Consider the following 71,828-nt stretch of genomic DNA (forward strand, 5'->3'; position numbering starts at 1 on the left):
ATAGCTACATAGTAAGACCCTGTCTAGAAGTAAAATAAATAAATAACTATGTTCAAATGTTATTTAAAAGGAGAGATACTTTTTAGGTAAGATGACTTAAGTATCAAATTGCATAGAAACAAGTGCATCTGCAGAATTCTAAGGGGCTAAATGAACAAAAACTCCAAGCCTTATCTCCAAAGCGTATGCCAGTTGTGAGAGCTATGCAGAACCCAGGAAGGGTTCACACTCCAAAGCTTTCCTTAATCCAACAATTAATTAGCAAAGCCAAGGCCAACAAAGAACTGAGCAAGGCAAGTGGGATGGCCATGGAATATCCTTCCTTGTGAAACAAAGAATCTCATTCATGATGCACTTGGTGGGACAGGGTGGGAGGGGGTAGGAGGGGGGAAGCGGACAGATGGACACTTGACCATATAAGGTCATCTCACTTGGGGAAGGAGAGACAGTTGTTCATAGAGAGCAGCATGGTATCTCTCTCTTGACTATACACGAGAAAGACATGCACCTCTGTCCATCCAAAGACAGATCCCATAACACAAAAAGCCACAGTGTCAGAAGAAATCTTAATTCCCAACTTTCTCTTTGCCTCAATAACTGATTTTACAGGCCAGAGGACTGGGTCATCTTAAGCTCCCTGAACATCCCCATCCCTGTTCTAAATGATTTCCTTGCCTACCTACTCTCTTAGATCCTAAGCTGAAATCAAGACACAACCGGATTTTAACATCCTGCCTTGTTAGAAGGTGAAAAACAGCCCAGCAGGAGCCTTTCAGCCTCACACTGATAAATTTCTTAACTGCAAACAAGGCTAAAATAAGCGTTTCCTCTGTGGGAGGGAATGTTTAGAGAGATCACTTAAGTCCAATGTTGTTGGGTGTTTTTTTGTTTTTTTTTTTTTTCATGAATGAAAAAAATAAATAAATAAGTTTTGCCACCAACATCCTCCAAAATCGGAAATCCCAGTTAGTTCAGCTCCCAGCTCTACTTCCTGCTGCAGAAGGAAGATGGGTTCCCATCCAGATATTCTGGGCCCAGCCTTGGCTGGCTTCCCTGGATGGTGTGTCTGGCCACCGCCACAATCCTTCTCCACTCCATGTCCCATGGCAAGCCTTCCTCCTCCCCATCTGCAGACTGAGGGGTGGAAAATGGTAAGCCCTTTCCACAGGGTTTCCCTTCTTCTGGCTTCCTCTCTCCCTGCTGCTTGCAGAGCAAAGGCTGGTGCTCATTCTCCTGTCCTGGGCTCTTCTCATCTCCCAAGCCCTCAGAATCCTTCTTATGCTCTTACCACTCACTAAAACTGTTCTTTCGGTTTTGTTTCTAATTTTGGGACAGGGTCTTGGGACAAAGCCCAGGCTGGGCTCCTACTGCCACTTCCTGGGATTATAGGTGTATACCAGGACACCTGGCTATTTATTTATCTATGGTGCAGCTAAGGAGAGAACCCAGGGCCCTGTGCATTCTAGGCAAGTTCTCCACCCCTGAGCTTAGGCCCAGCCACAACACTTCTTTTTTCTCCTTTTATTGAAAATGGAGTTTTCTCATACAGTATATTCTGATTATTGTTTCCCTCCCCTAACTGTTCTGACATCCTACCCACCTTCTCTCCCATCTGAATTCACAGCTTTTCTGTCTCTCCTTAGAAAAGAGACATCTGAAGAATAAAAGAAGGAGAAGGAGGAGAAGAAGGAAGAGAAGAAGAAAAGATAAAAAGAACAAAAATACCACCACCACCACCACAACAACAACAACAAACAAACAAATCAGAGTATGACAAAAGCAAACAGAAGAAAGAGCCAAAGAAAAGGCTCGAGATAATATAGTGAGAGTAATATAAACCCCATTTGTCACCATGTTGAAGACCAGGCCTGATTTCAAAAAACTCTGGAAGGCACCAGCTTCAGGAATAGGCCATAAGTCTCAGAAACCAGATCATAGGACACCAGCTGTAGGAACCGACCATAAAACCCAGAACAAGATCATAAAACTCCTTCCCAAAGAAGACCTAGGGATAACCACAAAAAATGGGGAAATATCTTATCTCAGAATGGGCCATCTTTGCTGGACAGCATTATTTCATCACATGATTAAATGCTCATGACATAAGAATGCAGACCACTGATCACCTGTGACCCCCTAGCACCCACCAATGAAATTTTAGATTACTCAATCCTTCTAGAGAGTTCCCCTAGTTCCCTATAAGAAGGCCTGCATGCCTTTGTCTGAGGTTGCCATTTAAAGAATGGTTGACCCTGCATGCTTATTGTTTCAGCAGGATAAACACCCTGTTTTTGCATACTATCTGAGTCTGGGGTCTCCAGCAATTTTTAGACTTTTACAATAGATGCAGAGACTCATACACAGAAATCCCATAAAAACACAAAACTGGAAGCCATATATGCAAAGGACCTGTGGGTAAAAATTGTAAATGAAAATAAGTAAAAAAAAAAAAAAATGTCCTAACTAAACATTATGAGACCAAGAACTTCCAAAGAGTCCATTGACTTTGTTTCTGTTGGCCGTCTATTGCTGGGTGTGGAGCCTGTTCTTCTGTGTGGTTGAATACCCAATGAAACTGCATTGGAGGGAACTAAATTTTCCTTTGAAAGTGGTTATTAATTTGAGAGAGCTTTGTAAGGGTTCATGATTTGCTGAAGAATATTACCCTGGACTCAAATAGTATGTAAAACACAAAGAGTGTTTTATCCTGCACAAGTCCAGCATGTTGGGGGCTTCCATTACCAAGATAGAGAGACAACCAAGGGAGCTCACAGGCCTGATTTAAAGCACATTAGGGAAAATCCAGGATAGGTGGGCTTTGTCTTACTCTAATCTCCAGACTTTCCGGAACCATTACAGGATATGGTGGCTGGAGACTGTTGCTGAGGAATCCTGGGGGGGGGGGGGGGTGGTGGTGGTGGTGGTGGTGGCGGTTCTTCTTCTTCTTCTTCTTCTTCTTCTTCTTCTTCTTCTTCTTCTTCTTCTTCTTCTTCTTCTTCTTCTTCTCCTCCTCCTCCTCCTCCTCCTCCTCCTCCTCCTTCTCCTCCTCCTCCTCCTCCTCCTCCTCCTCCTCCTCCTTCTTCTTCTTCTTCTTCTTCTTCTTCTTCTTCTTCTTCTTCTTCTTGTAACTGACTTGCCCAGTTCTTAGGCCTAGTCTCCTAAACTGCCAATTTGCAGCCTGTCATGGAGTCAGCCTAGCCTTTGCAGTTTCTTGGTTAAGAATGGGGGCTTTTGTCTACCTCCCCTCTCAACACTGGGACCCCATCTGCCTTGGACCTGTGCAGGCCTTGCTCCTGAAGCTACAATCTCTTGTGAGTCCTCATTTAGGCGAGCCTTGTGTCCTTGATCCTCCACCCCGTTGGCTCTTACAATCTTCCTGCCTCTTCTGTAAGGTTCCCTGAACCCTGAGGGCAGGGATGTTGTAACCAAGGGCTTTTCCATCAGAGTCCAAGTTCCTGAAATAATGACTCTGAGACTGAATTATTTATGAATAAATGCTTAGGCCAAAAGCCTTGGCTCATTCCCAGTAGCTCGTAACTCAGTTATCCCATTTATTCTACTCTAAATCTTGCCACATGGCTGGTTTTACCTCTCCTCAGGTTCATATGACCATCTCTGTCAATGTTCAGGCAAGTCTGCCACACCCAACTCTATGCCAGAAACCTCTCCCTGCCAGAACGCCCACCTCCTATTTACTGCATAAGCTAATAGGCCAACAGCTTTTCTTTCCTTTTCTTTTCTTTTCTTTTCTTTTTTTTTTCTTTTTCTCAACAGTACACAGAGATCCTCTGTACAGGACTGGATGAAGACATCTGATTTAGGACTGAGGATTCTAATGTCTCTCACTCTCCACACTGCTCAGTTGTGAGTCTCTGTGTTCGTTTGCACCCTATGAAGGAAGAAGCCTCTCCATGATGGCTGAGGAAGGGAGGGACTGGTCTATGAGTATAGCTGAGTGCCATTAGTTAGTCATTTGATTGCTACGTCCCTTTAGGAGAGCAAAAGTATTTGGCTTTCCACTAGGTCCATGGCCTGTCTAGTCTCAGATTCTTGGTCACCCAAGAGTGCCAACATTGGGTCCCATCTCATGGTGTGGGCCTTCAATCCAATAAGACAGTGGTTGGCTACTTTCATAACATTTGTACCACTATTGCACCGACCAGTATATATCTTGCAGATAGGTCACCACTGTAAATCAAAGGTTTTTTTTTTAAGATTGTGTGATGTTAACCTTTCTTCTCTAGTAGTGTGCAGAATATCTTCCTAAACCATAAACATTACTAGTTTTTATTGATAAAGACTCTAGGGAGGCACCAGCTTGACTTCCCCGTGTTCGGTGAATTGTGTAGACGTTGTCTTCAGTGTTGGACCTTTGCTGTCAGTTTTTTGGAGAACAGCCAGTGGACTTGGCAATAGCCTGTGTTGTTTGAGGTTTCCATGGAAGCTTTTTATCAAAAAACTCAATAGATGTAAACTATTCCTGGAACAGGAAGCTTTGTTTAGTTACAGATGTGCAGTTGGGGCTTACTCTCCCCCATTGTTTGATTATTTCATTTAGACTACCCTCATATATGTCTATATTTGAGGGAACGTCACTGTATTGGGTTTCCAGATGAGCCTTCAATGGTCCTTCATATTAGCTGGCCCTCCCTGTATTCCTTCCCTCTTTGCCTTCTTCCCTCCTCCTTTCCATTCAGTCCTCCTGTTCCCATCCTACCTTGTCTGACCTTAACTATCAATTCTATTTACCTTTCCTGGAAAGATCCATCCCCCCTCTTCTCTGATCTCTTATTCTGTACATAAACTCTGCAGTTATGTGGGTTGAAGTTTGCCTTTTGAAGGCTTAACAGCTAGCTTCCACATATACGCAAGTGCATGCTATATTTGTCTTTCTGGGTCTGGATTGCCTCACTAGGGATGATTTTTATAGCTCCATCCATTTACTTATGTATTTTATGATTTCATTTTTAATTAGATGAGTATTCTTCCATATGTGATATATCATGTTTTCTTTATCCATTCATCCATTGATGGCATCTGTGCTATTTCTAATTCCTGGCCATTATGAATAGAGAAACAGTGAACATGGTTAAGCAAGCATCCCTGGAATAGGATAAAGCATCCTTTGGGTATATGCCCAAGATATAGCTGGGTATAGCTGTATCTTGAAGTAGATCTACTCCCAGATTCCTGAGGAACTTCCACAGTGATTTCCACAGTGGCTGTGTAAGTCTGCACCCCTCCAGCAGTAGATGAGCAGTCCCCTTATTCTGCATCCTCATCAGTATAAGCCATCATTTGTTTTATCAACCTAGCCAGTCTGATGGGTGTAAGATGAAATCTCGAGGTAGTTTGGGTTTATAGCTCTTTGATGACTAAGGATGTTGACTCCGTCATTTTATATTTCCTCTTTTGAGAATTCTGTTTAGAACTGCAGCCCTTTTTAAATGAGTGGTTTTCTTGGTGTTCAGGTTTTTGAGTTCTTTATATATTTTAGATATTAGCCCCCTATCAGATATATAGTTGATAAGAATATTTTCTCAGCCGGGCGTGGTGGCGCACGCCTTTAATCCCAGCACTCGGGAGGCAGAGGCAGGCGGATTTCTGAGTTTGAGGCCAGCCTGGTCTACAAAGTGAGTGCCAGGACAGCCAGGACTACACAGAGAAACCCTGTCTCGAAAAACCAAAAAAAAAAAAAAAAAAAAAGAATATTTTCTCATTCTCTAGACTGCCACTTTGTCTGATTAATAGTGTCCTTTGCCATATAGAAGCTTTTCAGTTTAACGTGGTCCTGTTTATTAATGCCCGTGCTATTTATTTATTAGTGTTCAGAGAGTCTTTCCTGTGCTGCTGAGTTCAAGGATATTCTCCGCTTTCTCTCCTATCAGATCCGGCGTGTCTGACTTTATGTTGAGGTGCTTGGTCCGTTTAGAGTTGAGGCGGTGAGCATGGTTTGCTTTTGTTCTTCCACATGCAGCCATCCAGTTTGACTAGCAATGTTTGTTTAAGATGCTGTCTTTTTCCAGTGTGTACTTTTAGCTTCTTTATTTAAAAAGCAGGTATCCATAGGTACATAGACTCTATCTGGGTCTTCAGTTCAATTCCATTTATCAGTGTATCTGTTTTTGTGTCAGTACCATGTTGTTTTTATTTCCGTAGCTCTGTAGTACAAATTGAGAGCAGACATGGTGTTCCCTCCAGCAGTTCTTTTGTTATTCAGGATTGTTTTAGATATCTCAGAGGTTTAGAGAGAGAGAGAGAGAGAGAGAGAGAGAGAGAGAGAGAGAGAGAACTTTAATGGGTATTGAGCTGAATCTGTAGATTGGTTTTGGTAGGATGGCCATTTTTTTTTTTTTTAAAGATTTATTTTATTTATTATATGTAAGTACACTGTAGCTGTCTTCAGACACTCCAGAAGAGGGCGCCAGATCTCGTTGCGGATGGTTGTGAGCCACCATGTGGTTGCTGGGATTTGAACTCTGGACCTTCGGAAGAGCAGTCGGGTGCTCTTACCCACTGAGCCATCTCACCAGCCCCGGCCATTTTTTTACTATATTAATCCTACTGGTCCATGAGCATGAGAGATCTTTCCAACTTCTGATAGCCTCTTCAATTTCCTCTTTCTCAGAGATTTGATATTAACATTAGCATACAAGTCTTTCACTTGCTTGGTTAAAGTTATCTCAAGGTTTTTTGATCGTTTGCTCAAAGCTATTGTGAAAACTATTGTTTCCCCAGTTTTCTTTCTCAGTTTGTCATTTTTATGTAGGAAGGCTACTGAGCATATGTAAGACCTCAAAGCCTGCCTCCACACTTCCTCCAACAAGGCCATACCTCCTAATAGTGACACTGACTATAGGCCAAGCATTCAAATACATGAGTCTATATGTGTCATATCGACTCAAACCACTACAATCTCGTCCTACCCTATCTCTTCCAATTAGTTTTAGTTGAAGTCTTTTTTTTATCCAGATATTAAAATGGCTACCCCAGCTCGATTTTGGGTCCATTTGTTTGGAATATCTTTTTGCATCCTTTTACTCTGAGATGATGTCTATCCTTTGATGTTAAAGTGTGTTTCTTGGATGCAGCAGAAAGATGGATCCTATTTTCTAATCTAATCTCTTAGCCTGTATCTTTTTATTGAGAAATTGGAGCCATTAATGTTGAGAGGTATTAATGAGACATATTTATTGATTTCTGTTATTTTGTTATTATGGTGTATCTCTTTACCTTTGATTTGCTGGTCTGGTATTATTATTCCTTGTGTTTTCTTGGGTTTGGATAACCTTTTAGGTTAACCAAAGGTAACCTCTGTATCTTTAACATGGAATATTTTTCTCTTTGTGTGTTCTGTTGTCTTAATTAGGGTTACTATTGCTGTAATGAAACACCATGACCAAAAATAACTTGGGAAGGAAAGGATTTGTCTTACTCGTCCACGTTATAGTGCATCATTGAGGAAGTCAGAAACTCCAACAGGGCAGGAACCTGCAGGCAGGAGCTGTTGCAGAGGCCACAAGGGGATGCTGCTTGGTGACTTACTCCTCCTAGCTCTCTCAGCCTGCTTTCTTCTAGAACCCAAGACCACCTGCCCAAGGATGGCATCACCCACAACAGGCTGGGCCTTCCCCCATCAATCACAAATTAAGAAAATGCCATACAGCTGGATTTTATGAGGGCATTTTCTCAGTTGAAGTTCCCTCCTTTCAGATAACTCTATCTTGTGTCAGGTTGATATAAAACTATAAAAATAGAGGAAGGAGGCTGAGAGAGTCCCCAGGAGACAGGAAAATTGAGTGTGCCACCAGAATCTGAGTTGAAGCCTGGGAATGGGGACAGAGGAAGGAGAGGCCACAGCGTGTAGTCTGCTGCAGGGTGGTGGGGGTGGGTAAGACTAGGGGGTGGAATTGGATGAGAGGAGGGTGAGTGAAGATTGCCTACTTGATTCCAGGGCCAGCGTGGCCCTGCAGGTTTCCCGGGAGTGTCTCCTGGAGTTAACAGCTGAGACAAAGGGAGAGGGGGGGTAGAAGTCTGTAGGGGATTTAGTGAATCATTGGAATGGGTGACAGAGAGAAAGGGGAGATGACCTTAGGTAGTCTGCTGCAGAAGTAGGAATGAGACTGGGTGATTGGAATTAGAGGACAGAGAGGAAGAGAGGAATATTGCCCACCTGATTCCCTGGCTAGCATGTGGGAGTTGGTGGCTGAGAAAAAAAAAAAAAAGGATGGGGTGGGGGAGGAAGGTCGTAGGAGATCTGCACAGTCCCCTGGTATGAGGCAGAGCGTCCTGAAACTGCTCTTAGTGATCCTGCCCTCAGTGGACCTTTGTATATCCGCTCTGTATTTCGCCCCTGGGAATGACTTGACTTACGTGCCATTTCCTCCTTTCTTAGAAGCGTACCTGTTTTCTTTGGCTGGAGTCCCTGGCTTTCCTCTCACTGTTCCAGAGTCATCTGGGTTCTGTCTTCCAGCTCATCCACGCAGTGGTTCCTCCAGGTTTGGGGATTAGTGCTTCTCTCTGGCCACACATGTTCTCTTACCTGTGGCTTAATTTGTCATCCATATGCTAATCACCCAGGGACCTACAGTCTAAATAAGGCACCCAGCTTTTCACACATACTCTGACTAGATGCTGGGTGGACTTGGAATTCAAACAAAACATGAGGAAAAGAAACTCATTTCTCCATCCATTTGTAAAATACGGTCTGAGTTTTTCTTTTCTATTTTTAAAAAAGTTCCTGACACAATGAAGGCATTAATATTGATCATATTGTTTAAGTCATGTCTGTTCAGTGACCAAACCCTGCCAGTTGTACCTCCCTGATAGCCCTCCTGTCCACCTACAAGGTTCAATAGGTTCAGGCTGCAAAAATATCCTGAACCTATTGACCTTGTAGGTAATAATATCCTGGGTGGCTCTGATACTCCTACACAACCCCATGTCTCTACTTGGGTCCTTCTGCAACCCATTTTTCATCCAGTACTTCATTTCAACAATACCCTTGAGCATGTGGAAAGAGTGGTTTTCATAATATAAAAATAAACTCCTGGCTGGGAGATGCTCAGTGTGTAGAGCACTCGCCATGTAAGTACAACCCTGGGATTTGGATCCTCAGCACCCATGTGAAAGACACATAGGCCTGGGGGCCTCCGGAGTGCAGGCAGAGGATTCCCCCTTAGCTGAGTTCACAAACTCTGCATTCAACTGCAAAGCCCTAACTCAGATGAAAGAGATCAAGAAAGAAACCAACATCAAGCTCAGGCCTTCACTCCACCACGGACTCTAACCTTCCAGAAATATAAGCCCAGTTATGCTTTCTTTTATAAGTCATCTTGGTCACGGTGTTTCACCTTTTCCTTTCCTTTCTTTTCTTTTCTTTTCTTTTCTTTTCTTTTCTTTTCTTTTCTTTTCTTTTCTTTTCTTGGCAGTTTCTCTGTGTAGCCCTGGCTGTCCTAGAACTCATTCTTTACACCAGACTGGCCTCAAACTCACAGAGATTTGCCTGCCCCAGCCTCCCAAGTGCTGGGATTAAAGGCACGTGCCACCATGCCTAGCTTTTTAATAATTTTTTGGATGGTGTTTTATCATAGCAATAAAGGAGTAACTAATACAGAAATTAGGTACGAGGCAGCCGTGTGCTGCCGTGACACAGCTAGCCATGTGGGCTTTTGTTTGTTTGTTTTCCTCTTGTTTACTTTTAATAAATATAGACTACTTTGGGACTGAGGGCTAGAAGAGCAGCTGAAGACTGTAAGAAGAGCTTAATGAGTCATAGTAGCAGGAGCTGGGGAGACAGCAGTGCTGAGAGCCACACGGACGGTGGAGGCCCTGCTCAAGAGGCTTCAGACGAGAATGTTAGCAACTGAGCTCTGCTCTTGCCTTAAGAAATTTCCTGAGGATTAACTAAAAGTAATAAACGTGTGTGTGTGTGTGTGTGTGTGTGTGTGTGTGTGTGTGAAAGAGGTATCAAGACCCCTCATATTGACTTTGTCATGTGTTATTAGTAATCAGTCTAACACAGGTCTACAATGTAAAAAGCAAGTGGATCAAAAAGAAACAAAATGAGCCAGGTGGTAATCGGGGTAACCTTTACTCCCAGCACTCCAGAGACAGAGGCAGGTGGATCTCTGAGTTCAAAGCCAGCCTGGTCTACAGCATAAGTTCCAGGACAGCCAGGACTATGCAGAGAAACCCTGTCTTTAAAAAAAAAAAAAGTGAATCAAACAAACAAAAACAAAACAAAAAGAAAGAAGAAAGAAAGATAAAATGTACAATTTGGAGAAAAGGACACTGGTGTAATAAAGCCAAGCTTTGTGCAGGAAGAGAGACTACAGGTAATACCCTTACAGCTGTGTTATCATGGAGGGTCCAAGTCTGTCCTGTCATTCAGGGAGGGGTATTCCTAGGACAAGCCCCACCCTGCTAAGCTTCCAACCTGTGAATAGAAAAGGACTTTTCTGCTCCTAGACATGAACAAGAAACAAAAGCTGCTGCAAATGTGGTCCAAGGGGGTTGGGGACCAATCTAAGCTGAGAGCTGAATTTAGCAAGGTCATCCACATGGTGCTACTGTAGAGTCACAGAGGATCAAAGAGTAAAGAGGTTATGAATCTTCGTCTGTGGTTAAGGAGAGTCACTGAGGCATTGGGGACCCCAAGATGTTGGGAGATGTCAGAACTGGGAAACATCTGCCAACAAGAGCTACAGACAGGGTGTGGAACAAGTGAAGAGAGACATAGAGAGAGAGAGAGAGAGAGAGAGAGAGAGAGAGAGAGAGAGAGAGAGAGAGATGGGAGGCATGATGCAGGCAGCCAAGCTGGAGGGGCAGAGCCATCTAAACCCTTTGACATCAGACCTGAAGCTGCAGGACTTAGAGTTTGCCCTGCTGCCTGGTGTCTGTCTTATTTCATTCCAATAATTTCTCCCTGAGTTCTATACTTCCCTTTTGGAATGGTAACATATATCCTGTGCCATTGTGAGTTGGAAGTGTGTAAGACACTTTTTTATCTTACAAGAGGCTATAGTTAAGAGATTGTCTGGAGTCCCAGAATATACTTTGACCTTTTAAACAGTGTCGAGACTGTGAAAGATTGTGGGGACTTATGAGGTTGGACTAAATGCATTTTGCATTATGGATTAGAGGGGTCCCCATAGGTTCATAGGTCTGAATACTTGATCCCCAGTTTGTTTGTGATGGATTGGGAGGAGTAAGGGGCACACTGAGGTTTCAAAAGACTTCTGCTGTGACCATTTCATTCTCTACCTCTTGCTTATGTGAGCTCTTGGCTGTTCCTGCTGCCATGGTTTAGCTCCATCATTAGGAGGAACACTTTCTTTTATAAGTTATCACAGTAATAGAAAAGAAAACAACTAATGCAAATTACAAAAGGAGAATCAGGAAGACATCTCAGGATGTTTTAAATAAATTTATGAGTTTATATTGGACACATTCATAGCTGTTCCCCCTGCACATTTTGTTGGCATTTCGTCTAAGCTCTGCCTCCCTGTTACCTGGCAACAGCTAGGTGTTTCTGACCCGTCCTCACTCTCCTCTTCTCTTACTCTCTTCCCCTCTTCCCCTTCTGTCCCTTCTCCCTTCCTCCCCTTTCTCCACATGCTAATGGCTGGCCTCTTCTTCTTCTTCTTCTTCTTCTTCTTCTTCTTCTTCTTCTTCTTCTTCTTCTTCTTCTTCTTCTTCTTCTTCTTCTCTCTCTCTCTGCCTCTGCCTTTCTCTGTCTCTACTCCCTCAACTCCCCTCCCAATGCCCTAAATAAACTCTATTCTATACCATCATGTGGCTGGTCCCTCAGGGGGAAGGGATGCATCAACATAGACCCACAGAGGCATACACACACACGCACACACACACACACACACACACACACACACACACACCATACCATGCATCCACCAAACATATCCCTGGCTTCTTTTTCTTTTTTATAAAACACAACATGTGTGGCCTGCACAATCGCAGCTAGAAGCACACATCATACTATCTAGAGAGGGGAAGACCATCTGAAGGCAGGAGGCATCTAGTAAGCTATGGGAAGTTGTCATCCCAGGTTAGTCAGGGTGTGCTGTTTTGGAGGCACCCACATTTCACTGAGCAGACCTCACCCATATTCCTGTAAACGACTCCCTCCCTCTGCTCCTAAAGCACCTCACCCATGCTTCTGCAAGTGACCTCAGAGAACCCATGGTGTGACACTCATGGTGTGACACTGATGTGGTCTGAGGTCAGAAAAAAAAAAAAAAAAAAAAAAAAAGGAACACAGCCACTCCCTGTGAAGTGCATCCCTGTGGGCCAGATGCTGCGTCCTGATTTTTGAGGCCAAGAGGAAAGTGAGCCAGGTTCAGCTGTTGGCCACCGGGGCAGATGACACACCAACCTGGGTGACTGCAGGAACCTCTCCTGGCTGACTCTCCAGGCAGCCTGAGTGGGGTGTAATCAGCCTAGACAGCTGCCAGCCTGGCAGACAGTGCCTTGCAACCAGGGTTATTTTAGTTTTGCAAAGCTGAGCCAAGGGACTGTTTAACTTTTACAGCAGGGCATTGTGTGGTAATTCATACCTGTTGCTACCAACAGTGGCTCTAGGCATCTGAGAGCAGCAGAAAACCGGAGCCACTGAAGTCCTTCAGGTGCCTAACTCGTGGAAGGGCTCTACAGAGTAATTCACACCAGTGTCGCAGCGGGAGACCAGGAGACAAGCCCTGTGTATCCCTGTCTGTCAGTCATTAGTTGGGACCCAAAGAGCCAAGTGGGCATTTCTGGGCACGGGGAAGGCCGGAAGCAAAGCTGCCAGCGCTCACTCACTGCGGCTGGGGCAAGGCACCTGCTGCAGGGAACACAAGCTGGCACCAGATCATCCTCTTGGTGCTTTCTGCGTAGCATTAGGTTCAAGCCGTGGTTCTGCATCAGAATCCCTAAAGGACCAGAATCCCTAGAGGCGCCTTCCAACACGCCCACTCCTACAGCTGCAGGCAAGAATGTCTCTAGGCAGACGCTGGTACTGCTGGTCTGCAGCCACACAGGCAGCTGCTGGTGCTTGCAGGTTGAGTTTGGGGCATAGACAGGATTTTCTGACAAAATCAAGTGCTTAGCTCCTGCTGCATGCTCATTAGGACCAGGCATAGGGAGAAGGTTGGGAGAAAGAAGAAGGCAGGGCAGAGAGTTTGGGTGGTGTCCCAGGCCACAAGTTACCAAACGAAGAAAGGACATAGGTGAGCCTGCTCCACTTCTAGAGCAAGAATTACTTAGACACCCAGAGCCAGCTTGCAAGAAACTGTGTTTCTGCCCCACACCCCTCTAGAGCCTCCAGGGAACGGTGCAAACATTCAGCTCCATTTGTCAACAGAGTGGGGTGGAAAGGCTATCTTTGAGAGAGCCATAGCCCTAGCAGCCTAACGGATACATTTGTGGACCCAACTCATTTAAAATAAACTCTAGTTTAAGCCCAGCATCCCAAATGAACAGTTTTCCAAGAAGCCATCCCCAGGCTAGGAAAAGCCTCCACCTCTCAGAGGGAAGCAAAGTTTCCAGTCAGAGCACTCCCCATGAGGAGGAATAAACAGACAGTAAACTGGCTTCTGGAAAAAGAGAATTCCCTGGTTTCTGTAATTGAATGTGGTTATGGATTCAGGAATGGCTTGCTCAGGGATCAAGCAACGTTTCTTTGTTCCTTTCCTGCCTTCTTCTGGGTTGACTCCCATCCCCTGTGTGTTTAAAGTGCTGTGGCAACTTCAGACCTGACTTCCTCAGAGCGAGCCCTGCAGAGAGGCCCCCTCTTCATAGTTACTCAAGGCTCAGGAGCAGTTTTGCACAAGTCTGGTTGGCTGATTAGCTCAGGCCTAAAAACAGGGTGGATGGAGCCAGAAACTCTGAACCAGCAAACATCCCCTCAGACAGAGCTATGCCCCTGTCTGGCTGCCAAGCGGTTGGTGGCCTGCTGTCTGGCTTTTGAGCTGCCTAGCTATCTAATTATCTAGTTGTCTGTGTACCTAGAAACCTCATAAGAGACAACCCACCTCGGGGTGGGACTCCAATTCTGAGGAGCATTTTGCTTCTCTCAGTCCTTGAAGCTAAAGGAGGGAAAGATCTAAGTTCTCAGTCTATGATCCTCAATTAACTGATGTTAAGAGTCTGGTGGATACTGTTGAGGAAATAAGAGAAAGGTTCCTCTTTCTCCCTCCAGTGGGTGGTCTCTAAGGAACCAGGGAGTAGATCCTGGCATGAGTTTTGGCCTGGCTTAAATTTTTTTCAAAACCTATCTTATTTAGGGTTCTTAAACACTTCAACCCTTCTAATCCACTGACCAGAGGTAGGGGGAAAAGAATATCAATAGAAAGAGTATTGTGGACCTGTTTAGAAGTAGTTCCTTGAGGCTAGTCCACTCTTGGTCGTCAGGATACCAGCAGACCAGTTTAATAGCAAACACCAAACATGAATGAATCAGTAAAAGCGGCATGATCCAGTAGAAACATCACAGCTCTGCCAAATCAGCACGAGTCAGCCAAAGCTGGAATACCACAAGAAGATTTTTGGTGAGTTTCTTTCTACAAAGTGAAGACCAATGAAGACCAACAAAGAGTTACAAGGTGTATAAGTGCAAGAACACCCTCTCACTGTCTGTGGGACTCCATGTATATCCTTTCTTACATCACGCGCCCTCTCGAGTGTCTGCTTCAGCAAAACATCACATGCCCTCTCCCAAGACAGCGTCCAGAAGAACATCAGATGGCACAGCTGATTGTTAAAGAAACCAGAAAGTTCTACTTCAACTCCTGGCTACCCCTGGGGTTTGATGCCACAGCAGAAAACAAAGTGCCCGGTCTCAGTCACGGGCTGTCTGTCTCAGCCAGTGTTCTGTTACTGTGAAGAGACACAAAAGCCAAGGCAACTCTTGTAAAAGGAAATCGGGGCCTGCTTACAGTTTCAGGGGTTTAGTCCCTACCAACCTGGCAGGAAGCATGCTGACATGCAGACGGACACTGGGGCAGTAACTGAGAGCTACATCCTTATCCAAGGCAGAGAGTTCTACTTCAGCCCAAGACTTTCAGAAAAAGTTAGCAAAGAAAGTTATTGAGGCCCTGCTGTATGCCTGTAAAGTTCTGAGCAAAATGGCCATTTGAGCCAGGTAGGAAGATCCCTGCCTAGAGATGCTGAAGTGGAGGGAAGCAAGAAAGAGGCTAGACTAGACTATACGGCAAGACCCTGTGTGGAAAGGGGACCAGGTTTCTGCTCACAAACTAAGAATTTTTAGGATGAGGAGATAGCTATCATTGAAGCATTTACCACACAAGGTCTCTTGTGAATTTGGGTCTCTAGAGCCCTCCTAAAAATCCAGGGGCAGGGCTAGAAAGATGGCTCCGAGGTTAAGAGCAATTCTAGAAGACACGGTTCCCAGAACTCATATCCAGCAGCTCACAGCTGCCTGTGATTAAGCTCCAGGGGCGTCTGATGCTTTCAGTTCATCCCTTCAGGGCTCACAAGTGCACACACACACACACACAATTTAGAAATATATATATATATATATACATATATACATACATACATACATACATACATACATACATACATACATAGTTGTTTTAAAGCAAGAAGCAGCAGCATGCACCTATAATCCCATGGCTGTGTTGTTTATTACAGCAATAGCAAAATAGCACACCACCCATTTGCAATACTTTATTACAGTCACCCTAGTGAACTAATATGCCCTCATTTTACAGATAAGGAAACTGAGGCACAGAGACTGAATACTGTTCCTGCTTAGTACCCAAGTCCTCAAGCTCCACAGAATATTTTTGTTTGGGGGGCATCTGGTGTTTGTTTGTTTGTTTGTTTGTTTGTTTGAGATAAAGTTTAGAACTCACACTCTTTGGAGGTGAGGATTACAGGTTTGCCACCAGCACACTGGCACTACTTTGACCTTCGACCCAGCAGTCACGGTATCCCTAATAACAAGTGGCTCTTGCCCTCATCCATTTCTCACTCCTGTCTCTTCTCACACACCACAGACAGAGAACTTCTTAACACTCCTTGGCCTGTCTCTATGATTCACTAAAACTCTAGCTTCTCTTGTGCAGCCTTCCCGTTTCCATCCCCTGCTCCTCACCACAGTCACTAGGCAGGTTTTCTCAACCTTGTCTCTCTTCTGCCGAGAGCCTTCAGAATGGAGCTTTGGACAGCTTTGTCCCTCAGCACTTCAACATGATTTGTCACCCCAGCCAGTGGGGCAGCAGGCAGGGTGTCTTGATGCTGACCAACATGGATGGGGATCTCTTTCTGGCTGGCTGCTGCCCTCTGTGAGCATGAGCTCATTAGCCATGGTGCTACCTTCAGCTACACTTGCTCAGTCCTCCTGCATGTGACACGTTACTGACCCAAGATGACAGTTTCAGCAACTGCAACTTAGGAACAGATGACTAGAGCTGGAACCCCCCTTTCTGCTGGTCCTTACAGAAAGAAATTTGGGGTTTTGTACCTTGGCCTAGCCATGTCTATATATCTCCTTAAACCATGGGTCTTGGTCCAGCATAAACTGTGGCTGATCACAACGTGGGGGAATGACTCTTACTGTGTGTCTCAGCAAGGCCCAGGTCCCTTTAAAAAACGCTTCTGGGATTACCGCATCTGGTGCAGTAACAAAGCGGTCACTGTCATGGGTGTGGAGAAAGGAGTCACACTGTGGCCTGCTAAACTCAACCTTCCTAAACTCAGATGATTCTCAAAGCGCCACCTGCTGATGCTTCGGGCAAAGATCCCCAAACTCAGGGGTACAAAGAAAAACAGATGTCGAAACTCTGCCCATGGACTGACTTCTTTAGAAAGTGAAGGTTTGATTCTTCACTCTTGCCAAAAGGGGTCTGGACCACCACTCGATACACTAATGAGTACTTTTTACATGAATAACAATGACAGTATTGTTTAGCAGTTTCTTCTGAGGTTGAAACATCCCATCTTGCAGGGAAGCGCCTAAACACAGAAAGTAAACAACTCTAAATAGTTTTAGGAAGTCCCTGAAATTTACCACATTAGTAGGCTGCTCTGGTGGGGAAACCAACAAAGACTGCTGAGTCACTCTTGGCCAAGCCAGCTGCAAAGAAGAGTCTCAAATGAAACCATCTGCCTGGAAGAAGCAGAGAGAGACCGGCTAAGCAGCCCTACAGAAGTTCCGATCAACTGAGCCATTTGGAAAGTACACTCTTCAGCCTGTTGAACTGCCTGCAGACAGTACCGTGTGCTCCCCATGTTCAGCCTTTATGAGCCACCATTTGTGCGGTGGTGGGTTTGGGTGATACATCTGTCTTTGAGTCATTTCTGCTCCTCTGAGTAACCCCAATAAAACTCATTGGTTCACCCAGTTGAACTGTGGTGGCATCCATACTTTGATCTGCTTCCTGTCTGAAGTCAGGTGTGTGCTTCATCTCCCCAGGAAAAGTCTTAGGGGATTGAAAGACCAAGTTCTCCACAAAAGGAGATTTATTTGTCCCAGTGGGACAGAGAGCAGAGAATAAGAGACAAAGAGTGAAGATAGAGGATGAAGGAGAGGGGGAAGGGATATTTGTCCCAGAGGGACAAAGGACTGCCTGTGGCTAGAGAGGAGACAAAGAGGCCCATAGGCAAATGGCCAATTTTAAAGGTACAACACTTGTTAGGGTGAGGTGTTTAATTTTAATTGTACATGTTAATTAGGTGAGCCAAAGTGGGCTTATGGTCACTGGACTTCAACACTTTGATAGCTGGACCTCTGTGGTCAGCCTGAGGAGGAGGATGTGGTCAAATAAGGGAATGAATCTTGGGGGCTGGGTCTAGGAATATAGGCTAATGGTTTTTAGCCAGGCAAAGGAAATGGAGAAAAGAACAAAGTCTGCTGCAGCCATGTTAGCCACACCTCGGCTAGCGCCCCTTCAGGGATAACAGCACACATGCCGCCTTCCTTCGGGGCTCCTTGCTTAGTGGCTGTTACCTTCAGCCAAAACGGTGATGGTTGTCATGGAGAAGGTCCCCTACCCTATATATCCTTTCTGTAGGATGAGCAGAGGGACACCCCCAGAGTATATGAGTAACCGCAGGCTTCTAAGTCACAGGAAGAAAACAGAGCAAAGGCCTACTTGTGAGTCCCAAGTAAAAGTGCAAAACTTGATGAATAGCTTCAGGAACAATGGAAATTCAAGGGCATCAGTTGGCAGGTTTTTCCTCTATAGTAAAGAGTCTGAGTTAATTTTTAATGCCTGTGGAATGGAAATGTACCCATGCAAGCTTTTCTGATAAGGGTTAGGGCCAGCAAGATGGTCAGTGAGTAAAGCATTTGCCATGTAAGTTTGACAGCCTGAGTCCTATCCCCACACTGACTACACAAAATTGTCCTCTGACCTACACACACACCATGGCACATAAGTGCCTCCCCAAAATATCATACATACATTTTTAAGGCTGAGGTTCAAATTACAGTTATTATCAGTGACCCTACTAAATAAAACCAAGATACCTGTCCTAGTTAGGGCTTCTACTGCTATGATAAAACACCATGACCAAAAAAAAAACACCATGACCAAAGCAACTTGAGGAGGCAGGGGTTTTTGTTTGGCTTACACTCCCAAATCACTGTTCACCATTTAAGGAAGTCATAGGAAGAACTCAACTAGGGCAGGTCTAGGGGACATTGGCTTCCTTGGAGTTGGTACAGGACGTACCTGAACACCAAGTTCTCAGCACAAAAGAGATGTATTACCCTGGAGGAGGCAAGTGGGGGTGGAGGGTAGGCAGGAAGGCTGCAAAGGCAGCAGCAGCAGCAAGAACAGCAGTAAGCAAGAGAACAAATGAGTGGGTGCTTGTTGTTTGATTTGGCTTGGTTTAGCTTTTGGATTTTGGTTTTCCAAGACAGGGTATAGCCCTCTGTATAGCCCTGTCTGTCCTGTATTTCACTCTGTAGACTAGGCTGGCCTTGAACTCAGAGATACACCTTCCTCTGCCTCTCGAGTGTTGGGATTAAGGGTATGTACCACCTTGGCCCTTGCATATATGTGTGTGTGTGTGTGTGTGTATGTTTATATATATATATATATATATATATATATATATAAACATTCTGCCAATATATATATTGGCAGAAGTGGTTTTTAAGGGGTACTCTATGCTACAGTGATACAGTGAGTTGGTAAATCCTGATTGGACATATTAGCCAAATAATGAATTTTGATTGCCAGGTCTTAGTGTTTTGTATCAGATGAATGAGTCCATGCCTAAATAAGGGAATGGACTTTTGGGGCTAGCTTTAGGAATGTAATCTAATGGTTTAGCAAGGGGGAGAGGGGAAAAGGTAAAACCTGTCTGTGGTCCTCATATTTGCCATGATCAGACCTGCTAGAGCCCTTCAACATGGACCTGGAGACAGGAGCTGATGCAGTGGCCATGAAGAGGTACTGCTTACGAGCTTGCTTAGTGTGATGGTTTGAAAGAAATTAGCCCCCCACCACACACACACACACATAGGCTCAAAAGGAGTGGCATTATTGGGGGTGTAGCCTTTCTGGAGTGGATTTGTTGGAGGAAGTGTGTCACTAGGGGATGGGCTCTAAGTTTTTCAGAAGCTCAAGCCACACCCAGTGTAGCAGTCTCTTCTGGATCCTGCTGCCTGCAGATCCAGATGCAGAATTCTCAGCTCCTCCAGCATACACGCTGTATATCTGTATGCATGTTGCTGTGCTTGCTGCCATGACAATCATGGACTGAACCTCTGAACCTGTAAGCCAGCCCCATTTAATGTTTTCCTTTATAAGAGTTGCTGTGGTCATGGTGTCTTTTCACAGCAATAGAAACCCTAAGACACTCAGGCTGCTTGCCTATAGAACCTAGGACCACCAGCCCCGGGATAGTACCACCCACAATGGACTGGGCCCTTCCCCATCAATCACTAATTAAGGAAATCTCCTACAGCTGGATTTTATGAAAACATTTTCTGAGTTGAGGTTGCCTCCTTTTAGATGACTCTAGCTTGTATCAAGTTGACATAAAACTAGCCAGGCATGGTGTACACCTTTAATTACAGCCTTGGAGAGGCAAATCCCATGGCACTGGCATCTCCAAAATGCTTCTGTCTTCCACTGCAACTTGGCTTTAACAATAGCCCCTCATAGGCTTTCTTCATGGTGCTAAGTCTCAACTCCTTTGCATGACCCCTTCAATCCTGGGCCATCAATTGCAACTGAGGCTGCACCTTCACCAATGGCCTTCCATGGCCTCTCACAGTGCCAAGCCTCAGCTGCTCTGCGTAATCCCTTCATGCCTTCAAAACCAGTACCACCTGGGTGACTCTTACACGTTACCAAGTCCCACTGCAGCATGAGGTACAACCTTGGCTATCTCTGGAACACAGCCTCTTTGTGCTCTCAGGAAACACTTCCCAGAAGATTTCACCTCAATGATGCTGGTCTCTTCTTAATCACCGCTAATTTCTTAGCTCCAGCTAACCAGCATCAATAGTCCCAGTAATGCAAAAGTTTCACTTTAGTAATTCTGGTTAATCACAGCTGATTCTTCAGCCCCAGCTAACTAGAACCACGGAATCTTCACAATCAAAATAACAATGGCCCTGAAAAGAATCTTTAATCTTCCCTCTGAAATTTCACAAGCCAGGCCTCTATCTTCTGCACTGTTCTCAACATTATCTTCCAAGCTCCTACACAACATCCCACAGAGCTCTTAACACCGAATAGATCTTCTAGCCCAAAGTTCTAAAGTCCTTCCACGGTCCTCCCCAAAACATGGTCAGGCTGTCACAGGAATACCCAACTATGCTGGTACCAATTTGTCTTAGTCAGGGTTTCTATTCCTGCACAAACATCATGACCAAGAAGCAAGTTGGGGAGGAAGGGGTTTATTCAGCTTACATTTCCACATTGCTGTTCATCACTAAAGGAAGTCGGGACTAGAACTCAAGCAGGTCAGAAAGCAGGAGCTGATGCAGAGGCCATGGAGGGATGTTCTTTACTGGCTTGCTTTTACTGGTTTGCTTTTACTGGCTTGCTCAGTCCCACAGGGCAAGCAGGTGAAGGAGAGAGGGGGGCGTGGAGAGAGAGAAAGAGAGAGAGAGACTCCCTTCTTCCAATGTCCTTATATAGTCTCCAGCAGAAGGTGTAGCCCAGATTAAAGGTATGTGCCACCACACCTTTAATCCTAGATGACCTTGAACTTGGAGATCTCCCTATCTTAATCTTTTTTTTTTTTTTTCAGTCTCGAACTTTATTGTCCTTGTCATCTCAGGCCTTGACTGCATACTTGCGCAGAGGATACAGCCGCTCCTTCCACTGCTGCTTCTTGGTCTTCAGCTTCTCCTCGTACTAGGTGAGCCGGCGGCGCATGGCTCTAGTCTTCTTAGGTCACAGGTCTAGGGGCTTGTATTTTTTGCCCTTGTAGAATTTCCTGAGGTTTTCTTTTTGAGTCTGGTTAATAACAGTGAGGACTCGGGCGATAGATTTGCGAACGACTCGTATCTTGGAGAGCTTAGACGCGGCGCCGCCTGTCACTTTGGCGACCTGAAGCTGGGACAATTCCACCTTCAGATCGTCCAGTTGTTTCAACAGCTCCTCCTTCTTCTTGCCGCGCAGGTCCAGAGCCTTAATCTTGGCCATTTCGGCGTTGTTCGCCGCTGAAGCAGTCTGGTTCGAGAGCTCCCTATCTTAATCTTCTGGAATCCATAGCCACTATTGCCTAAAGATCTCCATACCAAGATCCAGGTCAGAAACGTCTATCTCCCAGCCTCCAGATTAGGGTCACTGGCGAGCCTTCCAATTCTGGATTGTAGTTCATTCCAGATACAGTCAAGTTGACAACCAGGAATAGCCACTACACCTGAGTTCACAGCTGTAGTGGTACTTGTGGCCTTTAAAACATCCCAGAGAGGGTGTAAGTCTTTAATCCAGTGGGTAATAAAATTAAGTCTTTGTGGTTTAACAGCCAAATTCACAAAGGGAACCCTACAGACCTTCTTACTCTCCTTATAGCATGGTTAATGTGGCTAACATGCAGTAGAACAAAGCCTTTATGGATTGAAACCATTCTAGATGGTTTATTTAAGAAGGGGGTGACACTACTCCTGCACTGATAGTCTACTAGTCTACCTGAAAAGAGTAGACAGTGCCTCTCAGTAGACTGAACCAATTCTGAGTTGTGGTCTTACTCATAAAGGCCCCCATATCCAATACCATTGAAATTATAGTCCACGAAGCCTCTAGAACACATTTTGCTGTTTTATAAAGGGCTGATGCACCTGCTCAGCACCATCTCAACTGCTGCTTAGTCAGCCTTCTGACTCCTGTAGAGAGCTGCAATTTACAATTACCACCTTCCTCAAGGTTTGTCAGCATCTCTGCTATCATAGTCTTTGCAAGCAAGAGCCTGGCCACACCCAAGTTTCTCTATGGCATCAGTGATGTTATGTTAGTTCACTAGGGGGACCATCACAAAGTACCACAAATGGGTGATGTCTTAATTTGTTTTCCAATGCTGCAGTAAACAGCACAGCTAAGAGCAGCTGGAGGAGAGTTACAAGTCATAGCCCATCACTGGAACTTGGAGGCAGGAGCTGATACAGAGGCTATGGAGTGGTGCTCCCCATGGTTTGCTCAGCCTTCTTTCTTACACAATCCAGGGCCACCTGTTCAGGAGTGGCATTAACTACAGTAGGCTAGGCCCTGCTACATTAATCATGAATCAAGAAAATGCCCTGTGCAGACTTGCCTACAGGTCGATCTGATAGAGACAGTTCCTCAGCTGACATCTCTCAGAAAACCCTAGCTGTGAACCCCTTCTTAAACAAACCCTCTATGATGGCTTCCATCCATGAAGGCCTTGTCCTGCTGCATGTTAGCCACATTAACTACCTTGTAAGGAGAGTATCAACTGTGTCAGTTTGGTGGAACACTACTCGGCACAGGTGGCTTGAACAATGGAAATTTCTTTTCTTGAAATTTGGAAGTGAAAAGCCATTGCTATAGAGTTGTCTCATCTGGGGCTGTGTTTTTGGTTTGTGGGTGGTCACTTTCTTCCCTCCTGTGACTTCACATGGTCTCTCTCTATGTCCACATCCAGATTTCTTATGTGGACACCAACCATACTGTCTCAGGCAGGGCTCACTTCTGTCACTTTAACTAAATCACCTCTAAACCCTGTCTCAAATTATTTCAAATTCTGCGTCATTGGGGTTAGGATTTTGGGATATAGAGCCAGCCCCTAAGAGGAAAAGTCACCAAGAGTTACTCCTGAAGCAACTGAATTAAGTCGGGAGGGCTTAGATCAGTGGTACGGAATACTTTCTATTACTAAAGATGCAGAAACAACATGAAGGCGACTGTCACATCAAGGTCCCAAAGCCCTGCCTCCTTGGGAAGGATGCTCCTTTGAGTGCTTAAGGTTTTTAGGTCCTGTTCCCCCAGAAGCCCTGCCCACTCTCACAAGCATCTCTGTACTCAGCTCTGGAAACCATAAGCACCTGATGAGGACCCTTAGGCCCTTCAAGTACAGTCTCCAGACTCACAGAAAAGAGCATTCTCGGGCCACCTCAGACCTACAGTCTGAGTCAGGATCTCAGTGTGGCATTAATCTACCCTACAGGTGTCTGAGACCTGTGGTTGAGGGGCTCAATTCTGATGGCTACAACGTGGAGCAGCACAGAGGACCTCAAGGCAGCCAGGGCTGATTGACACCTCCCGCGATGGCAGAAGCCTCCATCTGCCCTAGTCAGCTTTAACTGTAAACTCGGCCCAGCCTAGAGTCACCTGGGAAGGGAGTGCCAATTGAGAGATTGCCCAGATAAGATTGGCTTGTGGAGATGATTGTGGGGGAGCACCCTGTTTATTAATAGATGGAAGAGAGTCCAGGCCTCAGTGAGCATCACCATTGCCTGGGCAGGTATTCCTGAACTGTATGAGAAAGCTAGCTAAACATGGGTCTGTGAGGGAGCCGTTAAGCAACGCCCCCTCTTTGGTTTCTGTTTCAGGTTCCTGCTTAGAGTCCTGCCTTGCCGTCCCTCAATGACAGACTGCAACCTGGAAGTATAAGCCAAGTAAACTGTTTCCTCCCCTGAGCTGCATTTGGTCAGTGATTCATCAGAGCAACGGAAAGGAAATCCCCACCCCACGCCACCCCATGCCACCCCACCCCACCCCAAACATTCCCACGTACAGATCGTTGCCTGAACACGTATTTTCATTTTTCTTGCATATGCCCAAGAGTGCAATTGTGGAATCTTATGTTAATGTTGTCCGTGGTTTAACTATTTAGAGAACTACTAGTTAGTGTCTAAAACGGCTGCCCAGCAGTGTATGAAGGGCTCCTGTTTCTGTTCATGTTCAGCCATACTTGTCACTTCCTAACTTTTCATTGTAAATATGATTGCTCACCTGCTTCTGTCTTCATTTCCATCATGGCTAATGATGCTGCGTATCATGTGCTTACTAGCCAACGGTCTTGAGCGAGAGAGCAGTTGATCTCTCTCACTAGTGTCAGTCCTTCTCTCTAGCCATTGGCATCTCTTACTAGGCACTGGTGAAATAGATGGCATTCAAACTTGGTCTATTGAAAGTTAAATGCGGTAAAACTACCATTTTAGTCATGTTTTTAAAGATTGATTTGACTTTTAATTGTGTATATGTGTGTGGTCAGGGTTGGTATGTGCACTTGTGAGTGTAGGTGCCCACAGAGTCCAAAAGAAGCCATCAGATCTCCTGAAGCTGGAGTTTGGGCAACTGTAAGCTACTCAACACATGTAAGCTAGGAACCAAACCCAGGTCCTCTGCAAGAGCAGTCCATACTCTTAGTCACTAAGCCTTCTCTCCAGCCCCTTACGTATTATTTTGGAACTGTCGTGAATATATTGCTTTCTTGATTTCATACTATGTTTGTTGTTATTTATTTCCTATCACTGTTAAGGCCTGGGTAAAATATTAAGGCCTAAATGGAACGTTAAAACCTAGGTAAGATTTAAGGCTTAGGTAATTGTTACGTGGATAGCCTGCTATTATAAAGAAACATTCTCATATATTTCTGCTGTTGCTAGGATACTTTCTAATGCCATGATTGATTACATACTCTGTTATGTTCTGTGCCCTTGGAAACCAATCACAATAAAAGTCAATAGAACTGTTTTGTATGGTTACCCACAATAAGCTTGGACCCGAACCAACCACCCGACAATACTTCCTGTGCCTATAAAGCTGCCCCAGGAGAGACCCCAACATAAGACTTACATTTTGAGTAGTCTAGTGAAGTTTAAGTTCCCAAGACCCCCTGGGAACTGACATCCTACTTGGTAGCGAGAGACATGTACATGGGTAACTGACACCCTGGTTGGTAAGTTAGGACATGAGTATTAGACAAGGTAAGTCTCTTGCCACAATTGAATACCCTAACCAATGGAAGCAGGATAAGTGTACTACAAAGACATATTCCTAAAGAAATCCCCTATCCCTAATCCTGATTGGTGAAACAACTTAGCACAGATGTTTGTGGATTTGGGGCTTAAAAACCCTGTGGGATCTTAATTCGGGGTCATGGTTCAGTTCCCAAATCTGGACCATGGCCCTGGGTGATCAATCCTGGGGCCTATGCTCAATATACTCTCCCTATCTGACTTCCACCAGTGTCCATGTGGTTTGTGAGACAATCCCTGGACCCCAACAATCACTATGCAGGTATACCAGTATATAGGAACTCTAGAGTATGAATAGGCATGTGAATATATTAAAAAAGCTAGTGTTTGAGGTATGTGACTTTATATCCTGACACTTAGCTGAAAATGTTTATTAATTTTAAACATTTTCTGCTGGAGTCTTTAGACATCTTAAGTATAGAATCCTATCATCTGCAGTTTGGAAGAATTTGATTCCTTTCCCTTTGAGCTCTCTCACTAGCCATTGGTTTCTCTCACTAGCCATTAATCTCTTTCTTTAGACATCTGTAGGATGTGTTAGCTCTAGCTAAGACATCAAACACTCTATTGAATAAGAGCAGAGAGAAAGGGCTTCTGGGTAAGATGGTAGTTTACTAGATATGTCTGAGAGTTGTTGGTCATAATAAAGTGACAAAGGGAAGGGACTATTACATCACCAGACCACTTGCTTGTCATCTCCTGTGGCCCACCTTCCCTCCATTAGACTCCTTGGGCCACTAGATACTGGTGGCATCAGCAATAGAGACACTAGCTTCTGACCAGCCTCTTCCAAGAAATCTACAGGCGCCTTACCACTAGGAATCCTGTAGAAGTGCCCCCTATTGATACAACCCTAGGACTTTCCTGGATACTCCAGAAGAGAACCCAAAAACATCACCCGAAACAAGGCTCAAACTCCAAACAGTATTATAGCCCAGCTGTATCACCTGCCTCGCCCAATGGAAGCAATGATACTACACAGCCACCAGCTCAGTCAGCTCCAGCCAGCTCATATGTTTTTACCCAGGTTCCATTTTCCCAACCTCTTTTGAAGCTAAAACCATCAACAACATTCTGGACAAGGTATAAGGGGAAGTGTATTCATGGGTCCTGGTCTAGGGTAACAGAACCTTCTATTTCCCGTGACTCCACTAGTCATGCTTGATTTGTGTCTCATTGGATAGCCTATTTATTTCTTATTTTTGAGTAAGATTGAACTTAATTTGGGGAAAGAGATTTCAGAGCCTCATAGTCTGTAAACATCCTGGCTATCATAGAGTTTAGCTGAAACTTTTAGCCAATTATCTCGAAGTGAACCTTACACGGGTATGTCACCAGATACTTCTAAGGGAAGAATTGGACTAGTGAAAAACAGTATAATCCACAGTGGGACTCGAGAAGGGAGGAACCAAGCAGCTATGCAAGATCCCATCGGCTGACCAATTGGTTCCGATATCCTGTGTCTCCACCCAGCTCTTTCTCCAGTTAGTCTTCCTGCTTTCTATAATATTCTCACTTAGCAAGATGGCCCCAGTCTCCTACTGTCTTTGCCTTGCAGAGTTTCTCTTTGTCTTTGTCATTTCTTTATACTCTTTTGTTTCAAACAGAGCCTGGTCTGGCTTGTGGGGTCTCTGTGGCTCAGTCTCATGAGAGATGAGGCTGTTTTGTGTTATTTAATTCCCCATCTTTACCTCTCTCTTTCCATTTACCTTAAGTACTAATATCCATAAAATTCAGAATTACATAAAACTGTCTACAAGACCGTTGATCTTTTGCCTGCTTCAGAAATAGCTCCTTGGGTTTTAACTGGAACATAGTATTTTAGTAAGGAAAGGGAAATCTTTTCTAAATGTGTTTAAAGAGCAAATAAATAAGGGAAAAAATGGGGGCCAGGAAAATGGTTAATCCAATAAAGACACTTTCCTGATGACACATTCATGGGTATACACACACACACACACACACACATACACAGAGTAATAAAATATTTAAAAGAACAGAGAGATATAGAAAGTTACAGATATCAAATATATCCTTCATAAAGGTTAAATCAAAGAAAATTATTATAGATTTCAAAAGAATTTAAAATAGTAATTTTGTTGTAAGGATTACTTCAAAATAAAACTAAGGGGTGGTGGTGGCGCAGGCCTTTAATCCCAGCACTTGGGAGGCAGAGGCAGGCGGATTTCTGAGTTCAAGGCCAGCCTGGTCTACAGAGTGAGTTCCAGGACAGCCAGGGCTATACAGGGAGACCCTGTCTCAAAAAAACAAAAATAAATAAATAAATAAATAAATAAAACTAAGACTGAACACAAAATCAAAAGTCTTAAGCACATCACAAAAGGTTTGTGTATTAGAAATTCTCTAGAGGAACAAAATGAATAGATTGTGTTGTAAATAATAGATTCTTTCCAGATTCAATGGAGTCATGAAGAGATGAATTTCAGGTAAAATGTCCTGTAGTAAGAGCATCCACTAACAGTTGGGGAAGCTGGGATAGGAGAGCCAATGGCCACCTGCAGAGCAAAGGAAAGGGCTTACATAGACTTTAGAAGGGGGGAAGCTCTCAGCAGAACTTCATGGATTAGTGGAGGTATTTAATGGAATATATATAAGGCCATCATTTAGGAAGCTGATCCCATGGAGCCACCCTACCTAAGGCCATTGCAATTATTTTTGTTGCTACTGTTACAATTCTACTATTGCTATGAATCATAATAAAAATATTTTTGGAGATAGAGGTTTGCCAAAGGGATTGCAATCCACAGGTTGAAAACCACTGCACTAGATACCATATACAGAGTGACTGATCCCCTCTACAGGGGATACAATTTTTGATTGTATTAAAGAAAGAAGGTGGGCAGGAAAGAATGGATGTATGGAACAGGGATTAAAGGGAAACAGCATACGATAGATTTAGGACATCAACTTTAGTTCTAGATACTTCCTAACAGAATTGGAGCACCTTGGGGGCTAAGATCAAGCTCCCCTCCTTCTTCATCCTATGATGGTATCATGGGAATGTTGTCCTATGAGTTCATGTGGCATTCTAGACTGGATGAATCAACTAGACAGGGGTCTCTCAAGTGCAAGGATTCAGCACCATGTTTTGAAGTATTAAAAATCCTAGCTATGCTTGGTGAGGAGATTTACTGAGATGGATTTCAAGTGATCATAATGATGCTGGCCACTCCCAGGGGGAGAAGCTGAAAGATGGCAGAAACACAGCTATACCCCTTCTTCATCTTTTCTCAAAACTTAGAAGGCCTTGTTGCTTTTTGTATTATTACCATTTTACTCTTCCACTGTACTTCCCTGTTGGGTGTTTTAGACCATGGAGAAGGCAAAAGAGTAACTAGATAATGTCAAGGTCAGATGAGGCTAGTCTTTGGGACTAGGCTCTTTCAGTCTTTCCTCCCTAGGTTGGGTCATCTGCTGACTTGGGTCAGGGTCTTTCCGACCACATGGATTCCTTTGTAAGCATGAGGCACTTCCTTTATGCCTCCTCTACTCTCTTTGCAGACTATACCAGTTATAGTCCAATCTCTGGATCTCCAAGGCTCTCTGCTCAAGAATACAGGTGACTTTCCAGAGCTACAGAGCACTTTGAGAGGTGACCTGCCATTCTCTAGGACCTGGCTGACTAGAAGCAGAGGGCAAAATATTGGCTATGTTTGGTTGGTTAACACTCACAAAGTCAGTTACATCAGGATGGCATTAAAGCTTGAATTTGTCTGTCATTCTATCAACTGAAGCAAGATCAAGCCCTCAGAGGAAGAAAGAAAAATTCCCAGGGAGGGGCTTTGAGTGGGAGCAGCCTCCTTTTGACAAAATCACCTCAGTTAGGTTAGCACTGATGTAACAGGAGATGGAACTACATATAGAGCAAGAACCAGTGACATGAGGTTTATAGTCCAGGAAATAAGGAAAATCCTGCAGCCAGACACAGAAGTGTGTGCACAAGGGAAGCTGTAGAAAACTAGTAGAGACTTTTATGATCTCAATTCAAGGGAGGGGAATCCATCCATGTCCTCCCACAGGATGATGAAGAAAATTCAACTGTAACTGGGAACACCAAAAAATGTCACATGGATCTCCTTTCATCTTCCCTTGGGTCCCCTGGTCCTGGGTTCTCAAAGCTGTTGATGGGGGCAGGATCCAGGAAGGATGAGACAGTGCGCAGTGTGCGTCTGTGCTGCAGTTTCAGGAACATACGAGGGAACTAGATTGGAGCTCCTTACCCATGCATGGAGAGGAAGGGGCACTTCCAGTTTGTGTAGAAATCCTCTTACACAAGAGCATTCGTCACAGCATTGCATAAATTTTCTTTAAGGTTTTTAAAGGAAAAAGTACATAGGCTATCAACAAGTTTATTGTGGACAAACCAGAATTACAAAGAAAGAATACATTTTCTTTTGTTTTCTCTTATCCTCCAGATAGATAAGCTTAAAATTTTGAAGTAAACAGCCAAGGAGGGGACCCTTAGGGCAGCAAGACTGAGTGGTGTCCATTGGAGAGGAGTGTTTGTTAAGAGGGTCTGGAAAAGGAGAAGAGATAACATCTTTGTGATTCTCGGTTCCCATTCTGGAACTGGATGGATTCAGTGTGCACCACTGAGATCCTACTGTCTTGGGAAATCAGTCAATCAGAGCAATAGGCTCAGATCTGAACCCTGGAGAAAGCCTCTAACAGAGTGGTGGGATTGGGCAGTTCACAGTGAACCCAAGAACTTCCAAGAACCCAGAAACTTTGCAGTGGTCAGAGGAGTAACAAAAGTTCTGCTAAGGACAGGACCAGAAAGAAGGTGCTGGGACCTAGAAGGCGGCCAAGAGCGAGAAAGAGGAGAGGCCACCTGAGCCTCTGCCCCAGGGGAAAATCCTGGCCAAAAGCAGAGGGTGAGAGTTAGGTGGGGTGTGTGGGAGCTGGCAGGATGGCTCTATAGGGAAATGCACCTGCCCTTAATTAAGCCTAATGATCGTCAAACTCCAGCACCCAAATACTCACTCATATGCTTGATGGATGAAGAGAGTCAAGTCCCAAAAGTTGTCCTCTAACCTAAACACTCACAGAGTAGATAGATAGATAGATAGATAGATAGATAGATAGATAGATAGATAGATAGATAGATAGATATAAGATAGATTTAATGTGCTTTGGGAGGTTGCCGAGTGACTAGATATAAAGACACACACACACACACACACACACACACGTCCATGTCAGCTATCTCTCAAGTCCCAGGAGATCCACAACATGTGTTTCAAATAAAGATGTCAGGTGCAATTACCTTGAGTAAGGCCAGCCACTCACAGGTGGAAGCTGGGACATGAGACCCAACAACTCCCCTCAGAACAAGCAATGCTCCTTACTTTGCAGATTTTAACAGGGTAGGGTCCTGGGCTTAGCAGGCTAGTGAAGGTACCAGATAGGATATATGGTTGTCATTTAGGAAGTTGGTCCTAGTGCCTCATCCCACTTTGGGGCTGCCACATAGGAGCTTAGCAGCACCGGGCACTGGACAGGACAGAAGGCTGATCCACTGCAAGAGAACAAGTTGACAGAAAGTGTAGGTGTGTGTGTTGTAAAGGGGATTTACTACAGCAGCTTACAAGCGATAGGCGTGGGCTAGCCAATCAACAAGTACCTGCATGCCGGGAAGCCTGACAGTCTGGAAGCTGCTCCTCCCTCAAAGCTGTGTGCCTCAGCACTTCCGATCCCCACCCACCCACTCACTGGTCCTCGGACAACATTAGGCCCCAAAGGAACTCGGTTCTGATGTCACTCTTCCCTGGCAGTGAGGGCAGGTAAGCCCAGCTGCTTTTTCTCAAGCCTCCTGATGTCCAAGCCCTGCTGAGAAGGAGCGACTGGCCCTGATGGGGGAATCTCCACTCAGTTGCTCCTTCCTAGAACTGTCCTTGCAGACCTGCCTAGAGATGTAGCTCCATACTGGAGAAGGGCAGAGATGGGAGAGAGACAAGATGGGGAGAGGTGGGCCAAGAGACAAAAAGCCTCTCATGTGCATGTATGAAATTCAATCTGTGAAGTTGATTAACCAACACAATCTGAGTAAAGTACAAAAGGTTCATAGTAAAAGTAAATTGCAAAATGATAAAAAGTGATAATTTATGTTTGTAATCCCAGGGCTTGGAAGATAGAGGCAGGAGGGATCAGAAGTTCAAGGGCAGCTATATAGTGAGTTCTAGGCTAGCCTTGGCTATATGAGGCTGTGGCAAAAACAACAGAACAAAACAAAAACACCTTTTAAATAGATAATATATGTGTGTGTGTGACTAAGCTTACTGTAGATAAAGGCTATTTAAACTTCTCGAGTCAGAACTGCAGATGTTAGAAGAAAACTACACCAGACAGTTAAACTCCAGGCATTACAAATTAACTTTCATTATTTGGGTTTTGGAGGTTTTCAGTTTTGTTTTGTTTTTTTTTTTTAATCAATGAGAATAAAATAAAGACAGTCTAAGAGCAGCAGAGGAAATGATTACAGACACAAGAACAACCCTAACTGATAACTTTTGCCCTAGGAAATCATATATTCCCCTAGGCAGATAATAACTGCCTCCCCAATGACATCACACCCTAAAGATAGGACCTTAAAGGGGAAAGGCATGCTGGAGCTATAAGAGACCAAGTGGTGAGGGGTAACTTCTCATGATAGGAGAGAGATTGGGGTGGGGGAGAGAGGGGGAAGAGGGAGAGGGGGATGGAGAGAGAGGGAGGGAGAGGGAAAGGGAGAGAGGACGAAGAGGAGGAGAAGAAGAGGAAGAAGAAGAAGAAGAAGAAGAAGAAGAAGAAGAAGAAGAAGAAGAAGAAGAAGAAGAAGAAGAAGAAGAAGAAGAAAGGGAAGGGAAGGAGGGGGAGAGGGAGGGAGGGAAAGAAAGGGAGGGAAAGTAGGACTAGGGATGATGTCCCACCCTCTGAAGACAGGATGGGCCTCAGCTACACTGAGAACTGCCCTTAAAGGCCAAAATGTCCAACAGTCCCTAGCAGAAGCCCCATCACTCTGGGTGGCCAGCAGTTACCCTGGGGAAGTCTTGGTATGGCAAATAAAAGGTTAGTTTTCTTTTTGATGTGGGCGCTTTCTCCTCTGCTTTAATCAGAATAAACCAGGGACCCTTTCTAAGTAGGTTTATATGGTAACCAGCATTAGTAGGAAGTTCCAGAAGGCAAAGAGGTTATCACTGCCAGCTCCTGCCTCGGGGTTTGCCCTACATATCTACAAAACAGAACGGTACAGCACAACACTAAGAGTCCTCATCTAAAAGTCCTACCTAAGGCCCCACCCCTCTCCAGGGCAGTGCTGGAGAGCCGGCTCCCTTGGCAGGAGATCAGAAGAGCTGGTTCCACCCATTGATGGCTGCTGATGGCACGAGAGCTGGGCAAAGCAGGAGAGCCAGTCCTGGTAATACAGGTGCAGGAGAGCTGGCAGGCTGACCAACCCAGCTACCACCCAGGCCCAGACCCAGGGCTTTGAGTGGGCCCAACATCTATCCCATCTATGAACTGCTGGGGCACTTGAAGGGACTGGTCTTATACATCCAAACTGCAGGATCTCCATGGCACAGGGCCACGTCAGGAGATCTGAGAGGAGTCCAGGTGAGGATCCAGTATTGATAGTTGTAGCAGAAGCCAGAGGCCTTGACCCAGAGCAATGACTCATTGCAATGAATATTTACAAGTAAACTGGGCAAAAGGGCATCCAGTATGACACACTGAGACACATTGCAGTTTCCACAGTAAAATATTTTAGGTTTTGGTTTTGGTTGTTTTTTGTTTGTTTTTGATGGGGGAGGTTGAAAGGGCTGATATAAAGAAACAGGGAGATAAGTGGGATTGGGTGCATGGTGTGAAATTCACAAAGAAACAATAAAAGGCTAAAAAAAAAAAAAAAGGCCTAGATAAACTCTAAAACTAAGATAGCCAGGATGTTTACAGACTATAAGACTCTAAAAACCTCTTTCCCAAAATTAAAAGTAAGCTCATCTTACAAAAAAGAGAGAAAGGAAGAAAGGAAGGAAGGAAGGAAGGAAAGGAAAGGAAAGGAAAGGAAAGGAAAGGAAAGGAAAGGAAAGAAAAAGAAATAAGAAAAACAAGAAAAGAAAAATAGGCCACCCAGTAAATGACCTAAGCATGGCTAGTGGATTTGTGGGAAACAGAAGGTTCTGCTACCTCAGTCAAGGACTCCATGAACAAACTTCCCCCTTATACCTCGTCCAGAACTGTGTTGATGATTTTAATTTCAAAAGAGGTTGGGACATATGTGTTGGCTTGCTCCTTTTCTTTAATCTTAAAGTATTTCTTTGTGTAAAGGAAGTGTATGGTGGTTTTTGTTTATTTGGCCATCTGTTGCTCTGGCTATAAAGTCCTGGCACCTCAAAAGACATACTTTAATCATCTTAGTTGCTTATGCCTTAATAAATGAATAAGCTAAAGTCCAGCATTCAGAAAAGTCATAGGAGCCTAGCAGCTCTATCTCTGTAATGACCCGGGAGGCAAAACTCCGCTCCCCCTTCCATAGCCTAATGAAGATGGTGGCTCCGCCAGGGAAAGTTACCATTAGGGTCCACTCAGATGTCTCAGCCGAGGAAATAATGCCTTTGATGTCTGCCTTCCTGACCATGACTAAAAGAACTTTAGAGAGTATTCTCTAAACTAATGCTCCATCCATTCTGAGCCTTTATAGCCTCAAGAATACCTGAGAGACAAGCAGAGTTGGTTGGTTTTTAACAATTTGACACAAACCTGGACATATCTGGAAAGGAAAATCTTAATTGAGGAATTGCCTTCATTGCCTTCATCACCTGGCCTTCAGGGAAGTCTGTGGGATTTCCTCCCTCCCTCCCTCCCTCCCTCTCTTCTTTCTTTCTTTTTTGGCAGGATTTCTCTGCATAGCCCTAGCTGTCCTGGAGCTCACTCTGTAGACCAGGTTGGCCTCCTGAGTGCTGACCATCACTGCCCAGAGTTTTCTTATTTAATGCTTGATGTGGGAGGGCCCGGGTTACTGTGAAAGGTGCTGCCACCTTTTTCATAGTGATACAAGATAGTAGACGGAGCAAGCCAGGAGGAGCAAGCCAGGAGGAGCATGAGCAAGCCAGGAGGAGCAAACCAGGAGGAGCATGAGCAAGCCAGGAAGAGCAAGCCAGTACTTCTTGCTGGTCCTCTGCGGTTTCAGCCTCTGCTCCTGTTCTGAGTTCCTGCCCTGACTTTTCTCAGTGTTCTGACTACCATCACGATATATGAGCCCAATAAATCCTTCAACCCCCACAGGTGCTTCTGGTCAGTGTGTTATTACAGCACCTGAGACTCAAACTAAGACACAAGCATTTAAATTTGAGAACCATTTAGTGTAAATGTTGTCTTTAAGAGAATAAACAGAAAAGAATGTCTTCCTCCTGAATACAAAGACAACCCCCATTTGTAAGTCCGCCTGCGTCTTCACTCCAACCCGTGAGCGGAAAGTTAAATTTGAGTTTTAGTTCCTGGATTCTTTTTTCCACTGCTGAGATGCCATATATTCAATGATTATATCATTCTATTTTCCTTTTAATCTTCCACCACTGAATTCCTCCTTAAAATTGTGTGTGTGTGTGTGTGTGTGTGTGTGTGTGTGTGTGTGAGAGAGAGAGAGAGAGAGAGAGAGAGAGAGAGAGAGATTTGTTACATCCTAAGTAACTACTGATCCCTTTTTGCCCAAGGGATCTCACTCCTAAACTCAACGTTAAATATGACGAAGACAGCTGTAGTCAAGACTGGGTGGCTCTTGATATTCCAGCAATAGCATGTCATTGTCTACTTGTCTATAGCCTATGAGGCCTGTGTCATTACTAAAGTAAAAATGCTGGTGATTCGCAGTCCCCCAGGACTCACAGACTCAAATCAAATCTGTCAGATCGCACCTTAAGCATCAGTGATGTACCAACATGGGGGTTCTCGCGAAGCTTGTGATGTACAGGACCCTAGCAGCCCTCTGTATGGTGATCTGTATGGTTTTCATATCTCCGGTAACAGTACCCTCTCTCCCAGATTCCTAGCACATGATGAGCCTCTGATCTTTTAGCCCCAACCTCTCCAGAGGCCAAAACTTTTGACTCCTGAGAAGACCTAATTTCCCTGTTTGGGGAGGGGCTTCTGTAGTTAAGCTAAGCACAACAGCTGCTCTGGAAGAAGACCCAGGTTCGGGTCTTCACATTCGCATCCACATGGCAGCTTATAACTCCAGTGCTCCCTCCTGGCTTCTAAGGGCATCAGGCACATATTCAGTGTACTTACTTAGTACTGGCAAGATGCACACTCATACACATAAAATAAAAAGTAAAACAACTCATGTTTATTGTTTTCTTTAAACAAGGACTTTTTTCCAAATTCCTTCGAAGCCAAAATCGTGGACACAATTCTGGATGAGGCACAGGAGAAAAGTGTGCGGCAGCTCCTGGGATACTTCTTTCTTCTGTAGAAGACGAGGTTGACACCACCCTTCTTCATTTCTCCAGTTCTCCCTTGGACATGATGCCTGGATCTGGACTAGCGATGTTACAGCCATGAGATAACATATGTAGGGACAACATCAACATGTGCAGGATAATGAAACAGAAATAGAGACAGCCTGGGTGCCTGATGCCACTGCCACCGTAAAACCACACCAGGCTGGCAATTTTTAACAGCTGGATTTCTTCAGGTAGCAAAAAGAGAAAAAAAAAAAAAAACCTTACGTTTTCAATGCCATCCCATCAGATGTTTTTGTTGCCTGCAGCTAACCATTCTCCTAACTGACACATACCGTTTAGAAGAATAACTCTTTATAAGTCAGGGTTTATAACTATGATTATTGCCTTTAGCAAGTTTGTCAGTCAGTTCTCTGTTTCAATAACCAATACCTGGGATAAATCACTCGAAAGGAAGAAAGCGGTTTTTTGGTTTGTTTGTTGCGTGACTTCAGCAATTTTAGTTCAGGGTTGCTTAACTCAGTTGGGGTGGGTGAGTCAGATCCTTGTATCACAGCAGGAGAGCGTCATAAAGGAGGCCTGCTTATTACATGGCATCCAGGAAATAGCAAGTCTGAGTCTTAATACCCCCCCATGAGGTCATGCCCCCAGTGACCTAGTTTCCTTCACCTAGGTCCAGTCTCCCAAAGGTTTTGTGCTTTTAGAGCCAGGCATTTAACTCAAGAGCGTTTTTTTTGGAAGCCACTTCAGACAGAACTATATGAAGAGAGAACATATTGCAGGGAGATGTAGAAGGAACATATGAACAAGATAACTTAAAATTGTGGTAAATGAAAAAATAGAAACAAAAGAAACACAGGTCATCAAAACTAGTCTCTGCTATGAAATAATGGGGGGAGGGCAAGATAAAAAAAATGCAAAATCACCAATGATCTCAAAAGGTCCACTAGGAGGCAGTAGAGTCTCCTTTCTGAGTATGCTCACTCGGGCTCCCAAATGTGAACTTTCTGCTTCCAAACTGCACCTTACAATTAGAAATCTTTGACCACAGCATTTGACTGTGACCCTGAACACCCTGAGAGTGCGGGCATTGCGCTTAAGGTCCGAGCCCCGCCCCTCCAGTCCTCCACTGTCTGCAGCCTTCCTGCTCCTCCAGCCTCACCCGGTTGCTTCTCCCTTCACTCTCTCCATTCCACGTTCTTTTTGGTTCCTTGGGCCGTCAAATTCTTGCTTGCAAAGATGAGGGTACCAGGACCCGTTGATATATTCCCCTTTCTCCTCGGTCACCTTAGTCTTCCAACCCCGCCCACATTTGGGAACCCAAGTGAGAGTAACCAGAGAGGAGGCTCTACTGCCTCCTAGGGGACCTATTGAGAACGTCTGTGATTATAGGGTCTGCTCAGATGCTAAACTCGCCTGACAAAAGACGTGGTACTGATCCAGCGCCACAGAACAACCAGCCCTGTCGCTCCAGCTTCCCAGCCTGGCCCTCAAAACCTACCTCTGTACTCCTCAACTCAATTCACCAAATCTTCGCTTAAAAAAACTACCTTCAATTAGTCAACTTTGGATTATTATCCTGAAGCCTTCTCCCACAATTCCTGAGCTCCTTTATTTGGGGGAAGAGATTGTGGGGGACTCAACAAACTTCTCGGCAGAACCGCTAGGGGCAGAAGAGCTGCCTCCCGTGCTGGTTCTCTGCATCAGAACCAGAGTGGTAATCTCTGGTTCCTAAATGTAGGCAGAGCTGAGCTGAGCCTGTACTTAGGTACTGGGTGCGTGAGTGGGGCCCGAAGGAAAAGGAGGCCCGGTGCATGCCAGCTGCTCCGGTGCCTTGCATTCTATGGAGCAAAACCCCTGGCACCTTGATGCTAAGTGTGATTTCAGTAGAATGTAGTTTCAGTCTGACCCCACAGATACCCGGGACAGCCACTCCTATCAGATCCACCTGGCAGGCTTAATTGACAGTCCACTGGCTGCAGGCTTCCAGCACCGAGCAGAGCCCCATCAGGTTAGGAAGTTCTCACTGAGTGAAGAGTGCTTTTCTGAACAAGGAAGACTGAGCGGCAGGTGGAATCTGGACCACCAGACCCCAGAGGAGTTCCAGGTCCTCAGGTATGTAGGGTATCCCCTCCAGCTTCCCCTCCTGCTCTTCCCTGGGTGAGTGCCCACACTCAGGTACCCAGACCCTGGAGAGGATTGTCCCTGTAGCTGGGACAGTCCTACCCGCTCCTATGCAGGCCTAGGGGAATCTTCAATGTTAGTGGCTATTGGCCTAGTTTGGTTTCGTTTTTGAGATGTAGCCCAGTATAGTGGGACTTTCTCAGGCCCACTAGCGATATAATAATGACACAGAGGCCTATTAATATTTTAAAGCTTAGGCCTTAGCTGGCCAGTCTCCTGACTACTCTATCCTGACTAATCCAGGCACTGTGTCCTGCCGCTTGACTGCTGCTCCGCTGTGGTCCATCCGTCCACCTCCAAGTTTGCTGGAGAATCTCCCGAGTCTCATGTCTTCTCCCAGCGTCCCTCTCTCTGCCCAGAAGACCCACCCTCCACTTCCTGCCCAGCTATTAGCCTTCAGATCTTTTTTTTTTTTTTTTTTTTTTTTTTTTTGGTTTTTTCGAGACAGGGTTTCTCTGTATAGCCCTGGCTATCCTGGAACTCACTTTGTAGACCAGGCTGGCCTCGAACTCAGAAATCCACCTGTCTCTGCCTCGAGTGCTGGGATTAAAGGCGTGCGCCAAGCCCGGCTAGCTGTCAGATCTTTATTACAGCCAATCAGATACAATTCTAGATTGCCTTAGGCCAGTGAGGGATAACAACTACTTAGAAAATATGAGACCGGTGAGGGGCCATAGAAGTAATAACACCAGGCTGCAGCTAGTATTTAGCTCTCTGCCCCTGCAGAATTAAGAGAATACAGAAACACACAAAGGTATCCCAACAGTGGATCCCAATAGCCCAGGCTTGCTATGTAGCCTAGAACTCACAGACCTCTTGCCTCAGCTTCCTGGAAGCTGACATAACAAGTGTTTTGACACTGCCTTGCTTTGATTATTGACTGATTTCTTTTCCCCAGAGACCTAGACTTTCTTTTTACAGCTTTGCGAAAATGCAAAGGACACATTCTCACCATCTTATCACTTCAACCAAAATGGGATTGTGATTCCTCCTTTTTTAAATTAATGGATAGTAATTGTACAAAGCAATAGACTTTATGTGACTTTTTTTTTTACACACGCACATAAGGCACTTTGAAGATAGGCTCTTGTTACCCTTTCTTACTGCTTCCCCTCCCTTCACTCAAGCCCTTGATGGTCCCACCTCTTTCTTCCTTCCTTCCTTCCTTCCCCCTGCTGAGTCTCCTGTTTGAGAGTAAGCATGCCATGTATCTTTCTGAGTCTGGTTTTCACATAATATGAAGAACAGGTTCCATCCATTTTCTTGAAATTATTTTTGTCCTTTTATGTATTATTATTACTCTGTGTGTGTGTGTGAGAGAGAGAGAGAGAGAGAGAGAGCTGTGATGAGGAAGTCAGAAAACAACTCTGATGTCTTCTGTCCTTCCACCGTGCCATCCAGGCATAGACTCCATTTGTCAGGCTTCCCTGGCAAGGGCTCTTACCTGCTGAGCCACCTCACTGGTGTTGTCTTGTTCTTCTTTATGGCTGAGTAGAATTCACAGTGTATATACACCACATTTCCCAGGTTGAAGCCATAACCTTGTATTGTGAATAATATCTCACAAGCATTGGTGTGCAGGTGTCTATATGGCAAACTTAGTTTGAGTCTTTTGGGTACACACCCAGAAATGGTAGAACTGGATCATTTAATAGTCCAGTCTGTTTTGTTTTGAGGAACTTCTAATTTCTATATATGGGGTCTAATCTGCAGCCCCACCAACTGCACATAAGAATCACTTCCCCAACTCCCATCATTCCCAGCGTTTGCTGTCCTTTGTTTTCTTGGTAATAGCCATTTTGAGGTAAGATGAAATCTTTGCTGTTGACAGACCCAATGGAGCACGTGTAACAAGGTGCTAGCAGTGTGGAGAGTGTTTTTTCAGGTGAAACCAAATTGACTTGGTAATGTAGGAGATATTGGAGTGTGTGTGTGTGTGTGTGTGTGTGTGTTGGACAGGGTAGGCCCTAACAAATTAATGGTCAATATGAACTGTTATGTCTAAAATATCTTAAGTCAGAGCTGACCCTCAGGCAGCTCTTCCTGAACTTACATAGGAACTCAATGTGGCTTTTTATGGGTGACACTGAAAAATGCTACTAATAAGCCAAAAAGTTATGATTATAATACTCATGCTCTGTTATCTCAATGTTTTGAAATTCCCCTGTTCACCACCCATCCACCCCACCTTACTTAGAACCAATCAGCTTAAAGGTTAATAACCTTTGCCTAGAAAGCCAACTGATCTCCTCCTTGCCCTTTAAACCTCTGAACTGGTTTTTCCTATAAAAAGCCTACCCTGGGAGCAGAATGTACCTGTCTTAGTCAGGGTTTCTATTCCTGCACAAACACCATGACCCAGAAGCAGCTGGGGAGGAAAGGGTTTATTCAGCTTACATTTCCACATTGCTATTCATCACTGAGAGAAGTCAGGACTGGAACTCAAGCAGGTCAGGGAGCAGGAGCTGATGCAGAGGCCACGGAGGGATGTTCTTTACTGGCTTGCTTCCCCTGGCTTGCTCAGCCTGCTCTCTTATAGAACCAAGACTACCAGCCCAGAGATGGCACCACCCACAAGGGCCCTTTCCCCCTTGATCACTAATTGAGAAAATGCCTTACAGTTGGATCTCATGGAGGCATTTCCTCAACTGAAGCTCCTTTCTCTGTGATAACTCCAGCTGGGTCAAGTTGACACAAAACTAGCCAGTACAGTACCACTGTCCTTTTTGAGATCCTGGATGTCCAATATTATGGTGTGTGTTCAATAAACTATTTTTGCTTAACTGGGATCAGTATTTGGTTTGAGTGTCGATTCCTGAACCTCAACAGGGGAAGGACCGAAGGCCCTTAAGGAGATGACAACCCCACAGGAAGACCAGCAGTGTCAACTAACCTGGACCCCTAGGAGCTCTCAGAGACTGAGCCACCAACCAAAGAACATACACTGGCTGTTCTGAGGCCCCTGGCATATATGTAGCAGAGGGCTGCCATGTCTGGCCTCAGTGAGAGAGGATGCACCTAATCCTGCAGAGACTTGATGCACCAGGGTCAGGGGATTGGGGGGGAGGGTTGGAGGGGTCTGCCCTCTTAGAGGTGAAGGGAAGGGGGGAGGAACTCTTCAAGGGAGGATCGGAAAGAGGGCAGTATTCGGGATGTAAAGAAATAAATAAGCAAATAATTAAATAATTAAAAATAAATAAATGCAGACTTCTTTCTCCAGGAGCTCTTCAAGTTCCAAGAAGAGCAGAGGAGATGGCCAGCCTAAGGGTTTCCTCCATTTGTCTTGCTGTAACCCCTTGTGCCCCAGGAAAAGTCCTCTACCCTCTCCAGCTGTTTGAAGGTGAAGGTTTGAGACAGAAAGCCTCCTCTTTTCCTGAGGACTCTTCTAGAGCCAGCCAGCTTCCTTCTGCCTCCTGAACTTTGGTCTTGGTAGAGTGGCAGGCAGTGGGTCCACACTGTCAGCAACATCATCACCCTAGCCACCTTTGAAGATACCTGCCTATTCTCTAACAACAAGGTAATCCTTCCCTCTGTGAGGGCTGGCTGCAGTTCTCTTCTTCTGTCTGCTTAATGCTTTCTCTTGGGCGCCCTTGCTGTCTTTGGCCTTCTTATGCCTCCGAAGCTTGCTTTTATTCGAGTCGTACACTCAGCATCAGCCTCTATTCCTGGTCTTTGGAATTTGCTCTGTTTGTCTCACAGTGCCTGGGCACCCAGTCTAGGAAGAGACCAGGTCCCAGCACAGAGCATCTGAGAGGTCCCATACTCCTTTGCTCCCACTCTCATTGCCTTACCAGTGAGTGCCCCTTGAGCCTCTGTGACTCGCAGGTGCTCAGTCTTCTCTCTCCTCTCCATCTGTTCTGGTTTGAATGTGGAATGCCACCCCCCCCAAAAAAAATCAAGTATTGGAACACTTGGTCCCCAGCTGATGGTGCTGTTTGGTAGTTTCTGGAAGCTTTAGCAGGTGAGCCCTAACAGGGGCCATGTCTGCATCTTGCTCTGGCCCTCCCTTCCATCTTCTCTCTCTGCTTCCGGAACACTGAGAGCTGAAGAATCCCATCTGCTACACATTCCCACTGCCATAATGGTCTGCCCAAGACCCTCTGAAACAGTGAGCCAAGGTTATCCTTCGTCTCTTAAGTCCTTCTCTCTGGCATTTTGGTCACAGCTGTGTAAAAGTAAATAGCACACCATCCATACCCAATGCTAGACCTTGTGGAGTGTCGGCCTCCGTAGTAAAGCTCAGTTCGTATGAGTCCCCCCAAAGCAAAAATCATCTCTTCCTACCAAGCCAAAGACTCCCAGGCAATGAAGGCCAATGATGCCAGGTTAAGGACTGACCAAGGATCTCTGTTTTTCCGACTATAAATAAAGTTAGTCCAGGAGACAGTGAAATGCCATCCCTTAACAAACAACTCTCGCGGACTGAGCTGGGTATCTTTCCTTGGCTGCCAAGAGATAAGGTAAAAATTTCATTTTCTCATTCCGTTAAGAACCTCCTTTCAAAGAGTTGTGGTGGCGCACACCTTTAATCCTAACCCTCAGGAGGCACAGTCAAGCAGATTCCTGTAAGTCTGGGGCCAGCCTGGTCTACAGAGTATGCTCCAGGACACCCAAGTCATGTCCAGGGTGCAGTCAGGGTGGCCAGTGCTGAGGACAGGGTGATGGACAAGTGCCTGGAGCTCCTGCACCCAGACATGTTGACAAACTACAGTCACCCAGACTCTGAGCACCAAAAAGGTATCTGAGGTGAAAAACTGTCATTTTCTGGATCGAGTCTCCTCCAAAGACTCTTGTGGTCCTTGTTGCCACTGCGGTCCATGCGATGTCTGTAATCTGAGCTGCTGCCTCAGGCTGTGTTGATGCCTGGGGTCAGTGTTGCTGCAGGAGGCAATGATATCTGTGGTCCGTTCACCGGAGTCATGCTGATGTTAATGATGCAAAGCTGCCACAAAAGGCCACATTGATGTCTATGGGCTGTGCTGCCACCGGAGGCCACGTTGATGTCTATGGGCTGTGCTGCCACCGGAAGCCACGTTGATGCAAGGCTGCTGCTGCTACAGACGAGGATGCTTCTTTTGCAGGGGTATCAATGACTGCAGACTCACCTGAGAATAAGAGACGTTGAAGGCTTCTCTGACAACCTATCCCCATCCCACTCAAACAGTGCAGACAGGAAGCCATTGAAGATTGAGTCCTTACAAACTGTGATAAAGATATGATAGGTAGATGCTGAAGTATAGCTCTTCACAGTTGATGGCTTCTGCCTGGGTGGGGGTGGGGGAGGACATTTTTTTAAGGGGTTGGCCACTGAGAGTTTGGCCACGCTCCAATGCGTACATGGACAATACAAATTGGACTTGGTGGATTGTTTTGCTTTGTTTTGTTTTTTTGAGAGTTGGGGAAGGGTGGGAGGGTGGGCCTGGAGGAATAGGGAGCGAGTGTGGCGGGGTGCAGTGTATGAAATTCCCAAATAATTAATAAAAACATTATGTTGCAGGGGTGGGGAAAATTTCCTTTTCTCAAGAGTCAAAACAGTACAAGGCATGCACATGGACCACATGGGCACGAAAGGAATGACACTGACATGGGCTTTCTGTCATTGCCACCAGATCAGGTTGGCAAGAAATCCTCATCAGTGACCTACAATCTAAAGCACCTGTGGAAGGGTCACTGACCCAGAAGCCTCAGGTAAACTGAGAAACTCGGGACAGGAAATGACTGGACTGATAACAACTGTGGGGGCTTCCCAACAGGAAATGGGCATCCCAAACCTGACACAACCTACCACTTCCAGGCTGCAGGGGAGCTGATCTGCAGATGGAATCTTCCATCCCCAAAGTTCCCCTTTTCCAGCCTAAAAACCCACAATGCCCTCACACAATACACACTTTGTCTCCACTTCTGCAGAGAGACTGCAGCTCTTCAGTCTTGAATAAAGAATAAATCTTTTTCTAGAGAGGCCCATCTCCCTTCTCCTATTTCCAGGTTGCCTCTATCAGTCTTGATCTACTACCTGTATCCAGAGTGTGCGCCATCTCTGTTCATGACATCTACCCCGGGAGATAGCATGCATCACCTAAAACTGCCCGGAGAGATATTGTTTAAAGAGATGTCCTGAGAAAGCCTAGCTGAGGAGCTAGGACCTTGTGGAAGGTTGGAGGCGGTGGTGGTGGAGTGGTAGAGATCTCTTTCTCTTCAAGGGCCTGCCTGGAAGTGCAGAACTACAGGTGTGGGGCCCGTGAGAGTCAGATGAGCACCCAGATGAATCCAGCAGGTAGCTAATCCCCATGGAGGAATCCACAGTCCGGTAAAGACCATCCAGGATGGAGGAGGTAAGAGAGTAGAGTAAAACCAAGGCAGCCCAAGGAGATGATCCCATGACTGATGCATTCAGAATCTGCCCTGTACAGAAGAAGTAGCCTTGGAGACCAGCGATAGGGACCTGGAAAATCTTCATGGAAGGTGCACAGACACACAGCTCATCTCCCCCTCCTCAAAGGTCTTCCTTGAGGAAGACATCGCTAAAAAGAGAACAAAGCTGAGACTGACATGAGCCCTCAAGCCTGTTCCCTGGTGAGTCTGCATTGGCTCAACAGTGAGCTGCAGAGGCTGCAGTTGCCACAAGGAGGCATCTTTGAGCCTAGGACCAGGCACCTGCACACTCTTCCCCTTCAAAGAAAACAATTCTGGTTCTGACTGCCTTGAGATTTTGCTCTGCAGAAATCTCAGGGCTGTTTTCTCTCAGTGCGGGTTCCTTGGATTGAGAGGGGGCACAATGCCTTTACCTCAGTCAACCAAGTTTAAGTGTCGAAACTGGTAGCCTGTGCTCTAATGACCTGACCTTCACATTCCCTAACCATGGCCTCAGACAGCCGGACTTAGCCCACCATAGCTATGCAGAGCACCTGCCATGTATCGGGCCTTTTACTAGATAAGGGGTCATTCAGCAAGCAGATTAGAACAGCTCTGTCCCTTCAAGCCAGGTGTGGTGGTACATGTCTAGAATCCTGGTAATCGGGAGGCTGAGGCAGGTGAATTGGAAACCACCCTAAGCTATCCAGCAGACTTTGTCTAAAAACAAACACCCTCCTGCCATAATCCCTAGCATTCAGGAGTCTGAATAAGAGTATACTGAGCCGGGCGTGGTGGCACAAGCCTTTAATCCCAGCACTCGGGAGGCAGAGGCAGGTGGATTTCTGAGTTCGAGGCCAGCCTGGTCTACAAAGTGAGTTCCAGGACAGCCAGGGCTACACAGAGAAACCCTGTCTCGAAAAACCAAAAAAAAAAAAAAAAAAAAAAAGAAAAGAAAAACAAAACAAAACAAAAAAAAGAGTAAATTGAATTTGAGTCCAGTCTGAAGCCAAGAAGGAGGGCCTAGGGAGAAGGCTTAGTGGATTTGATGCACAAGCATAAGGGCCAGAGTTCAAATCCCCAGCACCCATGTAAATGCTAGGCAGAGTAACAGCCCACCTGTCATCCCACGGCTTGGGAGACGGAGACAGAAGTCTGATCCCTGGAGCAAGCTGGCCAGCCAACCAAGCCAAATCAGTGAGCTTAGGTTTAAGTGAATTAGATTTAAGTAAGGACCTACCTCAGCATGTAAAGTGGACAGTGACTGAGGGAGGCTCCCCTGGCCTCCACATACATGTGCTCACGTGTGTCCTCCTGCACACTGGGACAATGGTGCCCCCAATTCGACTGGGAACCTTGAAGAAAGAGCCTGGCCATGCAGACACAGCCATTAAATATGCCCTTAGTGTCGGCCACCACCACAATGATTGTGCTGTTATCTAATGAGCCTGGAGAGGCCTTGAAGGAGGATGTGGGGCCAGGAAGGGAGGTCCCCCATGAAGAGGTGTCTATAACACCCAAGCTGTAGAACACCAAACACCACCCTGAAGATGTGGAAGATGTGGAGGCTGCCCTTCAGAGGACACTGAGTGATCGCCAGCTAGAGTACCTGGATCTGTTATTTATATCTTCAAGGAGGAAGACAATCCCTTCCCCAAGAATGCCAATAGAACCAGCTGAGATGATCCTGCTCACTGTAAGACTGAAAAAGCTCTAGAGGCACTAGTAGCAAAGGGGCTGGTATGAGCACTAGGCTAGCCCAACTTCAGCAGCTGGTAAACTGCTAATATACTCTGCGTGGTCTCTGCGTACCTGGATAGGTAGAACGGAATCTATGTCTTGCTCAAGATGATCATCAACCACTGCCAAGCACGTGGCCTTTGCCTTCCCCTGACGTGCTTGGCACCATCACGATGTGCCCGACCTACCAGAGGAACCAGTGGTCCTGGCAGTGTGGTCAATCTGAAGGTGTGGTCAATCTCCCGCTAAGATCTTGCTTGGGTAGCAGGTTCAACAGACCGTAATCTGCATTCCCAAAGGAAGACCCACCCTGAATGTGGGTGGCATCATCCCATGGGCTGGAGTTCCAGACAGACACAGGAGCTGAGCACCAGCATTTCTCTCTCTCTCTCCTTCGTGGTGTGTGCACACACCTCAATTTCTTATTCCTTCCCCACCACGATGCTCTGCCTCCCTCTAAACTAAAGTCCAAAATGTAGCCTTCCTGCCTTATACTTATTTTTTTCATATATCTGCGCATATCCATGATAAAATAACTGACATAGAGATACAGAATACAACACATTAGTGGTTGCCAGAGTTTTGGGGTAGCAGAGTAAGATGGGTGGGCCGGGGGTATCTTGACAGGTGTGGTGACTGCACACTTGTGTATTCGTGATATGATGCACATACTGTATCAATATCTGTTTCCTGGTTTTGAGACTGTACTGAATGATTACCTGAGATGTCACCACTGAAAGACACTGGCAGAGGTTTTGAGGGGCCACTCCTTACCATCCTTGCAACTCTCTATGAACCTATAATCATTTTTAAATGAACAGCTCTTTAATCCATATGGGGCCTGTAGGATGCTTATAGCTCCCAACCCCTGGAAAGATCTGAGACAGGGCCCTTGAGTAACCCTATTAGGGGCACTTCTAGAGCAGGGAGCCAAGCTTCCAGACAGCTAGGCTTCAAGAGGGGGTGGGCAGACTGGGCAGGAGAGGCCATGGGCACAGGGAATGTACCCCGCGCACTAGAGCACAGAGCTGACTCACTGACACCAGCAAGTTCAATGGTTGAGGTGAGGCACCTGGAGGGCCTCATAGCCCAGTTCAAAATACTCTTCTGAATACTCTTAAATTTGTTTTATAAAAAAACAAAACAAAAGGGGCAGAAGAGATGACTCGGTGGTTAAGAACACTGACTGCTCTTCCAGAGTTCCTGAGTTCAATTCCCAGCAACCACATAGTGGCTCACAGCCACCTGGAGGCAGAGACAGGCAGATCTCTGTGCATTCAAGGCCAGTATGATCTACAGAGCAACTTCTAGGATATCTATGGCTACGCAGAGAAACCCTGTCTTGACACACACCCCATGCATATGGGTGTTTCAACTGCATGTATCTCTATGAGCCACATGCATGCAACACCTACAGAGACCGGAATAGGGTGTCAGGTCCACTGGAACTGGAGTTACAGACAGTTGTTAGCTATCCTGTTGAGAATCCAACCTGGGTCCTCTGGAAGAACAAGTGCTTGTAACCACTGAAGCTATAGCTCCAGTCCCAAAGAAAGACAATGATCTTAAGGCCAGCCTGGCCTCCATGGCAAGTTCAAGGTCCATCTTGGCTTCATAATGAAACTCTACCTTTAAAAAGAATAAAACAAAAAATAAATAAAAATAAAAAGAATAAAACAAATCAAGCAGTGGTAGCACATGCCTTTAGTTCCAGCACTTGGAGGCAGAGGCAGGGGGGTCTCTGTGTTCAAGGCCAGCCTGGTCTACATAGTAAGTTCTAGAACAAGCAAAGCTACACAGGGAAACCACATCTTCAAAACAAACAAACAAGCAAAAAGGATAAAACAAAATAAGCTATTATATGTAATCTCTGCTGGTAAGAATGAGGGGATTTAGTTTGCAGCTCTGGAATGGAAATGGAGTGAGCGTTTGCTTTGGTATGAGGCGAAGAGGCACCGGCACCATAGCACCCATAGCAAAGCTTCAGAGTCGGCAGGAAGAGGCATGTAAGCTGCAGAGCTTGGAGGGACTGCTTACCCTGCAGTTCCTGGATCCAGGGCCAGTTCTCTGCCACACTATGGATATTCCTCCTAGAAACTCAAGAAGCCAGTCTATGTCATCCCTTGACAAGTCTCTCAACAAACTTCTCTGTTGACCCTAAAACTTCGAGGCAACATCATCCCAAGTGCCACACAGCTAAACTACTACATTAAAGTAGGGACATAAACTGTCCTGACTTCTGAGTGAGAGCTGGAAGATGGAGCATGCAGGGTATGGGAGAGCACCCTGGGTTACTGAAATAGACAAAATATCAAACAGGTTCATGTTATCCAAGAAAGCCTCAGCCTTCTGATTTCTTCTAGCTGGATGGGGCCATCTGTTTACTCTGATGGAGATAGTGGCAAGAACTGGGTTTGGAGGTGTGCTGGCTAGCCTTGACACACAAACTAGGGCTGTCTGAAAAGAAGAAGCCTTAATTTAGAAAATGTGTCCATAAGATCCAGCTGTGAGGCACTTTCTTAATTAGTGATTGATGGGAGGTGGCCCAGCCCATTGTAGGTAGTGCTGTCCCTGGGCTGGTGGTCTTAGGTTCTATAAGAAAGCAGTCTGAGTGTGATAGTGTATATATACTTGGCCCAGGGCTTGGCACTATTAGAAGGTGTGGCCTTGTTGGAGTAGGTGTGTCACTGTGGGCATGGGCTTTAAGATCCTCAACCTAGCTGCCTAAAGCCAGTCTTCTCCTAGCAGCCTTGAGATGAAGATGTAGAACTCCCAGCTCCTCCTGCACCATGCCTTCCTGGACACTGCCATGCTCCCACCTTGATGATAATGGACTGAACCGATAAGCCAGCCCCAGTTAAATATTGTCTTTTATAAGAGTTGCCTTGGCCATGGTGTCTTTTCACAGCAGTAAAACCCTAACAAAGATACTGAGCAAGCATCCAGTAAGCAGCACCCTCCATGGCCTCTACATCAGGTCCTGCCTCCAGGTTCCTGCCCTGCCTGAGTTCCTGTCCTGACTTCCTTTGATGATGAACAGTGATGATGGGTGAGCTGAATTAACCCTTTCTCTCCCAACTTGCCTTTTGGTCATGGTGTTTTGTCACAGCACTAGAAACCCTAAGGCAGGAGGACCACGTGTTGTTCTGTGTCAGATCCACTCAGCCCTGAAAAGTGGGGGTCTGGTTTTGCAGCTTCTGCATTACATAGGTCTGGAACTTTCCAGAATGTGGTCTGCATTAGGCTTTGGAATAACCTTTAGGCCAGGCAGGTCCATGGAAAAGAATCAAGATTCCCCAGACACAAAACAAACAGCTGGGCCTGCTTAAAGATGACAGAGTCAGAAGACAGTCAAATAACTGGGCAGCAGGGGTTAAAGTGACAGTTCCTGCTGTCATACTGATAACTAGTTAGAAAACCGTTGAGCCCATCTTTCAATGACTACAGTGTCGAGCTGCCAGGTTCAGCTTGGAGGTGCTCCAAAGCCCCATGCCTTCCCTGCTCCTCCTTCATAGAAACTCCAGAGCACCTCTCTTTACTTCCCTTGGGGAACTGTGATCCAGGGCTGAGCAAACTGACACAAAACCACTTTGATTTGTCCAAATCCACTGACCCCGAGTCCCAAGTTCACTTTTATAGATTCATCTGCACTGTGCAGCAAGCTCTAGGTTCCCGTTTAAAGTTCTTCCTTCCTTCATGTCCCTAGGAAACATGGGCTTTGGTGGTGAGGAGAAGGGCTAATTTTTTTGTTTGTTTGTTTTTGTTTTTGGAGACAGGGTTTCTCTGTATATCCCTGGCTGTCCTGGAGCTCACTTTGTAGACCAGGCTGGCCTCGAACTCAGAAATCGGCCTGCCTCTGCTTCCAGAGGGATTAAAGGCGTGCGCCACCACGCCCTTCGAAGGGCTAATTTTTAACACTCATTCAGAACCCATTTACTGAGAGGCCCAAACTCCTTTACTGAATCACAGGCTGCTTTCAGGGGCTGAAGGATGTGCCTTGCTTCCCTGCTCTGCGGGGAGGGAGGGAGACAACACTCCCATCCCATAAAACTCCCAGACTAGAAAGGGGTCGATGTGGTAGGGGAAACCCTAAGGAGGTAAATGTTAATCCGAAAGATGGGAGGAGAAAGACCCATGTCATCATGGCCACATTTATTAAAGCAAACACTTAACTGAAGCAAGCTTTTTTTATTCACATACACGGGTTGCCTCCCTGTGAGGTGGGGTTTGAGTCAGCATTGAATGTGAAGAAGACAAGGCTTTTATAGCTCAGGGGTAAGGGGTTCCAACTGGGGGTTTAATAGGCAAAATAGGTATGGTTACAGGAGCACAACACAAACATAACAAGTTATTCCTAATGACCTCCTAAGACAAAGACATGGTTACAAGGTAGTCAAAGCAACAGGCAGCCATAGGTGTCAAGTAACCTCTTGAAACAAAGATAGGGTTGCAAGATGGTTACAAATAGCTTTTTGAAACAAAGACATAGTTGCTGTTTCCTGGAACAGGCAGTACAAAACCAGGTAAGGTTTTTGTAGGTAAGCTTACAGGCGGGGCACAGCCCAATCCTTGAGGAACAGAGGTTTAAGCATAAACAGGAATGAACCTAGTTTGTCTTTACTATAAGATAGCTTTTAAGCCTAAGATGGAGACAGGCTGCTTCTTCATAGTTAGATCACACTCCCTTGCTCTGGAAGCCTCGGCACTCACTGGAAGAAGATAGACCTTCCAACTTTGCTCCCACAGCCTGTGTCAGCCTTGCTTTAGCCCCAGAAGATCATAAAGACAGTGCCCCCCCCATGAAATCAATTTAATTTAGTAAGTTCAACACAATATAAAGCTGCCAACAGTTTTCCAAAGCTGTTGTTCCATTTCCTATCTACCATATGTAAATGCAATTGCTGTTTTTCTAACTGTAGTCTCACCAAAGACAAATAGCATTTCCTTGACTATCTGGCATTGGGTATAAGATGTAGGACCCTGGTCGCACTAAGCTTTCATTCTTTCCTGGCTGACTTCTCGCTTCTCTCCCACTCCTCTCATTTTGAAACAGTCTGGCAACACATCTCAAACTGGCCTTGAACTTCCTCAGCCTCCTAAGTGCTGGGATTGAACTACAGGGATGTGGTGTAAATGGCTGGCCTCCTCTTCTTTTTTTTTTTTTTTTTTTTGGTTTTTTTTTTTTTGGTTTTTTCAAGACAGGGTTTCTCTGTGTAGCCCTGGCTGTCCTGGCACTCACTCTGTAGACCAGGCTGGCCTCGAACTCAGAAATCCGCCTGCCTCTGCCTCCCGAGTGCTGGGATTAAAGGCGTGCGCCACCACGCCCGGCGGCCTCCTCTTCTTTATGCACCATATCCCTAACTGGGAAAAGCCATTGGTCCTTCCACAGCATAGCTAAGTGTTTCTCAGCTGATCTCGTGCAGAGCTGTCCTCAGAAGTCATCCTGCACTCCAGAGCTGATGAAGCAGCTCTTTCCATTCCTGTGCCTGCCTATGTCTCCTCAAGGCACCGTCAACACATGTTCATAAATTTGTATTACCAGGGCAACACACACACACATACTTCATAGGCATCTGCTCCCTCTGCAGATTGCAGGTGATCTTGTGCCACTTAATATGTCCCAGTTATTTTCACAAGTCCCCAAGTTGTCTCACCTTAGCTCAGCACAGGTTCACTCCTAGAAAACCAAGGTCTTACAAGGCACACAGGAGCAGCAGCACACCATGGACCCTGGCAATCTAGCCTGAGCCTCCAATTTACAACAATTTATCTTCCTGAACTTGCCAACCTCAGACCACAGTAAATCCGTTTATTGTACAAGAATGGGGGTGGAGCTGTGTTAGAGTCTGTAAAGTCTGCAAATGCCTTCCCTTTCTCCTGAGACTTACCTGGGTTGGCAGATGACCTTGGGAGGTTGTCCTTCCTGACTTGTCCCTAACAACTGGTTGACACAAGTGTATATTGAGGACAGCAATGTGGCCCATTCACACTTTAAAGCTCCCCATGAGATTGGGCTTAAGTTAGAACTCAGCTGGGATCCCATCCCTGGTGAGTCCTGATCCTACCCTGGCCCGTTCTTCCCCTCTGTGCTACCCTGAACACTCTGTTGATAAGTCATTTGCTCCTGAATCCCCTTCACAGCCTCTTTGAAAGAAAGAAAAGAAAACATATCTTCCTACTTTGTTCCCCAAACTCTATGTCAACTTTGCTTTAGCCCTAGAAGATCAGAAAGACCCCCATAAAATCGGCTCCTGCCTACAGGCCTGTTTGCAAGCTTGAGGCACTGGGAGGTCCATGGGAGGTTGGAACCTGGTCACCCACCCCTAACCCTTCTCTGCTCTCTCTTTGTCCCTCTTCTTCTATTCCAGGAGCACACCCCCACCAGTGATCACATCCCTCCCCCCTCCCCCAGAGCTGCTTTCTTACCGAAGCCATACTCTATATGGTAGATTCACCTGACCCTTGAAACCATCCTGCTGCATCAATGTCCTTAATCTGCTACATCAGTGTTCCTGACCCACTGCATCAGTGCTCCTGTCCCAGTGCACCAGTGCTCCTGTCCTACTGCATCAGTGCTCCTGCCCCACTGCATCAGTGTTCCTGTCCCACTGCATCAGTGCTCCTGCCCCACTGCATCAGTGTTCCTGTCCCACTGCATCAGTGCTCCTGCCCCACTGCATCAGTGCTCCTGCCCCACTGCATCAGTGCTCCTGTCCCACTGCATCAGTGCTCCTGTCCCACTGTGTCAGTATCTCTGCTCTAGTGAGAAAGCCAGAAACAATTTACCCAAGCTACTGAAGTTTAGGGTGCTTGCAGGGCCCCTTGCACGACCTTGCAATTTTGAAACCCAGGTTGTTTTGTTCTGTTTGGTAGTTTGTTTCAAACAGAGTCTTAACTTTGTAGCCTTAGCTAACCTGGAAATGCTATATAAAACCAGGCTGGTCTCAGACTCAGAGTTCCACCTGCTTCTGCCTCCCAGGTACTGAGTTTAAAATGTGCACCACATCCACCAGCCTCAGTCATGGCTTTTATTCTGAAGAGAGTTCCCAATCCACATCAACTCAGGCCTCACAGAGCCTAACTCTGCCCTTGAAAACCCTGTGGCTCAGTATGGGAAGACAGTTTTCCTAGGACACGGGCCTAGTGGCAACAGAGGCAGGATGTCGCCTGCATTTGCGGCTTCCCAAGTTCTTTGCCAAGTCTACATCCTATGACTCTCCCCGAAACTCTCCTAGGCCCACAGAGTTAGGATCCAGGACCCAGCCCTTTTGCCCTCAAACCTGCAGCATTGCCTCTTTCCTGGCTGCCAGCCATCAGCTCCTCCCTTTGCTCTGGCACAGGACTGTGGGATCTTGACAGGTCTGAATGTGCTTGGACAGAGCTATATTTAAATGAGAGGTACCTACATACGTGTCATCAATGGATACACACAGAGAGTCTTATTAGGACCTGTTTGCCTGTGTCTGCTTTGTTGTTGTTTTTTGTTTTGTTTTGTTTTTCGATACAGGGTCTCTCTGTGCTTCTCTGTCTTGAAACTTGCTCTGTGGACCAGGCTGACCTTGAACTCAGAGATCTACCTGCCTCTGCCTCCCAAATGCTAGGATTAAAGGCATGCACCACCACTGCCTGGCTTCCTGTGTCCTCTTAAAACAGCTAACATGGCAGGGTACCATGGGCCTCATAGGGCACCTTGGAAATTGAACTTGTATCAGTTAGCAGAAGCCTATTTAGTGCCCCAGTTATGCAGGCCAGCAGTCAGGGCTGGGCAGTTTGTCTCAGTTGGATCTTCTCATACATATGCAATCAGATGCCAGGGTGGCTGGGCCCTGCAGACAACTGGCTTATCTTATCCCTGTCCCATGCAGGCAATCATCCTCCAATGAAGCCTGACTGTACATATATGACTGGGAGAATTCTATGACAGCAAGTAGAACTGACCACAGTCTCTAAGAATCTCAGCACTTACATAGCATTGATTTTTACCATACTCAATGGCACAAAACAAGTGATAGCCCAAATATGATGATTAATTGTATATGCCACTGTGGCTGGGTACAGCATACAGGCATTGGTCAAACATTACTTTGGACATTTCCATGATTGCTTTGTTTTAATGAGGTTAGCATTTAAATTAGAAGACTTCAACTAAAGCATGAGGATTAGCTTCCCTGATGTACTTGGGTCTCCTCTAATCAGTTGGCAGCCTAAATAGAACAAAGACTCACCTCTCCCCCAGCAACAGGGAATTCTCCAGAACAATGAAAGCCTTCAGAGGGAACCCGAAGCTCTTTCTTAGTCTCCAACCTGACAGTTTATTTCGCAAATTGTTGTGATTTTGTGAGTGAATTACTTAAAATAGTTCTCTCATTCACCTGCATATCCTATTGATTTTGTTTCCTCCAGAGAATCCAGCCCAGATACAAGGGTGTGGAAATAGATTCTATAGCCTTGATAAGAAGGATGGCTAAGTCATGTGGCCACAGGCCAGGGGCATGGGAGCGGCCCAGGCCAAGCACCTTTGCAATTTATTGAATGAGCCAACACAAGCTGGAGAATGGGGTGGGTGTGAACAGAGTTTGGAACTTGCAACCTTTGGTGTCTGACTTTGAGCACTGACACTTCACTGTCCAATCAAGGGGACTTTTAACAATGCCTGTTCTCCACTCTGTTCCCAAGCTTCTATGAAAAGGAAAGGACTCTACTGGATTTGAAACTATGGGTCTCTCCTATACACCTACCCCCAACCTTTTTAGATTCCTGAGACCTCCTGCATCTTTCACCACTCATCTCAAAACTCCTTGGAGAATTTTTAAAGCTGCACTAATCCACCTGAAAAATAGTACGCATTCTGAAAGAGCTTTAGCTTGATCCCCCACGAATCCCCAAACTAGTTGGAAAGTTGGCCGGGACATACTGAGCCTTCCAGAAGTGAGTTCTGAATGGACAAACAGTGGAGTGGCTCTGTGATTTAGAACACACAGAATCTTCAATGCTGAGACCTGCAATGCCTGCATCCAGCTGTACAGTTTGGTCTTGGTCCCAAACAAGCAAGACAAGGGGTACCACTCAGCCCTGCATAGAGCACCACTCAGCCCTGCATAGAGAGCATCACTCAGCCCTGTACAGAGCATCACTCAGCTCTGCATAGAGAGCATCACTCAGCCCTGCACAGAGAGCATCACTCAGCCCTGCATAGAGCATCACTTAGCCCCTGTGTGTCCTCCATGCTTCCTCTGTTCTGTTAGTTCTACTTCTGCCAAACACTCCCTCCCACAAATACTTGACCAGTTGACAACCTCCAAGATCCCAGCTCTACTCGGGCTCCTGTTCACCTTTGTGCCTGGGTCTGACAGGACCAGTTGGCCTTGCATTGGTTCCTTCCCCTTCCCTGCCTGTTGGCCTCTGAGAAGCTGCAGTGAATATGGATGGTGGTTAGTAGTACAGCAGGAGCCTGGGGCAAGAGTAGAGTCAGCCTATGAGACAGCAAGAGCAGACTCCAGAAGACTCATGGCAGCAGCCTAAAACATAGTGGGGAACCTGAGACCCACAGACTCCAAGTTTCAGCTCTCCATCTGTCACAAACCACCCCACGTGACTAAGGTCAATTTTGCTTCTCAGTTTGTTCCTGAGTTAAGTGCCTATGAGAAAGATCTAGAAGGGATTCCGTGAAAGCCTCCCTATCTTTTTGGTGCTACATAACTTCAGTGAGCCCCAGCTGCATGAAACTCCAGTTTCAAGTCATCCACAATAGTAGCCAGCTTGGCAAGGCACCCTGTGTGGGCTCTGCCTTCCTCATCTTACTAAACTAGCACTTAGAGCCCCGTTTCTCTGTTTCTAGTGGACCATAGAGACACTCCCCAGCCCTGTCAGACACAAGCAGATTAGGCTGCTGCAAGGGCTAGCAGCAGGCGTCAGAGCCCAGGGCTAGATGAGAGCTTTGCCTATCTCTCATTTCTACTTTGGACCCAAATCCCATAAGAAAGCATGGGAGGGTGCTGGAAGGGCTTCCCCTGTTGTCCCAGAATAGCAGCCAAGGCTTGAAAATGAGGACAAGAGGAAAGAGGTCCCTGAATTCTAGACTGAGCAGTAAGTGAGTCACTGGCAGCCTGACTCTTCACTTCCTGAAAGTGTGGAGACCTGCTCTTCCACCCATTCTGCCTGAACAAAGGTCAGAGGTGGGGTGAGGAAGGACGGTTATAATGAAGATGTCACCCTGAATGGCAGGACTTCCCTTTGGCTTTCTGAAGCAAGGGACTGCTTGGGAAGTCCGAGTTAACTGGGTGACTATTTAATGTGTCTGTTTGGAAATCCCTCTATACCTACCTTAGGTGTCATGTCTGACTTAGTGGTGGTTATCTTTGCCCCACCCATTCTACATCTCTGACTCATCTCTTACTCTCCAGGAGGATCGGCAGCCTCCATTCTGGCCTTTGTGTCTCCTCCCTCAGGCTCCTGTCCACTCCAGTCCTGAAGCAGGCCTTTCTGACTGGGAGTATGGTTTTATGGCAGAGTGCTTGCCTAGCCTGTGCAAAGCACTGGGTGTGATTCCTGGCACCACCCAAAACACTGAGACAGAGTGATATCCAAGTGTAGTCCCAGATCTGTGGGAAGCTGAGGCAGGGGGATTGCTTACCTCAGTAGTTCAAGACCAGTCTGGGCAACATAGTGAGACTCTATCTCAAATAAATAAGTTATTCAAGATCAGCTTGGCAGACTAGATCTCACAGATCAGCTGTGGCTGCCTGTGACTTGGTTTTTATGTCACTTGGGAGCTAAGAATGGTTTTTACATTTTATTTTTAGGCAAAACAAGACTATGTGACACATATTTGCCAAAGCCTGCTATAAGTCAGTATCAAATCTGGCTTAAGGGAATATCCTCCCTACATCCTATACCTCTCAGATACCTTAAGCCTGCACCCAGACTATCACCCTCCCTCCTTATGCCAGTCAATGACCTAACATCCCAGACCTTACTCCAGATGATGTCCCTTCAGCTGAGCCTAAGCCTGCTCGCCTTTCCCTGATCAGCCTATACAGCAGGGGGTGGCTGTCACATGCTCACACCAGATCATAGCTTGGTGACCAGTGAGTGACAGAGGGAAGAGCAAAGGCGGGAGACAGCATGAGCTACAGTCACCCAGTAGCTATATGGTCCCTGCTTCTAGTAGTGTCCTAGGTCCTTCGCTGCTTCAAAGGCTCAGTAACAATTTCTATGCCATTGCTAACTTCCTTGACTGCCGTGATTACCTTCCAGGCTCTTCACCACCTCTACAACTGACTCCGCGCACTTAATTGCCTCTGTTTAAATGGTTTCTGTTTTCCTGCCAGGACTCTGACTGACATACTACTCTCCCAAGCATCCACACACCCAGAGTTTGCTCAGTGCTCTGTCTTTGACATTTGTACTCAACTAACACGTTTTAACTCATGACTTCAGAAGGTGGCTGGATATCTATGGTGTTCCTTCAAGGCCAAGGGTCAACAAACTACAATAAAACCCAGCTCACTGCCTATTTTGTTTAATGTTTTTCCCTTTTTTTTTTTTTCTTTTGCCTTTGGAACACAGCCATACCTATTCATTTACATACTGTCTGGCTGCTTTCTGTTTTAATTTTTCCTAGCAATGACTAGTAGCCATTTTTATTTCCTTGATTTTGAGTGTGTGTGTGTACATGTGTGTGCACACATGTGTTGCAGATCAAACCCAGGGCATCCACATTGCCATCCCTCTCCAGCTGCTTTCAAACCCAAACATGGTGGAAGGAGAGAACCAACTCCCACAAATTGTCCTCTGACCTTCACATATTCACTATAGCATGTGCTTAGTGAGTCCTGCACACACACAGCTTTTTAATGTAATCAAAAAACCATTTTCTTAAATGTAGAGTCCGAGGCCCCGTCCCAGATGTACCCAGTGTCTTCATGTTAACAAGAACATTAGAAAAATGACGTGTAGGTCTACTTGAGACGTGCTGGCTCGGGCATCAGAGAGCTGTCACCCAGCAGTCCTACCTGCTTTTGGTGGCCTGTGGCCTTTGTTCATACTGTAAAATCCCTGTAAAACACCAGGGCCCAGGCTGTTACTGAAAGATCCTGACAGAATGTAAAAGGTCACAGAAGCCCTGAAATTGGCAAAATAGATTTCACTGTTAGTAGAACTAGCTTCACTGACTCACTATTAGAAAAATAGAGGTGCACAATGCTCTGGCTGCTTCTCGAACCCGTGTGTCTGCCAATGTTCTGACCAGGTGTGTGCCCATTGCTGCACCTCACTGCCAGGTGTTTGTGATATTGGTTGCTGGGAAAGAGTCAGGAAATCTCCCCAGCAACCATAGTCGGGGCCAATCCGGAGTGCTGCACCTTCATTAGACTCTTTCCTTGTTTCCCTCCCATACCCATTTCTTGAGGAATCAATCATTTTAGAATAGACATTGTTTAGATCTGGAAATCCCCTACTCCCCCTTTCTCCTTTCCCCCCTGAGGGCCTATAAAAACTGGGTCCTCTTTCCCCTCGAGGTCGACTCCTCTACCCCTGTGTGGGATATGAGTCGTCCCCAGAGCTCTGGCTTTCCCTGAATAAAGCCTCATGTGGTTTGCAACAAGCTCGGTCTACCGTGAGTTCTGGGTGTCCGATATTGTCCTGAGGCCTGAGCGAGGGGGCTCCTCTCGGAGTCTTTCATTAGGGGAGGCTTTCAGCAGCTGTCCGCTAGCCCAGAGCCCTGGCGGGTCCTCAGCACAGGAGATAGCTCACTTCCTCCTCCTGGAGCTGCTGGGACAGCTCACAACAGAAACATTCGAGAGCTCTCTGCTGCCCTAGAAGTAAATTCTTTCCAACATGAGTAAAGATGTGTCTGTCCAGCTCAGGTTTCTTTGGAATTGGTATTTACCTACCCATCCCCCAGGGCTTGTGGGTACCTGATACACTGGTCTAACGATAGAAATCAGGGAGGGGCAGCCATTGGAGAAAGAGTTGGGGGGAAGTTTAGCTGTTGCTTAGCTGTTGCTGCCCCTGTATCCTTGGTCCTTCTGGAAATGTTCCAGGCCACATCTGGAAATCACATCTGGAAGCCATGATGTTGCTGGACTTCTCAGAGCAGCAAAGAGGAAAGGGGTGGGGGCTGTGCTGACGTCATTACAGACCACCCAGGAGCCTTAGCCAGAGCATTAAGCAGGAAGGCTAATTTTCCCACCATAATCCTGCCCCCACTCCAACTCTGACAGAGCCAGCTACAGCCCAGCACCCGACCCTGCTGCCATATTGACCCTCTTCCACCCTAAGCTGCAGGGACTCTGTTGAAGAAGACATATCCTGCCCTGTGGATCCTTCTTCTCTCCCTGACATCAGCTCTCCCCCCAAAACCGATCCCTTCTCCTTTTTCATTCTTCCCTAGGTTCCTCCTTTGTGTAGCTAATGTCTCTTAAATTAAAAACCAAACCATAAACTCATGAAGAAATGTGTGGTCCCTAAGATTTACAAGATGCCTCCCCACAGTGCAAGCTTAGAATTCCTACTGTTGTTCTGCAGCAATCAACAAGCCTAAGAAAGAGCTAAACAACGAGCTTCCAGCCTGGAGCATCAGAGGCCTCAGGGCCCGAAATCTCACCTGAACTGCGAACTGCAGAACTGCCGTGTTATCAGAGCCTCACATCTTCCCAGTACTGGCTTCCAAATCACTGAGACCATCAGACAGGTCTTTTGTCCAGCAGTCACTTGCTGACATCCCTAGCTCTGTTGATTGTTACAGGCCTTCAGGGACCCAGAGGCTTCAGATTCAGAGACCTGTTTTCTCCTGTCCCTTAAAGCATCCTCCCCCACCAACACTAACACCACCACCAACACCTACCAATCTTGGAATGGAGGCAAATCCCATCCCTCTCTAGTCACTACTAAGCAACTAACTCCCAACCAGTCCTCCAATCTCTTGGACTCTTTAGTCTCCCTTCCACCGACTTCCCTTGAACCTTTATGATAGTGACCACTTTTGCAAAAGTGACCAGTTATTCCCCTCCCTGTGTCCCCTCCTTGCATATGCCCTTTGCATTATGACTTTGTATTATCATCTCCCATTAGGGAACATCCTGGATCTGGACTCGTCCTGAGGGTTGTTTGGCTACTACAACCTGACAGAAATCTGTGTGAATTTCTACTTCCCTGGGGAATCTGTGCAGTCACTACAAAAGTAAACCCTCAATAGCCTTCTAAGGGATGAAAAATCATGTTACTCAAGGACCCCACCGACCCAGGCAAGGATCAGCCAGATGACAACCATCTGAACCAGCCCCCAGCCAGCTGCCCATAGAGATGTGAGAGAGCTACTAAGACTGGATTACCAACCTAGACAGAGGAAGCACACAGAAGATCCATACATCCATACATCCGTGAGATTAGATGATTAGGGTTTTAAGCCAATAAATTCTGTAAGGCTAGGGAGGTAGACCAGTTGATTGTGTGCTTACTGCATGAGGACCTGCGTGCCTAAAATCCTGCAAATAGCTGGGTGTGGAGGCATATGCTTGTGATCACAGTACTGGGAGCTGGAGATAGACAGATGTCTGAGTCTTGCAAGCCAGCCATAGCCTGATCAGTGAGTCTGGGGTCCCAGATCCTCTATCAAAAAACAAAGTAGGACCTGGAGTGGCACAGGCCTTTCCTCTCAGCACTCAGACGGCAGAGGCAGGTAGACCTCTGTGAGTTGAAGCCAACCTGATCTACATAGCAAGTTCCAAGTCACAGTGGCTACACAGTGAAACTGTCTCAAATAAATAAATAAATAAATAAATAAATAAATAAGCAAATAAAGTAGGTTATGTTTCTTAAGCACTGTAAGAAACATAAAGTATGAAATTTTCTATCATATACTATGAAACTTGTGTTTCAGACAAGGAATTCAAATCTTTTTATACCACCCTCACTTTGTAAGATTGATGCAAATGTTTTAATCACCACCCAGTAAGACCTTTGTTTACAAAATGGTCCTCTGCTGTCTTCCTTGAATTTGATGGCCAAGAGCAATGACTTCTTTCTCCTTGGCAGAGTGACCCTTTTCCCCTTCCTTCATTTCTGGTGTGCCAACTAATTTCAGATTTACCAATTAAACTAAGACTATGAGGTCAGAGATCCCAGGCAATGGGGAAGACAAAGTCACTGCCTGAGTTAGAATAAAATCCAAATGCAGTTCCTGTGTCCATGTATTTGCTCTTCTGACCACACCCTCTTAATCAAGAGTAAAGTTTGCCTGCCCAGACACTTCAGCTGGAATGGTGGTCTCCTTCTTTGTGGCCCCAAACTTATTTCAAACACTGTCAAGCCTAAGGATCTAAATTCAATTCACAGAACCCACATGATCAGAGGACAGGTGGTCCTTTATGTCCACACATATATCATGGTGTGTGCATTTACACACACACACACACTCAGAGAGAGAGAGAGAGTAAAAAGGGAGGGGAATCTGTTTCTCCAGCGTAATACCTGAGATCAACCTCTGGCTCCCACAGGTATGTACACACATGTACCTGCTTGTGCATCACACACACACACACACACACACACACACACACACACACACACACACATTCTCAGATGATTTGTTTCACAGCAAAAAACAAATTAACAAGCCCCTTGTCCCCTCACTGACTGTAGAAGACTTCCCAGAGCAAACCCTGCGCTCCAGGTTTGCCTAACAAAGATCATTCCCCACAGTTTTCTACAAAACCTAGTTTCAACAGCGTCCCTGGCATGGCACTGGTGGGAACAAATCCCATCCTTTGTTCATTCAAGTGTCCACAGGCCTGGCCCTGGCCCCACCCCTAGCCCCACTCCCAGCCCCACCCTAAATACAATTTTACTCTCCTTTTCCAATCTCCTAACACATTCCAGATCTGTATCACTCTGCAGTGGCCTGGGGTGCTGGTTGTGCTTGTTGTTGTGTTTATTGTTGCTGTTGTTGTTATTTCAGTTCCTTGGCTGGAGAGCCTCGCCCTTATCATCCAGGTACAGAACTCTTCCCAGCCCAGGCAGCATCTCTGCGAGGTGGAGGCTTACCTCTTCATGGAGGAAGACAAACATACTCTTCGGACACCACCTTAAAAACCTCTGGGTCACAACTGATCCTCCACCTAGAGCTGAGGTGAACTTACCTGGCTGGGCACTTGCTATCTTATTTGAGTTACTATTGCTGTGGTTAAACACCAAAGGCAACTTGAAGAAGAAAGGGTTTATTTCATCCCACAGACTGTCATCGTCCAGGGAAATCAGGCCAGGGACCCAAGCAGGGCAGGGCAGGGATGTAGAGACAGGTGCTGATGCAGAGGTCATGGAGGGATGCTGCTTACTACCTTTCTCTCTGTACTTTGCTCTGCCTGCTTTCTTATACTAGCCAGGACCATCTACTCAGGGATGGCACCACCACAATGGCCTGGGCTTTCCCCTATTAACCACTAAACAAGAAAATGTCCCACAGGCTTGCCCACAGGCCAGTTGTATGGAGGCATTTTTCTCAACTGTGGTTCCTTCTTCTCTGGTGACTCTAGATTATGTTGATAAAAACCTAGCAAACACATTTCCCAAATAGAGATAGGCAGGATAACCAAGGGGCATATGTATCTCATAAGCGTGGGGAACTCAGAGTCTGTGGGCCTCTTTTCATCAGTAGGAACCAGTGGGTAAATGCTTGTTACTCAGAAAAACAAATTCTGAACTATTTCAGAAGGCCACGATGGCATGGAGCCCTGGACACCCGCAGCATTAGCCAACTTGGTGACCCATCTCATATCCTGGTGTCACATTCGCAAAAAAAACAAAACAAAACAAAAAAAAAAAAACCCTACTTCTTCACAAATCTTATTCTCAAGCTCTTCTTCAGGAGACCTAGGCCAAGATAACAGCCAAATGTCAGAGAGGTTAAGTCATTTGCTCGAGATCACACAGCTTGGCCGTCTTCCAATTATACTAACAGAAAAGGTAAGAATCCATACAGAGTGATGATCACTTAGGCTCTGACAGTCATAACTGATCACGTGCAGTCATATGACTGAAATGGAGAAAATGATGACACCATTCTTAAGTGGCCAAGCCAGAGAAGTCTGATTAAGTCATAAATGCATAGCCAATATTTGCTCAGTCAGTTGATCGATGGCTCTCCCAGCATGGCTCTGAGAACATAAACAGAATATGCATAAATAAATTGTAAGACCCAATAAAGCCTTAGTCCAGGATGTCCCACTCACAGAGATGTAGAGACAGAGATGGATGCAAAAAGCAAGAGGTTTATTGACCCAGCATGCTGTGGTTGTCCTGAAATCAGGATAGAAGCAACCCCGAGTAGCTAAAGCACACACCTTTTACCTTTTATACATTTTTTTTTTTTCTGAGACAGGGTTTCTCTGTGTAGCCCTGGCTGTCCTGGAACTCACTCTGTAGACCAGGCTGGCCTCGAACTCAGAAATCCGCCTGCCTCTGCCTCCCAAGTGCTGGGATTAAAGGCATGTGCCACCACGCCTGGATATACATTTTTATTTTTTAGAGAAGTTTTCTGTCACAGTTTAGGGCTGGCAGTTTATCATTGGTTAACCTTTAACCGCGTTAAGGGGGGCAGACTTAAGGAACAGAGACATTGTGTGGGCTTTTCTAAACAATGAAAGAACTATCTCTTAGTGGATAAACTTAAGGACCAGAGACATTGTGTGGGCTTTTCTAAACAATCCGAGGAGTATCTCTTAGCACACCTCGCAGTGAGGCAAATTCTGGGAAAAGAACACATTTACTTAACCTTTTACAACCGTGGTCATTGTGAGCTACCACAAATCTTACAAAATCAGATTAAAATTTTTAGATTTATTTATTTTATGTGTAGGAGTGTTATACTTACATGTATGTATGTGCACCTGGTGTGTGTGCCGGATGCCCACAGAAGTCAGGCATTGGATCCCCTGGAACTGGAGTTACAGATAGTTGTGCAATGCCATGTGGGTGCTGGGGATTGGACCTGGGACTGCTGGAAGAGCAGTCAGTGCTCTTAGCCATAGAGCCATCTCTTCAGCCCCTCATATTTTATTTTTTAAAGATTCAAGTTATGTAGCCAGGCATGGTTGCACACACCTTTAATTACAACACTTGGGAGGCAGAGGCAGGCAGATCTCTGAGTTCAAGGCCAGCTTGATCTACAAAGTGAGTTCCAGGACAGCCAGGGCTATACAGAGAAACCCTGTCTCAAAAAAAAAAAAAAACAAAACAAAGAAAAAAGAAGGAGGAGGAAGAAGAGGAGGAGGAGAAGAGGAAGAAGAAGAAGAAGAAGAAGAAGAAGAAGAAGAAGAAGAAGAAGAAGAAGAAGAAGAAGAAGAAGAAGAAGAAGAAGAAGAAGAAGAAGAAGTTGTTGTTGTTGTTAGAATATTACAGCTAGGGCTCCAATCCCTTTGCCTGTGTTTCTATTTCCTTTCAGGCAAAGACCTTTTCTATGCACTTAGAGCCACACTAGGGATTGTCCTGTTTACCTGAGCTCATGCTCTAGAAGTGTCTTCTACAACATGCATTTTCCTTTATCATCTTGTATGGGAGCTTTCTTTTACACCACACACAGTATTCCTAGAACATGAACAGACCATACGTTAGTCACTTTTCTTTTGGTAGGCACATAGGCTGCTGTTAATCTAGTTTCTACAGTTCTTAACATTGACGCAATCCTGGGTTGACTTTTCAAAGCTCTAACTGACTGACACTGCCTTATCTGCGCACTTCATCCCCTGCCTGACACAGTTAACTTTGAACACTAAGTCAAGAGTCAGAATACAGCCAGGGAAGAAGAAAGAGTGAGAGCCATCCTAGCCAGTAGGGAGGAGAGGACAGGCTCCATGGTGGGACATGATATGGGTCATTTACTGTCAGCTTGACACAAGCTAGCTTCACCCGGGGAAGAGGAGCCTCATATGAGAAAATGCCTCTATCAGATTGGCCTTTAGGCAAGTGTGTGGGACATTTTCCTAGTTAATGATTGATGTAAGAGGATCCAGGCCTCCGTGGGTGTTTCCACTCCTGAACAGGTGGTCCTGGGTTCTATAAGAAAGCAGGCTGAGCAAGTCATGAGGAGCAAACCAGCAAGCAGCACCCCTCCATGGCCTCTGCTTCAGCAATGACCATGGAGGAACCTGTTTTTCTGGTGTTTTCAGTCTCTTTATGTGAACTTTAGGCAAAAACAAGGCAAAACTGGCTAGGTAGTGGCATATGCTTTTATTCCCAGCACCCAGGACACAGAGGGTATCAGTGAGTTCAAGGCCAGCTTGATTTACACGGCAAGCTCCAGGACACTTATGACTGTCAATACATAAATAAATACATAAATAAATTTTTTTAAAAGAGGCTATGAGCAGTGGAAGCATTTCCTCTGAAGGGAGAGATGAAACTAGCAAGGAGGGCAGAAGAGACTTTCTGGGATGCTGGAAATATGTATGCTATACATTGGCCGTGAGAGAAGTCACACAAGTGCATAAATGGGCAAGGAAAAGAAATCACTAACCCAAATCAGTCACATGCGAATGTTTTGGTAATATGTGGACTAAAATACAATCTTTAAAAAAAGGCACAATGCAAACAGCTGTTGGAACAAAAGGAACTCAGTGGTCTGTAGAGTTTTTCTCTCATTTTCCCTTGGACATTTTTTGTCTTATTGGTCTTTTGCTTTTTAATTGTGATTTATGTTTTTGTGTTGTTTTCCCACGTCTTGTTTTTTGTTTGTTTTAGTTTTTTTAAGAAAGAGAAAGAACATAAAGGGTAGGGAGGGAGGCAGGAGGATCTGAAAGGAATTGGAGAAGAGGAAAACGTGATCAAAATATATTCTGTAGGAAAGAAATTTTAATTTTTTCAATTAAAAAGAAAAAGATAGCTGTTGAGGGTAGATTCTGCTTGGATCATCCAGCTGCTCATGACAGACTCTAAATGTGTAATACTGTGGTGGGCAGGAGGGAGAGGGACTGTCATCCTTTCTTCTTCTGAACGCCTCAAACCCTCAAACCCTTCCCATCGTTTGGAGGAACCCAGCATACTGATTGGTTTTCTTTGGTGATGAGGGCTTAGGCCCAGAGCCAGGTTCAGCCCTGTCTCAGTCACGCTTCACAGAGCTCAGAGTCTGGCATCACAGAGAGGCAGGGACAGACGAGAACACAGCCACAAGGACAGTGGTGCCTATGGTAGCTCACAGGCACGTTCCTCTCATGCGCAGTACTTCTGATGAACCCCAGAAGGCACCCTGTAACCAATTAATAAACTCCCCTCCATCGAGGCTGGAGTCAGTGTCTGATCCGGACCCAATGCCCTGTCAGTAAATGCTGTGTTGAAGAGACCAGAGATCCAGGTGGTGTCCTCAGCCATTCCAGTTCATCAGGTTCCAGATAGTGAGAAGGAGGTGGTCCCATGACCAGCTCAAGTCACAAGGGAGAGCCATTGAGTAGGGAAGGGCCCTAAAATGGCAAGAAAACTGACCCAGCCAGGAATACTAATTTTAGCTCTGGATGTAGGGGGGGCTGGACCTCACCATTTTTGCTGTATTGAGAGGTAAGGTAGGGCTAGTCCAAGTGCACAGAACTGGATTCTCATAACCTAGAAAGGACATTAGAAAAGAACTGCTTTCAAAGGAGAGGGCAGGCAGTGAAGTGCAATCTGGGCTTCAGGCTGTCTGTAACAAGAGCAGACTGACCTTCCGATGTGAGATACAAGCTGTGGATGTGGCTCAATAGAAGAGCACTTGCCTGGTGTGAGCAAGACCTGGGGCTTCGTTCCCAACGCTGCACACCACAAAGAAAAAGACAGGGAAGAGTAAGTGTAACAATGCTTTAGAGGTCATGGGTCATGGACAGACAGACAGACAGACAGACATCTCCTCAAAGAAGAATACTAGGCAGAAATGGGAGAATTCCCAGCAAGTCCCATCAATAAGGAAGAAGCTAAAATGCAAGCTGGCAAAGGTCACAGAGAGTCTTTGTAGAAGTCTTTAGAAGGCTGGAAGATGCTTTCAGGATTGGGCCAGACTGAGCGTGTCCAGCTTAGTGTAAGGGAAGAAGGTTTAAATGCATTGGTTATCTAGTACAGGAAGGAAAGAAAGAAAGAAAGAAAGAAAGAAAGAAAGAAAGAAAGAAAGAAAGAAAGAAAGAAAGAAAGAAAGAAAGAAAGAAAGAAGAAAGAGAAGAAAAAGAAAAGAAAAGAAAAAAATCCTTTCAAAATAAAGATGCTTGAAATGTCCTGATGTCATGAATTTATGAGTCTAGATCAGGTAAGCAACCTTTCATTGTCTGGGGTCATGCATGTGTCTGTGGTCAGCTGTGAGGGAAAGAGGCATCGCTGATAGGGCCTGGGCTCTCCAGCATGTTTTAGCACCTGCAAGTGACTAGGCTAACCAGGGGCTGAGCTAGGAAACCTGTCTCTAGCTCTCTGAGGTCTCTTATCCTCCTGCAGGCTCACTTGTTCATGTGGCAATGTCTAAAAGACAACACAAAAGCAGGCGGGGCTCCTAAGGCCTAACCTCAAAAAGGACTCAACATTGCTTCCAGTGCTTCCCAGCAGGCCAGGGCAAGCTACAGATTCAGACCAGATCCCACCTCTCATTGGACAAAGGTATAAAAGCCACCAAGTGGGGATCGCTTTACAACCATCTACTGGTGAACCTGCCTTTGCCAAACTCCTCCCTCCTTCCCCTGAGGCCCTCGTGACGACATGAATAGCAAATACTGCTTTGGCTCTTACTACTTCTACTACCAGTACCCATGAGTCTTTGCAATGCACTTCCCACAGACTCTTGACCTCATTCTGTCCCTTTGTAGTCAGGAGTTAACATCCTACCCCAGTAGCCTATTCAACTGAGAATTGTCACAGAATGTAAAATGGCCTCAACGGCCCAGGCCCATGTGAGAAAGGTTTGCTCCTCACAAGGGTTCCATGATATCATAACATAACCTTTAAGCATAGAAGCATAATAAGAACTCTGAGTCACTGAGCCCTTGAGGGGGACTGTGGGACACGGTCTCTTTCTCCTTTCTAACTTCCAGCCACCATAAAGTGAGCCTGTAGCCCCTACCACACACTTCTGCCATGATGTTCACCCCCTGCCCAAGTCCAAGGCAATGGGGCCAAGTGACTATCAACTGAAAGCTCAAAAACACCTTTTATCTTTTTAAGCTGATTTATTCGTGTAATGATTTGTTACAGTAACACAGTAAACCGGTACACTGGCTGCTTTCTTATACGGTTCATTTCCCCATGTTCCTACTGAAGGTCCTAAGATCTCTTTAAACTTAAGCTACTCACACTGTAATCTCTAGTCTGTTCCCACCTTCAGTGAAACCAGCCCACCAAGCTAATGGCTATTTCCCAACGGCACTTCCAAGCCAATCCTGTTCTCGGTTCAGTGTTTCAAGTAACCACACCACCACAGAGCCTTTGGGCTGCTCACTCCGAAAACACCCCTGTCCCCAGATCCCCAGCCATTTAAGCTAGAAACATCTAAAAAGCAATTTCTTTCTTAGAAGTCCTCCTCACAGCCTAAGGGCTCTTGTACAATGCCTATCACGACCTTTTGGTTGGCATTTCTTGCATGATCTCTGATCACTTAATAAGAGTTAGCTGGAGGTTCCATGCAGACTTAGGGTGTGGGGGTGTAAACAGTGAAATCTGTCCTGTGTATGAGAGCGAGTGGCAGTGGACCCAGTCTGTCACCGAGGTTCCAGCAGCAATCCTGCCCAATGTTGGTGAGGTTGGTTTTCCCTCAGCATTCACATCCTACCTTTTCCTGCACCCAGTTTCCCCCTTACTCTATTCTAGAAAGTCAACCTGTACAGTGGGCGTGATGATCCACAGATCTCGGAGAAATGGGTTCTAAGCTTGGAGTAGTTTCCCAGTATCATTATAAACTGCATAATAACTAGGTTTTCAGTCAGGCCCCTCTGACACCGAAACCCCATCCTAAGTCCTTAGAGAAGAAGTCATAAGCAGGTCTCCTAAGGGAACAACTCAACACTCTGTCACACTGGCTCACTGTTAAGAAGCCTTTGTTGGCTGGATGGTGGCACTTACCTTTAATCCTAGCACTCAGGAAGCAGAGGCAGGTAGATCTCTGAGTTCAAGGCCAGCCTGATCTGCAGAGCAAGTTCCAGGACAGCCAGGGCTACACAGAGAAACCCTGTGACAAAAACAAAATGAAACAAACAAAAGAAGGAAGGAAGGAAGGAAAGAAGGAAAGAAGGCAGGCAGGTAGACAGAAAGAAATTTTGTTAACCCATGCTCCACACAATTGTTTGCCTTCTCCAGTCAGGTGGAAGAGCAGCTCTTTGAGAGCAGGTAGGAGCTATCTCCATTCCCCGGTTCCTTTGCTAGGCCTTCTCCCTAACCCCTCTCATCTGACCTGTGTCCTGGGCTTTCACCTATTTTTTGCCTTTCGCAGCTGTTTCTCAGAGAGGGCTGAAAGCCTCTGGGAAAGCAGAAGATGAAACTCCAACTAGAGCAAGAGAGGCTGGGGCACTTCCAAACCTCAGAGTTATGGAAAAACCCCAAGAGGCCTCCCAGGGCAGTGACTCAGCATTCCACAGGCCCTGCTGCAGTGGGGACTCCGGACCACAGCCTAGGCCTGGTGCCTGCTAACCAGGCAGCCTGCTTGCTTTCAGTTTGGTTCTTGCACTCTCACAGGGGACAGCTCGGGACTTATAGTGCATTCTCATCTGGCTTCAGAAAGTGGCAATTTCCTATTCTGATGAGCCTTGGGATGTGTCTTAGTTAGGGTTTTACTGCTGTGAACAGACACCATAACCAAGGCAACTCTTATAAGGACAGCATTTAATTGGGGCTGGCTTACAGGTTCAAAGGTTCAATCCATTATCATCAGTGCTCAGGCAGGCATGGTACAGAAGGGGCTGAGAGTTCTACATCTTCATAGGAAGGCTGATAGAAGAATGGCCTCCAAGCAACTAGGGCAAGGGTCTAATACCTACTCCAACAAGGCCACACCTCCTAATAGTGCCACTCCCTGGGCCAAGCATATACAAACCATCACAGGGTGGGACTCATAGACCAATCTAGAGTCTCTCTTTCCAACAAATGTAGCTCTCAACTTCCCCCTCCAGGACCAGACAGAGCTGGTAATGTTGCTTTGGGGAGGGTGGGGGTGGTGGGCAGGGACTGAAGCAGAAATGAGGGATAAGAATCCAAAAGAGGGCATGGCAGACCCACAAAAGCCTTCCTGAAGATAAGGAGCCCTCCCCTAATCTAAGAACTCCCTCGTCCAAAAAGGTGCTCATCTCTGCCACCCAGTTGCCTTCAAGGCCAGACAGGGAATCTGTACATTTGTGCTAGTCAGCTATTGCTGGTCTCAGGAGAACGGGGATTGGGGGTGGGGAGAGGGTGTTGTGGGTGGGTAAGGATGGAAGGAGATAGAAGTCCCTAGGTTTAGAATGAAGACTCTGCCACCAGGGGAAACCTCCACAGATGGTCTCAAACCATCTTCAGCCAAAGCCCTGGAAGCAGCTGAGAAAAGACATGACAGTCAGGAAAGGGTCTAAGTGAGGCGCTGCCATTCATTGCCCTTTCTGCCAAATGAGCAAGAAACTTAGCGTGCAGGTATGCAGGGGTGGTAGTGGGACATCCTAGATTAGGTCACTGTAGTAAAAACAATGCTAGGACACAAGAGGGTCTCAGTGACTGTCTGCCACCATTCTTTCTGAATCATATCCTTTCAGTTAGGTTACTTTATGTGTCAACTTGGTGATGTCACAGTACCCAGATGTTCGATCAAACATTATTCTGGATGGTTTTGTGAGAATTCTTTTTTAAGATTAGTGTTTCAGTCAGTAGAGTTTGAGTAAAGTGGATTGCCTTCCTTTACAGTTTGAATATAAGATGCCCTGCCTCTGCCCAATGCTCCTATGTTAAACTCTTGGTGTCCAACTGTTAGATCTAATCACTGAGAAGTAACACGATCATTAAGGCATTATTAGGGAGTAGTGGGAGCACTGGGAGGTAGGACATGGCTGGAGAAAGTCGGTCATTTTGGACTTGCCTGTATCTTGTCCCTAACCTTTCCTTTCCATTGTTTTTTGCTTCCTGTCTGTGGTGAAGAGGTAGCAGTTTGCCCCACCACATCCTCTGTGCTGTGAGATCTGCTGCCTCACCACTGCCGAGGGGGAAGAGAGCGAGATGACCACAGACTGAGCATCAGAAACTGTGAGCCACACTATATCGTTCCTCCTAAGTTGTCTATGTTAAATATTTCATTAAAAACCAAACCAAACAAACCCCTTAAGCTTATCAATACACATCCATTGGACGCCATCCTATCAGCTAAAGGCCTGACTAGAACAAGACTGATCTCGAGCAAAGGGAGAGACAGAGACAGACACATACTGACAGAGACAGAGAGATCTGTATCCTTTCAAAACCAATGTTTCAATATATTGGCTGTCTTGCTCCTGCTTCTCTGGAGAACTCTGGTCAATATTGAAGGAAAGGAGTGTGAGGGTGTAGCCTAGGACTCAACTGGACCAAGGGCTTGTTCCTGTGTACCCCAAAAGTTATGCTTAAAGGACACGTTAGACCTCCCACAAGGGCTGAGGTCTTGAGAATTAGCCTGGCTTCCTCTGAGGTATTGCTTCACTCCAGTGATTGTCTGCCGCCATTTCCACAGCATCAGC

General features: G+C 45.8%; 1 long non-coding RNA gene, 1 other non-coding gene and 2 pseudogenes across 2 annotated transcripts; 2 read left to right on the forward strand and 2 right to left on the reverse strand.

Moving 5' to 3' along the window:
* Positions 1-21,265: 21,265 nt before the first annotated feature.
* LOC110290439 (large ribosomal subunit protein uL29 pseudogene) lies at positions 21,266-21,638 on the reverse strand (annotated as a pseudogene).
* Positions 21,639-45,522: 23,884 nt separating this feature from the next.
* Positions 45,523-46,534, forward strand: LOC110307086 (aldo-keto reductase family 1 member A1 pseudogene; annotated as a pseudogene).
* Positions 46,535-46,974: 440 nt separating this feature from the next.
* On the forward strand, positions 46,975-47,281 carry LOC147005812 (Nuclear RNase P). The gene has a single exon (XR_015046581.1).
* Positions 47,282-62,997: 15,716 nt separating this feature from the next.
* On the reverse strand, positions 62,998-69,630 carry LOC147005813 (uncharacterized). Its single transcript, XR_015044856.1, has 3 exons — positions 69,551-69,630; positions 64,659-64,749; positions 62,998-63,320 (listed from the first exon to the last, which is right to left on the reverse strand). It is a non-coding gene; the product is annotated as an uncharacterized LOC147005813 (long non-coding RNA).
* Between the last annotated feature and the right edge of the window lie 2,198 nt (positions 69,631-71,828).

Source organism: Mus caroli, unplaced genomic scaffold (assembly GCF_978045245.1).
Source record: "Mus caroli unplaced genomic scaffold, Mus_caroli_1 scaffold_2, whole genome shotgun sequence".
NCBI classification, from domain to species: Eukaryota; Metazoa; Chordata; class Mammalia; order Rodentia; family Muridae; genus Mus; species Mus caroli.